We start from the raw sequence: 60948 nt of genomic DNA, 5'->3' as shown, positions 1-60948 counted from the left end.
AATTTGGGTCATGTTTGTGTTGTTTTCAGCAATTTGATTAATGCAGCTTATGGGGACATATATGTTTTTCCTTGATTTGGGTCATGTTTGTGTTGTTTTCAGCAATTGGATTAATGCAGCTTATGGGGACACACATTTTTTCTTTGATTTGGGTCATGTTTGTGTTGTTTTCAGCATTTGGATTAATGCAGCTTAAGGGACATACATTTTTTCTTTGATTTGAGTCATGTTTGTGTTGTTTTCAGCAGTTGGATTAATGCAGCTTATGGGGGCATATATATGTTTTTCTTTGATATTGGTCATATTTGTTTTGTTTTCAGCAATTGGATTAATGCAGCTTATGGGGACATACATTTTTTCTTTGATTTGGGTCATGTTTGTGTTGTTTTCAGCAGTTGGATTAATGCAGCTTATAGGGGCATATAATATGTTTTTCTTTGATATTGGTCATGTTTGTGTTGTTTTCAGCAATTGGATTAATGCAGCTTATGGGGACATACATTTTTTCTTTGATTTGGGTCATGTTTGTGTTGTTTTCAGCAGTTGAATTAATGCAGCTTATGGGGACATATATTTTTTCTTTAATTTGGGTCATGTTTGTGTTGTTTTCAGCAATTTGATTAATGCAGCTTATGGGGACATATATGTTTTTCCTTGATTTGGGTCATGTTTGTGTTGTTTTCAGCAATTGGATTAATGCAGCTTATGGGGACACACATTTTCTCTTTGATTTGGGTCATGTTTGTGTTGTTTTCAGCATTTGGATTAATGCAGCTTATGGGGACATACATTTTTTCTTTGATTTGAGTCATGTTTGTGTTGTTTTCAGCAGTTGGATTAATGCAGCTTATGGGGGCATATATATGTTTTTCTTTGATATTGGTCATATTTGTTTTGTTTTCAGCAATTGGATTAATGCAGCTTATGGGGACATACATTTTTTCTTTGATTTGGGTCATGTTTGTGTTGTTTTCAGCAATTGGATTAATGCAGCTTATGGGGACACACATTTTTTCTTTGATTTGGGTCATGTTTGTGTTGTTTTCAGCATTTGGATTAATGCAGCTTATGGGGACATACATTTTTTCTTTGATTTGGGTCATGTTTGTGTTGTTTTCAGCATTTGGATTATTGCAGCTTATGGGGACATACATTTTTTCTTTGATTTGGGTCATGTTTGTGTTGTTTTCAGCAATTGGATTAATGCAGCTTATGGGGACATACATTTTTTCTTTGATTTGAGTCATGTTTGTGTTGTTTTCAGCAGTTGGATTAATGCAGCTTATGGGGGCATATATATGTTTTTCTTTGATATTGGTCATGTTTGTGTTGTTTTCAGCAATTGGATTAATGCAGCTTATGGGGACATACATTTTTTCTTTGATTTGGGTCATGTTTGTGTTGTTTTCAGCAGTTGGATTAATGCAGCTTATGGGGGCATATATATGTTTTTCTTTGATATTGGTCATATTTGTGTTGTTTTCTGTACTTTAGTAGTAATTTTTTAATTAATGTAACTTGAGGGGACATACGTACTTTTATGCCAATTGAAATTACTATTATAAAATAGTAATTTCATCTCGTGTTAATTAAAGCTTATTAATAATGCAGCTTATGGGGACATATATCTCTTTTTTTATTTTATGAAATGGTATGTTTATTTTGTGATTAAAAAATTAGTTTTGAGTTTTTCTTCCTAACGACATGTTTATTATAATACCTTATGGAAATATATGTATATATATGTACACACGTGAAAGAAGTAAAGAGAATTTTTAAGTCAATACTATAGTTTTATGCTTTCACAATCATTAGTTGCATATAGCGACATCTATAAGTAAAAACAATATAAAGTTGTCGAAGTTAACCTTGGTGTCTCTTTGAAAAAGCTTATACTTGTTAATAAAAAATGTTGGCACGTTTTAATATTAATTCTGATTGTTTGTTTGGCCGATTGTTTTGTTCGTACATTTCTATTTCTAGCTTCTCTGCTAAACACATATTAACATTCTGGCTTTAGAATTAGTGACGAAGTCATTACACTTTCTAATTATTTTTCAGGTTATCGTGGGTATATACTTTTTATCTTATACGACACACTTCTTCTGACAATGCAGTGTCTTTTCTGTACTTCTGTACTTTGGTAGTTGGTAAATCTATGTTTGAAAGTTGTTGCCGCTAGACCAATATAAACCTTACGTTCGTAGTTGGGGGCATTGTAATTGATTGTTGCTTCGTAAATGATGTTTTTAATAGGCACCCCTTTCTTACGCAAATACATTTTTTATTATTGCGTTCTGGTTATTGCTGGCTTTGTTGTTATGTATGTTTGCTTTCATGTTTTTTGTGCAGCTGTAAGAACCCTTTACATTGTTTCAATAAAATATAAAATGTTTTTTTGGGAGGTGTTTGACAAATAAGAATATTTCTCCGATCTTTGTAGAAACGTTTATATTGTAAGGGGGTTTGGACCATATTATATTAAGTTTTTTATTTTTATTTTTTACGGTGTTTGGTATTTCCTTCTTACTTTTCGATAATTTCTTTTTCCCGTCATTTCCGCTTTCTCAACGCCTTCTGATACATAGATGCGGCTTTATTAAATATTTGTTTATTTGAGGAATGCTCAGATACAAGCTGTTATATGTTGGACTGAGTATGGATGTTCTGAATTATGTTATCTGGCTAACTGTATGGTTTAAAAGTTCCATTGTTAAGATTTAGCGTGATGTCTAAAAGATTCGCAATCTTCTTGTTACATTCAATGTAAGCACTGCTTGCAATTTCTTTTTTAATGCGTTCTATCGCGGGACCGCTTGTGTCTTTGAAAGTAGCGAGGCCATCGTGACGGTGTAATCCGTCGTTGTTTGGATAAATTGTGTTTATCTTGTTTAGTATGAACAACCCAACAAGTTCGCACACTTCGGCGCCGTCATAAGCCCCCATTGTCACGTTAAATAGTTCGGTTCCCTTCTTCATCAACGTTTGCTTATTTATATAATAAAAGTGATGTTTGTGCATGCAAAATTGTTCTTAAATCTTTTTTTTTTACATGTAATGATTTCTGGCAAAATGGATTGCGTCTATTGATAACGTTTTTGTTATTGAAGGATATAAGTCCTTGGTATAAAGGATTACAAAGCGGTGCTTATCTTTTTCATTTATACCTTCGAACCAATCCATAACTTCTCTCGTGTTTTTCCATTGGTTTAATTTCAACAGTTCGCGTAATTGATTGTTTGTTTTATCTCGGATTATCCTACTGGTTTGGCCCAGTTCATCTTCTTGCTGGATTAATGAATCTATATTTTGGGTCGTTGTGAAAATATATGCTTCCTTTTTTCTTTCTCTTATTCTTATTTTTTTTATTAAGGAATTAGTTAGTATATGTTTTTTCTAAGGTCATTTTTTGTATTTATGCAATTAAAAAATGCGGCTTTCTTGCTACATAAAAATATCTGTAAAATATAAAGATAAAAAAAATACGTTATAATGGGATACATCAATTATTATCGCAAAATCAGCTCATTGCATGATAAATGATGAAACTAAGCTGTTTTATTTCTAGTGGACATAAATTTGCCTTGAGAACATCGAAGAACTACTCCAATTTTGTCCAGTTGACATCCTCTAGTTCCTTGGGACATCCGGAATAGGACGTTCTAAACAAATCTTTTTGTCGACGAATGTACATTTGGAACGTCCTTACGACAACGACAACGACTTCAAAAGAACGTTGTACTATGAATGTCTCGCGTTTGTTGGAAAAGATGTCCTTTTGCTGTTCGACCAACTGACTTTCATAAAAAGGACGTCCATGAGTGGTCCTAAAAATTAAGCGCCGGTTCATAAAGACCGCTTAGGCACGTTCTTTTTTTGTCTGTGCTATTATGGTCAAAATAAGGCGAGTAACTCCGATTTTGGACCCGGACGTCCAGACCAAAAGATGGCAAAGTTAGGACGTCCTCTGGATGGAATGTATTTTATACAAATCTTCCTTATACGTGTCTACATTTTTGACGGAACCAGTTAATAACTTGACTTATGTATTCACCTAAGTAATTAATCAGTTGCTTCATATTGTGTGGTTCATTTATCTTATATTGCGCTGTTGTCAAATCTTCTGGTGCCGTAGTTAATTCGTCTAGTTTAGATCCGCAGTTAGGTCGTTACATGGTAGTTACGCAATGACTAAATCGTTATATGAAGCCTTTGCAAGGTAAATGAATCGTTACAACTTAACAGCTGTATGCTAACAATGATTAAACTACCTCACAATGCAATTTATTTGCCATACTGATTGGTTTACCACGCTAACACACTAGAGGATGTGGCTATTGCATTATCGTAGCGTACATGTCATAAAGTTTTGCGTATACTGAAAAAATGGCACTAAAATCACTTTAAATGTTATTTGTTCTACCATACATATATGTACATACTACAAAAGGTAAAACTAAATATAGGGTAATTCTTCAATATAGTGGGCTTATCAAATTCAATTTTAGGATTGTGTTCATTGGAGAATGAGGTTATTTGGAAGGTTACCAAAATCAGCAAGGCAACTTTAGTATTACCTTAGTAATAAATAAGCGTGGTGCTCTTTCTATGTGCCAATATTTTACTGAAGAGTTTGCAGATGAATAAAACAAAACATGACTATTGTTGTTCGACTCGTGTGACAAAAGAGAGTTTACATCGTTAAAAAGTGTGGTTTCTTGGTAGCTGCCTTCAAAATTAATGAAATGAAAATAACAGGAAATGAGCATAGCCCTGCATGCAGGCATATTCCAAAACGAGGGGCCTGTTTGTCACAAGGGTTACTTTGTTTCTGCCAGAAAAGGAAATTCTGTATGAAAACAAGGCACTCGCAGGTTATAGATTTCGGGGCTGGGGGATACCGTTCTGTTAAGTTGCGGGTGCGGGAAGCATTCCCGCCATTCGCTACTACAGATCCCGTACTGCTGAAGTTTTTTTCAAAACATTATGTTACAGTCTAAAAGGGAAACAAGATTAAAGAATAATCATGCAAAGGTACATCTTATTTTATTTTATTCATCACCAATAATTAGGGGTGAAAAAGATATTTATTTTTATAGGAAGCAGCTAGCTAGCTAAAGCTAAGACTTATCAAAGTAGCTAGCTAGTAGCTATAGCTAGCTATATAATTTCAAATAACGAGGAACATAAGATATAGGTAAAATTGGGTGAAGTCTCGTTTGCAGAGAAGAGTCCAGTCTATGATTGGTTCAAACTGCAACATCAATTTTAAAAGTTCATTTAGCTAGCTAGCAATAGATGAGTTTGCAGAGCGTGCTGTAGCTGTAGAGCTAAATTAGTGGTTATAGCTCTCTCGTACTCTGTAGGAGACCGGGGTTCGATTCCTCTTTACAGCGATTCAACATGGGCGATTAAATGTTACCATAGCCCCGGGGTTAACCCAAGCTATGTGAGGGAAATTGGGAAGATGAGCATTAAAGACTCTAGGACTCTCCATCTAAGCCATGGAAGAGGGTGCCAATAAGTCGCAAACGCCTGCATATATGCAGGCGAGAAGAGGGTGCCGATAACCGCAAACTCCCGCATATATAAGGGCGAGTTTGGGCGACTTTTCGAATTAAATTGAGGTTTGTCCGCTGAAACCGCCGCACTTTCCCGAACACGCTAGAACTCGCCCGGAACATTCCCGAAATGCAACACCTTGTAACATAACATGGCGGATGACAGTTGAAAGAACGCGCTTGAAGAGAAAGAAGGTAATAAAGTTTATATATAAGTTATTTATCAAGTAAATCTTATCAAAAACCATAAAAACAGTTCTTTTAAGAACTTCGCTACCACATAGTTCATTTTAATTTTTATACTTTTTTAAATAATTTTTCGAGAGTCATTTATGGTGAATCTTTTTTATGTTCGGGCATTGTTCGGGACTATGCGGGTTTTTTCGGGCAAATACCTGAATTTTTTTAAAACGCCGAACTCGCCCGAAAACGCCCGCACTTTTTACGGCGTATGCGGCTTATCGGCACCCTCGTAGCCATGGCCCCTTCTGGAAATAATAGACAGGGTATATCCCTCGATATTTGTGAGGCTAGCCATGTAAAATATGCACATCATGACATATAGTGTGGGTTTGCCCATGTACGGCTTTGTGTTTCGTGTACCTTCAAAACTTGTTAACCACTATGATAAACAACTATTGGCTGGTCTTGATAAGCACAGGTGTGTTTATGCGCCAATATGGCTATTTATCATGCAAAAAGAGAAATCATCATCATCATTCTCGGCTTAATGTCCGTTTTTCATGCTAGCATGGGTTGGACGGGGTATATTAATGACCCTCTTCCAATCTGATCTAGACTGTGTTAGATCTAAACTCAACTTCCTCTGTATCAAGTCTGTCCTTATAACCTCCTGTCAAGTCTTTCTCGGTCTGCCTCTGGGCTTTGCCCCAGGAACTATCAAGTCTCTACACTTTCTTACCCAGTTATCCTCCTCCATTCTTTCCAAAATAGAAAATGATAGTTAAAAAAAAACAATTCAAGCTCCTTTCAGATTGTTTATTTCTTAAATCTATAAATTAAGAGAAATAGTCAATTTTCTTTATGTGGTCCTTCTTTTATTGTCTGTGGAGATGTGCGTGCATGTTTGTAAATGTAATTATTTTTAGGTTTATATGTTCACTCAATTCAAACAATACGCGATTTTCAGTAGCAAAGCCTACAAAAATCGCCAAAAAAAACTTTTGAGAGTTCATTTGAGAGTTTTGCGGCTTTTCTTGAGATGTTTTTACTTTTGTTTCTGGGTCAGCATCATATTTTAGGGCTATTATTGGACTTGAATCTTGATATTTTTGGACATGGATTTTTGGCCGTAAGAGCAGCTATTTGCCCTGTCAAGGTTTGTTAACCAAGGTTCCACAGTACGCAATCCTGGGTAGTAGATTTACCTCTGAATTTATTGTGCTTATTTGGGTTGAATGGGATTCGAATCTTAGATATTTTTAGACATGGATTTTTGGCCGTAAGAGCAGCTATATGCCCTGTCAAATTTTGGGTTAAACTAATCTTAGAGACCTTTTTTACATAGATTTAATGTGAACTGGAAATAACATAATGATGTTTCTTTTTGTAAATTTCTTGAAATTGTGTAAACTTTTATGAAAAAATGTTGATATACTTTTGTTCAAATCTATTTCTATTTATTCAAAGATTTAATGATACCTTTTATTTATATGTAGGGGCTATCACCAAGAGCAAAAGCGTTGTTGTTTATTAGAAGCAATTCCAATCCTTCATATGTAACTAAGAAGTTTATTAATAAAACCAAAGGTAATTTTATAGATGATATATATATATAACATGGTTTGATAGTCATTATATTAAATATTTGTGTAGATAATTGATTGGCAAACTTGTCTTCAATTTTAAGTTTGACAGTCCCTGATTTTATCTAATTGGTGTGTGTGTGTGTTATCTTCAGACAAATGCCCCCCCCCTAAAACATAGAAAAGCATTAAAATAGAAGAAGAATCTCATTTGATACATAGCACTTTATCAAACATTTTTACTTTTCAATAATTCATTTATTCACTAAAATTAATTATTCAATTTCTGTGCTGCATAGTTGGGGTTAGCATGTATCTCTGGAAAATCTATATTTTTTTGAAGAATTGAAAACCAATTACAGGATGGATTTATAAGTGTAAAAAACGTTATTCACTGTTTACTGTTTACTTATTTGTATTTAGGATGGGGAGTCTTCGCAGAAAGCGATATTTCTAAAGGAGATTTTATTTTGGAATACAAAGGAAAGCTGATTGTTGATAAACAGGAAAAACTCGCTCTCAAGACCAAATATGATCAAAATAGATTTGGCTCTTATATTTATGAATTTAAGCATAATGATAAACATATGTGGTAAAACATTATACAATATATATTTATATTATGCCTGCTTCATACTGAACTTTAATTTGGAGGATTGACTTTATACAGCTTTAGTTTTATAAATTATATTAATTATATTTAGGCTTGATGCTACCATGGATGATGGAAGTTTTGGTCGGTTGGTTAATGATTCTAAATATTTCACCAATTCTGTAATGAAGAAAGTGATTGCTTACCATAATCACCCACATCTGTGCTTGTTTGCCCAGAGAAATATTAAGCGTGGGGAAGAAATTTTATACTTTTATGCAGAAAATAATTTACCTTGGCATGAAGAAGTATGTCATTTAGATAATTGCTTTGTATAACAGCTTATTTTTTCTGGCTAAATGTTATCATTCTTTTTAGGAGTTGGTGCAATTAAATAAAAACAAAGAATCTAAGACAAAACAGGTAATTGTTAAGACTTGTAAAGATCAACTTCAAATTAATGGGAAGTATGTAGTTATATTTTTTTGTGTTAAATTTTTTTGTTGTTGTAGAAAACAGCATGCAAAGAAATATTAAACAAATATGTATATTTTTATTTATTCAAAAATTTCAATATTCCATAAGTAATTTCAACTGCTTGTTTCATGATTTAGTTGAATAGCGAGACATGTTAAGTAGAAGGGCACAGTGAAATAAGAGATTTATCATGCATTATTTTTACAAAAAACCTTGACGATAAAATAAAAAAGTAGAAAAATATAAAATAAAACCCATTCGTTTTTTTGGTCAAATCATTATCACACACTGCTGCATTGATATTATAGTTTTATTATGTAACAAGATCGGCTCAGTTTGAAAAGGCTGTGAGTCTACTTATGACAACTAGGATTCACAGTACAACAGAAAAGCAACATTTCTGCTAAATTAAGTTGTTCAATCTATATAATAATATGCCAGTTCTGTGTATCAGGCAAAGTGGATGTGTTGTTTTTTCTAAAGAAGCAGCGGCTGTAACATGTCACTTTTGCTAAACTTTTATTTTTATTCTGTCTTTTGTGTGCTTTTTCAAATTGATTTAAAATTTTTGTTTTAAAAAGTCACGGTGATTAATTTTTATTATTTCCTTAAGCATGTGTCTATTGTCTACTGTTATATTAAAAACATATTGGTTTTATTTATTCCCGCTTGAATGGGATTAACAACAAAAACGTTTTGACCAAAAGAACAATGAATTTTATGCTTAATTTCGCTCACTATTTCGGTATCTATATAGTGGATTTTTCCATGGGCTAAATATTAGTTATGATAATATTATAATATTAATATCTAAAATGTGTGTTTTCACTAGTTGTTTCATAAAGAAAGAATAGGTATTTTGTAGGAAATTAATTGTCTTGACATTAAAAATATTTGTATATTTCAGAAGTATAATGAAGCTACAATTTCATTCAATCCAAAGAAGTGTGATGCAATTCAAGAGATCCTTACACCTTATAAAACAAACTTGCCATTAACGTTTTCTGACAAGATCGGTGAAGGTGCATCAGCAATTATATATCGTCACAAAAAGGACAGTCAATTGATTGCTGTGAAAGTTCTGAAACAGAAGCAAGCAAAAAAGAAGCTTTATAAGGTGGCAGACAAGTTGAGAAAGTTAAGCCATACAAATGTGGTTTCTTTTCAGGGATTTTGTTGTAACCTATCTGCATTCATTTTTTAATACTGTCGGTTGTTGATTGGTGATGAGATAGTGCACAATGTTGGACAGATGATGTCAATTCTCAATGAGAATGATCATTTTATTTTTAATGAAAGGATGAATGTCATTAAACAAGCTACAGCCGGTTTAAGATACTTGCATGATCTTGAAATTATCCACAAAGATTTTAAACCTTCGAATTTGTTACTTTTTGGTTCATTAAATAATTTCCAAGTGAAAGTAGCAGATTTTGATGACATGCCTGACATAAAGAATACTATCACAGCAACATTTACAACAACAAAGAAACAATGTGTTGGGATGACACTAGCTTACACTGCCCCTGAACTATGCACTGGGTTAGTAATGAAACCATCATACCAAACAGATGTATGCTCATGGTCCATTACAATTTTTGAAATTTTGTCTGACCAAGCATCACCATGGGCTAATGTTTTGCCGGTTGTTAATGATTTATTGCTTTTTGAAGCACTAAAGAACAATCAAAGACCTTTAGTAGATCATCTACAGACAATATATTCAAAAGAGGACTATGAATTCATAGCACCTATAATAAAGAAAAGTTGGACTTGTGATTCATCAACAAGACCTACACTGGAGCAGCCAAGTTTTAATTTGTTTGCATATATATATACCCATCTTTTTACCTATATGTCAAACTTTAGAAGAACAAGATCTCATCCATTTTGTCAATTTTCCTTTTCAGATAATGGACATGCTCAACAGAAAAAGTCCTGCAACAGTTAAAAATACTGATGAAGAAGAAAAATGTTGTAGCCTGGATGCTTTATACCAAGTAGGTATATGCTTTTTATATTAACCTTTATTGAAGAGGTTTTAATGTAAGCTGTAAAATTGTCCCTAAATTTAAATCACGATTTTAAAGAAGCCTTCACAAAATTAGTTTTCTCTGAATTCATTCCACAAAATGCATTCCGTTTTTCTCTTCTTAAACACAACAACAATAAAACAAGTTCTTTGTTCTTTCAAAACTTTATCCACAGCAAAACTCTGAAAAAATAATTAATTTAAATCTTGAATTATGATTGTATAACGAAATCCCCAAATCTTCTTTACTGGTAACAAATAGCATGACCTAACACATATTGTGATGGTCATACACAAAACTGGTTCATCCATCTGTTTTGGTTATGGTTGTTGAAAAAATCCAGGCATGTGTGTACAAGGAAGGCTAGTTTTGATACTTTTGTTTAGTACAAACCAAAGCTTTTTCAGGATTCAAGAAGATTTTCTATATTACAACAAACACTGTTGTTGCAAGTGAACATTAAACCTCATATTTCATTAATTATAGATTGTTATGTTTTTCTTATTATTCTAGAGCCCTTTGCCAAGAAAAGAAATGTGGACAGAGAAAAAAATCAAAGGGGAAAGTATATTTCCAACTAACATACGTCCTCAAAAATCGTTAGAAATGAACATATCTTATTAGAAAATCGAAAACATCGTCGGTTTAGGGTCCCATTTCATTAAAAAAAAAAATGACACAATAAGCTAAATCAACTTTAATTTATGCAAACGCATGCGAAACACATGCCAAACACAAAACAAGTATGGCGAAAATGGTGCCGTAGTAGCGCAACAAAATTCTTTGTAAAAAACATGTTTTGTTTCGTTTTGTTTCAAAGATCAACAAATTAAACGTATGCGCTTTTTGTGGGCCTTCAAGTTGGTTTGTTTATTAGTAAATTATAACTTATTTTTTCGAAGTTTCCTTTTTTCGTGGATTTATAATGTTTTCGTACGTCCTTTGAATAATTCCTGAGTTTAAAACTAAATTCCAGTAGCATTAATCTTGTATGTAAATATTGTGTATGGATGAGCACAAAACAAGAGTAATTGCCGCCTTGACCTTGTCAATAATCAAAACTCAATCTCTACAAATTTAATATGCTGATAAAAGGTCTATTTTGATATTTTAGTCCAACAGTTATTGTTGGAAATGACAGGTATGGTATTATTTTAAACACTTTAAGTAGTTAAGTGATCTCATCTAAATCATAGCCTATTCTTAGTTCTTAAACTTTATGTAGGTCTGGTAGAGAAAACAGAAATTGATTTTGTTGTTGCTGCTAAAAATGACAAAATTGCCATAACAAAAGTATGTTTCAAAATGTTGTGCGTAACTGTAAAAATAAAATTATTGGCATCTGGCACGTTAGAAGTACAAGCTAGCCATGTCATTAATTAATCGCCTGTTTATCTTAGGTTTTGCCTGTGAAGACTTCTCTTGAAGTTGCCGATAAAGATTTATCTGAACTTATGGCGGAAGGTGTTTTAAATTTACTCCCATTTGAATTTATATAAAAAAGCAGGCATTTATTTGTGTCTTACAACCTTAATAGTCATAAAGAAATTTAAGTTTCTGTGCGTGGATGAAAAAAAGGCTGTTAGTAAACTGGCCAGCCTTGCTATTTAATTGGCGGTAACTTGTAAATATTACGCATATGTCCCTATGCTATGTTTATACTATTGTTTTTCACTTAACGCTATTTTAAATTTTAGTAACCATAGGAACCTACATCAGTATTTCCAAATAAAGTGTAATCAATTTAATTTTTGTCATGTGTAATTAAATCTTGATTATCTAAAATTTAAGGATATCATGAATGATAGTATAGAGGAACCTGTTTAGTCATTCATTATTCCGGATGTTAGCAAGGTTTTATTTTATTATATTTTAATCTCCTTTAAAAATTTGTGTATTTAAAAAAACGCTTTAAGTATATTTTTAATTTTATACTAGGTGCTGGCGACACAGCTTGATCAAGAGTTATTTTCGTTGTCACTGTTAAAGACTTCTTCACCTACCTCTGCAAATGTATGAACCATGCATTTATTACCATACTTTGAACGTGTTGAGTTATTTCAAACTGTACCGTTAACTAATAATTGTTTTCTCATTATTTGCTCAATTATCTCATTGTACTCTTAGAATGTGAATGTGCACCACGGTTTACCTGGACCGACTGTTCAGCCCTGTGTTAACAATGGACTGTTTCTTGTGCTTTTATTTAAACAGAGTCTCGAAGAAAGTTTTTTCAAAAGGGTATTATCCCTACACACCTGTGCAACATTGTTTAACTGTACTAAGAGGTCAGCCCATTGCCACGATTAAATTTTTAACTTATTCCGCAAAATAAAATAATATTGACCAAATGTTTTTGCCTGACCGGGTAAAACGGTGTGTAAACTCTACAGAATATGCATCTTTTTCTATCATAACTTTGTTTGAAGAAGTGTGTAGAATTCTATATTACGATTGTCAAATTTGTTACATTCAAATGTATGCATTAATATATGCTGTGTGTATGTGCATGATTGTTCCGTCAATGTAATTAATACGACATGTTGCCAATCGGATTACTTCTTGTTGGTTTTTTTCTCTTCTTCTTCGACTCTGTCTTTGGCTGTTCAACTGATGCAACGCTGTCCTCCTCGTCCACGTCAGCAAGCATAGCCATTAAAGATCTCTTTGTAGCAGAGGAAGATGAAGCAGGCGTGCTTCGGGATTTGTCAATGCACACATCATATTAATTTTATATGGGTTTGTCTTTGAAAGTTTTCCAACGTTCTTTCCCCGCTCCACCTTGCTCTGCAACAAAAGGTAAGTTCGTGTGGACGAATTTTGGTCGCATTTTAGGTGAAGTGCCGTGGAGTACAGCTCTGCACCAGTTTCAACGCGAGATCTAAGTACTTATCCAATATCTAAACATAAAAGCAGAATTATAACAGATTATTACATTAGTTATTAATATAAGGAATAAATGTTTAAAATTACTCACCACTTTTTCCTTTTCGGGCAGCGCAACGCCTGTTACTGCAAGTGGAAGTTTTTTTAATTTCGACTTTGATGGCTTCTCCTCGTCTGATTTTCTATTAAACCGCTGCAAGGATTCCTTCACTTGGCATATACGCCCTTTAACAATGTTGTTCAACTTCTTATCTCCAAGCAACGGCGAGTTTTTGCTAACTCAGGACGGTTGAGCCATAGGAAGTTCACAGCTATTTTTGAATTTTTTTTGTTAGCCATTTCTAAATTGAGGAAAACATATTGAGAATGGAAAGATAAAAATAATCCTTGTAGGTAAATAAATATAAGAGTTTGCTGCAAGTAGAAGTTTTTTTAATTTCAACTTTGACGGGTTCTCCTCGGCTGCATGGATTCCTTCACTTGCGATATACGTCCTTTAACAATGTTGTTCAACTTATCTCCAACCAACGGCGAGTTTGTTTCAAGAGTTTCTGCTAACTCAGGACGATTGAGCCATAGGAAGTTCATGACTGTTTTTGAACTTTTCTTTGTTAGCCATTTCTAAATTAAGAAAAAGATAAAAATAATCCTTTAGGTAAACAAATATAAGAGTTAAAGCGTAATTTGTATGAAAATACTTACCGATTTAAAATATGAAGCAGTGTGACTGATGACGGCTAAATGGACAATGCAAATGGAATTGCAGTCATCAATATTTATACTTTTTTGCATACAAAGTGAACAACAGCATACCCCAGCAATAACCAATTAAAAAGTCATGTTAGGTATTGGAGAGGGTGATGTAAAGAACACAAACAATAACAATTTCAAGAAAACACAAAAAATGTAAATTGTTAGATATTTCAAGTGTTTTTTTAAATGGCAACAGTTGTTGATACAACAGCACTTTATGTGTTAACATGTTTCCACGTTCATGCAGCATTGAGCGCAATTGGTCGGAACATTCGTTGATAAGAGTGACCAGTTTAAGTTGATCTCCATTCTTTGAAATTAAAGCTGAAAGTGTTGATTCATCTGATTGTGCCGTTGCCATAGCTACGTCTCCTAAGAACAAAGGTAATTACTCAAGAACGTAACAGAACTTAAACAAAAGCTGAATCAATAGCACATTGCGTTAATAGATTGGGATATAAATAAATACAAAATAATAAGAAAAGTTTTAAAAACACATGTTAAAATTTTATTTTTTAATTTATAATGCAGACTAAGCACACCTTGGAAGCATCAGGATCGTGAATCTTATTTATTCGTTTGATCTAGCACTTTCCTTTAAGCTTTTTTGTCTCACTCCTATAAGAATACACAAATTCAATGACACTTCTCGAAATTATGACAACATATTAAATAAAACTATATAAGTATAGCCAAAGTTTAGCTGGGCAAAATTTTGAATATGTGTTTTCACATACCGGTGTCAATAAACTCTTTAGCAGCCATAGTACCAAGCGGTAAAATTCTCTCTTCCAATATCTCTGGAAAAATCTCCATGTTTGTAAGTTAAAAAAAATATGACGGCTAATAAAAGTCTACGTTCAAAACCAAGGAGAAAAAACTGAATGAAAACAGAATCGAAAGTGCGGAAGATCAAAGTTCATCACGGGTCATTCTTCTTTACTTGCAACCATGACTGAACTTCCGGATTAGAGGAAAATTTAAAGTTTTTACTGCTGCTACTGCTACTACTACTACTACTACTACTACTACTACTTTAAAACCCGCGGACCGGCAAATCGACATTTTTGCCTAAGATCGCCCCGGGTTTGCTTTTGAGTAAAATATCAATGATAAAAAAATTGATAAAACGCCGCATCGTCATGATGTCGAAATGAGCGGGATGCCAAAAACAAATTTACAAAAATAATTCTGTTTTTTATGGATTATTCTATCTATAGAATGTTTTTTCTACGGCCAAAAAATTAGGCTTAGGCAATTCCCTGGGCTGCCTCACCCTAGATCCGCCCCTGCTCGTCTCTTTTAAATGCCTCGTTTATCAATTTTACGACTAAAATATGTAGAACCTGAGACCCTAAAGTAAAATTATTCTGTATCAATACGAAAAATCGTAAATACATGACACTCCTCGCTTTAAAATACCTCGATTATCAATTTTACAGCTAAAATAGTTAGAACCTGAGACGAGGTTGTCGACCCTAAATGATAATTATCCTTGTATCAATACATAAAATCACAAATATATGACACTGGTCACTTTGAAATGCCTCGTTTACCAATTCCACGGCTAAAATATATAGAGCCTGAGACGAGGTTGTCGACTCTAAATGACAATTATCCTAGTATCAATACGAAAAATCGCAAATACATGACACTCCTCACTTTGAAATGCCTCGTTTATCTATTCCACGGCTAAAATATAAGAACCTGAGACGAGGTTGTGCATTCTCAAGTACAATTATCCTGTATCAATGCGAAAAATCGCTAATATAGGAAACAATCGTCAAATTTAAATGCTTCATTGATCAATTTTACGGCTAAAATATATAGAACCTGAGACGAGGTTGTCGTCCCTAAATGACAATTATCTTGTATCAATACGAACAAGAATCCCAGGGGCCTGGAGATTTCCGCCATTAGCTTGAAAGATTTTAAAATTTGAAGTTGATCTTGAAAACGGAGAATTATGGGGTAAACAAATCATTGAGTATTCTCAATTATTATTGTAAAGGGCCTGATACACTTGCACAATATCACTGAAATATAACTTATAATATCAATATAATTTAAAATATGTTTAAAATAGAGTTATAATGTATATTGTAATGCCCGTATACGTCTGTCCGTCCGTCCATCCGTCTGTCTGTATGTCACACAAAATGGTAGCTTAGCTGCAACGGGCGAACCATGGATTTTTCCACGGGCTAACGACTAGTTTCTTATAATTTCTTATAATATAGCTATAATATGTATAATTTCAACACCTGACATGTGCGTCATAACCTCATAATTTGCTGCATGGCTATAATATTTGAATAAAATCAAACGAGTTTGATTTTAATAATATTGTTGGTGATCTGGTTTCGAATGCCTTTTGTTTGTGTGACAATAGATCTATTATCTGCTAGCGTTGTTGTGGCAACGATGTTATGATATTCTTTAATGGTATTATGCAAGTGTATCCTGGCGTTAGCTAACCTGCAATGTTAAAATAAAACTCCATAAAAAAAATCATGAATAATTAATTAGTTCTGCTGAATAAAGCTTTAGTCTACGTGCTTGAAAAATTGTACAGAAAGAAATAGCGTAACATCATTATGCTACACTGCACAAGCTTTAACTTTTGATAGCATATAAACTTTAAAATAAAGTTGTTCATTGGATAATAAAACAATCTGTTGCACTGTTAGGATTCTTATTGGCCTAAAACTCATTTTAGCCTCGTTCTCAGAAATCAATGTAGAAAGTGTTGCGGAGAGGTTGCCAAGGCAAAGGCATTAAGCACGGCAAGGAAAGGGCACGGCAAAGGCAGGCAAGGAAACAAGAAGAGGAATAGGCAAGGCATGGGAGGCAAGGGCATAGTAGGCAGGCACCAGAAAAGGCATTGGAAGGGTAGGCAAAGGCACAGTAAGTGCTGGCAAGGAAAGGGGTCGGCAGGGTACGGGCAGGCACCTTAACAGAACCTCTTCTACTCTGCAACTCAAAGATTACGTATACTCAATATGTAAGTCCAAGAGTATGGGAAATGTTGAGGTACAAATAGTTCAAATTCAATATCTGAATTTGTTATCAGGTTAATATAGAGTGAATCATCTTAGCAGAATTATGTGCCAATACAAGAATTTAAACAATAATTGATCATAATGCCAAAAAAATCGTGTTTCGATAAATTTTAAATTAAAAGTCAACGTGGTTCAAATGAATTTGACAATATGGGTTTTTATTGAATCTTAAGTCAAAAGTCAAAGTACAGAAATGTCAAAAATGACATTTTTGTGCTCTAAAACAAAAAAAGATTACCTAATATCCTCAATATCGCTAAATCATATACTTATGAATACCTGGTTGCTGTAAGTTCAAGATAATTATGTTTTTCCTAGCCATGTCCAGGATTTGAACCTGGATCTCTCATTTACATGAATGTCAGCCGTTAGGCAAGCAGGGCATAAATATATACAAAATTTTACAAATGAATATTATATACACTTGGGAATTTACAGCAACCAGCAGTTAATTAACTTTTTGAGAAATTCTGGTTAAGCCATAAGTCACTGTGTGTTACCTGGCATAATAAGCTCGATGGAACATTTAATATAAATTCTAAACTGTACTACACATTCAGGTGGAGCGCTTTAGCAGAGGTATGCAGTATATCGTTATTTGATGAAACACAAACAGCAGTGTTTTGGGTGTAATATATTTTGTCAGAAAATATCTTTTCTTCAACTTTAGCTGGAATAAAAACACAATTTACATATTGTGCCATGTCATAGCGAAAACAGTCAGCAAACCTTTTGTATTTTTCACAAAATGTTCCCCATGAAACTTAAAGGGAACCGGAGGTATAAAATGATGTTGGACTTATATTATTGAGCTTAAAAAGTTAGCTAACAAGTCTTTTTTAATTTTTTTAAAAAGGTCTTTTCGTTCTTAAGATATTCACATTTAAAGAATTTCAGATTTAATTATGCTGCATAAATTATGAAGCCATATTTAAGTAATAGCAAATTTGGATATTTTCTTTCATCAGTAAATTTAGATCTGTTAAGGGGTGTGCATTCAAACTATTTCAACAATGCATAGATATTATAAAGGTTAATTGATTAACATAATTTTTTTTGCCAAAATGATACTCGCTTGCTCGTCCCAGGCCTCTTAATTTTTTGCTGATGAACTCATAACTTGGGATTCCCTTATATTTCGCTTATATAAGGAGCAAATAGGCTCCGCTTTGCTCCGCAAAAAAAAATTCATATATTTTTGTAATTTTTGTAATTGGTTCTGATGTAAATAATATATGATTTCTGTGTCAATTTTACGTTAATTTGTTAAATATTGATGATGTCAGGGTTCATTGCAATTTAATTGTGTCATCATTTTTTAATCTGATTAAGTGTTATGTGCACCCATAATTTCTTCACATTTAGAAAATTAATAAAATATTATTATAAAAAGATTCTGCAACTTTCTGCAGTTCCAGGGATATTTTTTTTTAATTCTGCGACATCAGTTAGTGATATTAATCAACAATTTATGTGATACATTTCTCTCTTCCAGTGTGTTTAAATTAAGTTCTATTCCTAAAAGTTGTTGAAATATAAACAGCAACAAAGAGCTTCGTCTATCTAGTGCAATGTTTTGAACTAAAAAACGTTATATTCGAATTAGAACCCAGTCTATTTTATTTTGACGCGCTTTTTTCAAAAACAAAGTTTTTACGAAGATATGTGTTATTTTTCTGATTGGATAAGTTGAAATACGAATATGTAGTCAAAAAAATTGCATATTGTTTGAGGCTACTTCTCCTTTAAATAAAAAACAGGAAAACTGTCAGTTTGATAACTCTTTCAAAACGTCACTGAACATTACATTGATAAAAATCTTTTGTGTCAATTTAATGGCATTTGTTAACTCTGCTTTGTTGACAAAAGCAAAAAGCAAAATTGAAGCTATATCTAATTTTGTTATAAAGTTCTCTAAGCTTAAAGGAATTTTAGCCTATATTTTTTTAAGAAATAAATTCTATAAAAAAAACTGAAATAGTATATTTTGAATTACCTTTAGTGTACGGAAGAAAAAATGACCCAAAAGAATTATCACACTTAAGCTTTGGTGCATGGGTGTCACCAGGATGAGTGACACCCAAAGGTGTGTTAAGCCGCATCTCATTGATGGAGTGTGCTGAAAAGGGCTTTTTGTATGCCAAAAAAGATATTGTAAGTTTTTTATCAAAGTTTTTATTTTTAATTGTGGTTTTGGCATGCAATGTAGTGGGATATAAGGCTATGCAGAGTAATGATGTTTCAGCTTAATGTTATGCTGTGTGTTTTTATTGTAAATGAAATGTTTGTCCTTTTTTCTAGTCATTTTATGCGCTTGATTGAGATGTCCGGATAAATTTATCGGAAAAGGTTTATGTTGACCTAGAAATGGGTGATTGCTTCCATGTCCCAAAAGGTAAAGTCTTACATTTCCAAATTAGGTTATTAAAAACCGTATACATTCGTTGGTGCTGTTTGACGATAGTTTTAAGGTTTTTTGCCTTTAAAGTGTGATAGATGCCAATTACAGACTTCATTAACACTATCTTTTTAACACTAATGTGGTACACAAAAATTTAGGCTATGTAAGTGATGTAAAAACTTGCCGAAAATCCTCAATATTATTTACATTTGTCAGCATCTTGCATTTTTTTTTTCGACTGATTTGACTGATTTTTTGGATGGTATTAATTTGATAAAATAATTACTTTACAAAACCACATGCCGATTAACAAACACACTCATGTATTCTTAATTAAAATGGCTCCTCTAATTTAGTACTGTTAGTGTTTCTCTTACGAGACCTTAATTAAATTCATAATTGTCCAGGAGTGTCTTTTTAATTTGAAGTTTTTAAATATTATTAAAGTGACATTTTGTTATAAAGATCTCTATTTGTATAAAAACCTGTATCTCTATATGATAATATCCAAACTCTAAATATCTATGGCAGCTTTTTTTTCAGATTTTATGTGAGGTAATCATACTAACAGGGTACGTGTGAATTTTCCAACTTATTGCTTTATTGACAATTATACTTGCGTGTTAATTAGTATATAAAGGGTTGAAGACCTGGAGACAGGGTCTCCTAGGTTTGAAAGCAAAACATAGTAGATCTACTTTTAGTCGGAACGTAATATGAATTGAATTCTCGTGTTCTATTTTGTCCAATCAAACAATTTTACCTTAACATGCACGGTAAGGGCAGGAAAAGCACAAAAGAGCAAGGAACAATTGAAGAGAAATAGAAAAACAAGGCCAAGAAGTGATAAGGCAAAACAGTCAAAGATACCAAAGTAAATTGTCTTCCAAATTAATTTCTAAAAAATCTCAAACTGAAATGGAATTTATTTGTTTTCTGAGTCGTTATAATATAAACTGAAACTTCGCTTTGTTATTTAGTTTAGAGTATTTTTCAGTCTCATTTTTATTATTATTATTATTTTTTTTTGTTTTTTTTTTGTTTGAACAGTGGAAACATAATCAAGAATGAATAATAATTTGCAGTTGTATTATTACGGGAGGAAAAAACGACCTCAAGAAAAACAATTACCCCTTCTCCCCTGAATTGTTCTTATTTTTGACAGATCTGTCCATGCTTTGTTGAGACTCCTGTTCATCTAACACAATGAAAGTGGCTATGTATGCCTTGTATACCTTTTTATTTTCATAAAAACGCAACGTTTGATTGTTTAAAAAATAAAAAGGCTGCGTATTGCTAGCATTTTTTTACCGTATTATCTAGAAAAATAAGCAGGCGATATGGCATGTTATAATAAAAGGGCAATGCAGCGTCTTTAAATTCATTAATTCGAACACCGTAATATAATGAATATACATTGTTTTGATGAGGTTTTCTATGTTTTTAAACAATAAATTAAATTTCACATAAGGGATATTAATAAAAACAGTAGAGACAACATCTTTATACAGTGTTAAAAACACGAAAGGTAACTAGCAAACTTTGTGATTTTTAATAAAAAAACTAAATCAGAGACCAGCTATTTAGCATATTATACGAAAAAGGAAAAAAAAAATCTTTTTTTAATGAAAATTAAAATAAATTGGTTACCACTCTACCAAAAATCTCAAACAAAATTAAATCGTTTTTTTAAGATAAATCTGTGTTTTTCATCGGTCAAAAATATGTACCCTAAAAGGTAGGTAGGTATAGCGTTCTTTGCCGTTCTTTTATTGAAAGTATATATCTTACTGTACTTACTACACTTATTGTAATAGAAAATCTGATTTTAATAAATGATGCTGGATAATTACATTCAGTGCTGCTCATCTTAGCGTTTATCGTTGTCTTTTTTAGCTAGCTAACATCTATCACAGACATTTTCATGACAACTAAAATATAATTTCTGTAACGAAAAATCACAAGAAACAATTATTCGGTACCCTGAAAACTTCGTAATCAAATCTTTTTCTCTGTTTTGTCTCACTAATTTGGAAATTGCCCTTGCGATCTGTCAAAGTTATCTTGGAGAAATGAGATTATCACATGCTAATTTTGTCTGCACTTTCTCTCAGACAAAACTCAGATAAAAATTTTTGGTAACTTAATTATGGTAATTCTTCTTTAGTGGTTTGTAATAAATAAAAATATATAAATATAAATAAATAAAAAGTTATAAAATTTTTTACAATTTTAATATTGAGGGAAAGAGAGCTTTTTAAAATACAATGCATTTGTTATTTTTTAACTTCCTTTTTCATAAATACACATTTTAAATTTAAATAAAAAATTAGTGCTAAATTTTCCCCGCAACGAGGCTTACCAGGAAAAATACTAACAATGCTAGGGGGGGTCTAGCCCCTTAATGTGTCTATGCTAATTTGATAAACATTGACAGATGTACCTAGTATCACTTATCTACAGCATTATATTCTGCATGAATAATTAAGCAATGCTATTCAGAAAAGAGCAGATTTAACTAATGTTACTTTTCATTACTTTACAGGTTACGCATACAAATTAGACAATGTGTCTGAAGGCACACATAATGTTCTATATTGTCGTTTCGAATAAATGTATGTACATACGTTTATTTTATTAATTATTTATTTATTTTTTTATTTGGTCTAACCTGGTATGCATTCAAGAAATATTATAAAATGCAAATTTTAAAACAGTGAAACTGTTTATTACTTACTGTTCTGGCATCCTTCTTCTGACCAATGCTACAATTAAGCTGTTAGAAAATATTTTAAGGAAAACTTATAAGTCTTTATACGCTCAAACCAAGGCTACATAAACTTCTAACACGTGCTTCAACATTGTTGTAAAATCGTCTTAGAACAGACGTCGTTCACGACATTTGACAGCCCTGTTAAATTCCTGTACTTCCAATTCGTAATTTTTTTTTTCTTGGCATGTAGTGTTAAGCCGTTGTTACTCCTAATTACAAAAAGTTTCTCTTTATCATAAGTCTTTACGACCTCATTGTCATCCAATATTAAATCTATAGTTTCATCTTCTAGAGTTTGGATAGCTGCAATTTTACTCCTTGAGACTTCATAAGGAGGTTTATTCGTCCATTTTTTCTTCATTATTAGTATTGAATAATTATTTCGAATTTTTATACGTTTTTTCAACTACGTTTAGTGAAATATGAACTTATACTTAGTAAAATCATTCAAATGCCTCAAATTCCTTAAATTTGGCTTTGTAGGAACCATGCCTGAATCATAGAAAACATGCGTCCGTACAGTATGTCGGGCTGAACTAATTCAAAAAATATACAAAACCTTAGTACACTGTTCCTAAATAATATTAAACATATAGGAAGGAATTTTTGTTTGTGTAAAGAGCGTGTAGCGTAGACTAATAAAACCTATTTAATTTGTCAGGCATAATGTGCAATAAAGATCGTCTATTCTGGTACAGGTCATGGATTTGTTTTGTTTTTTCTACAGTAAAGTTAGATGAAAGCCTATTTGGTGGGGGCAAGAAGGTGCAACTACAGAACACCTTTTTATTATATCGCCAGTTGATCCTCGTTCTTCCTGACTGTGTGCACACTTTACTTCCACGCCTTGCAGGCACAGTTTTAAATGGCCTCACCTATGTTGTATTTGGTGTTGCCTATTAGTAACCATATACATATAAGTGAAAAATTATTTTGTGAGACTTTTGCCAGTGCCAGTTTTAATTGTGTGGTGGAAAACCTGTTAAAGTCTAGATTTTAATCTATACGTCGTGGGAAATTCTTTAACACCTGGATAATAATCTCTAGGAAAACCTGTCAATTTCTGCATATTTTCCTATGTTCTGAAGAAACCTGTTAAAGTCTGGATATTAACCTATGTCATGGAAATCTGTTAAATTTGGATATCAATCTGTGTCATGCAGAACCTGTTAAAGTCTGGATATTAATCTATGTCATGCAAAACCTGTTACAGTCTGGATATTGATCTATGTCATGGAAATATCTGTTAAAGTCTGGATATTAATCTATGTCATGCAGAACCTGTTAAAGTCTGGATATTAATCTATGTCATGCAAATGCATGACATGCAATGTCTTGGAAATCTGTTAAATTTGGATATCAATCTGTGTCATGCAAAACCTATCAAGGTGTGGATATTAATCTATGTCATGCAAAACCACGTTCAATTTGGATCTTATCTACGATGTGGGAAATCCTTCACCGTCTGGATATTATTCTCTGGAATACCTGTCAAAGTCGGGATATTACTCTATGTCATGGGAAATCTGTTAAATCTGTATATTATTCTATGCCATGGGAAATTTTTTATCGTTGGGATATTAATCTATGTCATGGAAATCCTGTGAAATCTGGCTATAAATCTATGTAATCGGAAACCCTGTTAAATGAAAAGATTGGATACGTTCTGTTCAATGGAAAAATCTGTAAAATCTGGATATTTATGTATGTTGTGGAAAACAAAACGTGTGGATGCTTGCTATGCCACTAAAACCGAGAAGATAGAGGTGACTGACCTATTTCATGTAAAAACAAATGGACTGGAGAGTTACCCATGTCACGGGACAGCACATGAAAATCGGTACCTTATATGAAAGCAAGTCACTATAATATAATATAAGACTACATAGTTAACTGGCAACAGGGAAAGTTTTATTATTTAAAAGATTAAGTAAAGCATTAAAAAGAAAGTGAATTATGCAAAATCACAGGTTTGAGTACGGTGAATGACTGAATAAGTGTTTCAGGATTCTTGTTAGAAATTTCAACTGTAATTTGGCAGGCTACGAGAAAATGATCTTGTTATTAATTTAAACAAAGGGAAAACAGAATGGATGATATTCGGGACGAGTAAAATGTTGAAAAGTGCTGAAGGAAAAATATCATTGTCATGTAATTTTGTGGAGATTAATGAGACGAAAAGCTACAAGTATTTGGGATCAATTATTAAACCAAAGTTGTCTCTAAATAACAACTTCGACTCTACATACAAAAAAGCATCTGGAAGACTCCGTTTACTGACGAGACTACGATCCGAAGTTGACGATACAACTGCTAAAAAGATTTACGAAACAATGATAACTCCAATCATTACATTCAATAGTATCATCAATTTGAACCTGAATAACACCCAGTTGAACAAACTGCAGTCCTTGGATAGACGTGCCAGAGTAGTAACTAACAACAACAGTTTAAAACCCATTTACGACAAAATTCAACGAAATGCTTGTAATGCTGTCAGAAAATGTATTGATCGTAAAACATGCTCAAATTATTGGAACCACTTTCAGCTGCTAAACCTTTAAAGACTGACTCGAAACAATTCTTATTCGCTAAAGTTACCAGCAGTACGTTTGGATATGGCAAGAAATGGTTTTTACTATATGGGTGCCAGTATATATAATTCTTTACCAATAGATATACGAAGGGAGCCTAGTTATATGAAATTTAAAAATAAATTGGATAACCATATTTTTTAATCGTTTGGCCTACTTACACACTTTATTTGGACTTTGGACCCTAACACAATATGAAGCTCTTTAACCTTGTCTAGTCTTCCTTATTTATATGTTTTCACCTCTGTTTCTCACCCTTTCTACTTGATGTTTTTAGATACTGCAAAATTATGACATACGCGGTTTTGAACTAAAATGTTTTTTGCCGATTATTCATTCGACATTTAGCAGAAGGAAGCATTTGTGATATGGCATGTTTCATTTTTCGTTTATTAGTATAGCATTTTCAATATTTCATATATTATACTAGCTTTGTTGCCTCACCCATTTATACCAATTATCTCCCATTTGAGCGCTTAACTCATGGACACCTATAATCTTATCTTTAGTGTATTTTCACCATTTCATCTATGTGTTTAGCGTTTTTCTTTCTGTTTTGCCTATTCCTTTTCATTTAATTGGATTTTAGAACATCGACGATTTTATATTTAATTGTATATAATGTAGAGTATTTGATTTTAATTTTAGCAGGACACATTTGAAAAGCAGAAATTTATTCTGAAATGTATATCCTGGGTAAATATTGATGATAAATAAATAAAATAAATAAAATAAAGGCAGGCCATTTATTTGTCAATCATTAAAATAATACAAATTAATCAAATAAACGACGAACATTTGCTTTGCGATGGAAACGACGAACGTGTGCTTTGCGATGGAAACGATGAACGTGTGTTTCGCGATGGAAACGATGAATGTGTGTTTCGCGATGGAGTCGACAAACATTTGTTTTTCAATGGAATTCGACGGACATGTGTTTTGCGATGGAATTCGATGTAACTTAGCTTCTCGCAATTGCCTGTATTAACTCGTTTTTAGGATCTTTATCACATAAAAGAGAGACATATGCTTTGTGTGTTTTTTTTTTGTTTTTTTTTTTTGTTTTTTATGCTGTTGTGTAAAAAAGAAAATTCTAAGCTTTGTGCGTTACCAAAAAATCTTAAAACTGTAAATGAGGTAAATCTGTAGCTGTGAAACTTTGCAAATCCCTGTGGTTTCTTGTTTGTTGTTGCTGTTGAATATTTTGCTCCCTTACTGTCTATGTTGTGTCAAGCAAACTCTGATTTTCTGAATAGAAACATTCCGTCAAATACATTAGTTTCTAACATTAAAGTACTAATTATTTAAAAGAAGTTAAAGCCTGACAAGTATCTGCAAGGAAGCTATTCCAAATTATGATAATTCGTTTGTTTAAAAGAAAATAGATTCACTCAATCTTAATACACAAAATATTTTTGTCCAAGGAGGTTTAAAAAGAAGGAGAGAGAACTCGCGGCGTCCCTTTAAATTTTCTATTCAATTTTTTATTGTTTCGGCGCCCCTTTGAACTGATCCGTGTCTCTGATTTGGCTCAATATTTACCTACCGACTCTGAAACGAGTGTTTTAACGAGAAAAGATAAATCTTAAAAATCACACTTACAGCAATGCGGAAGAGCAGGAAAACATGTAGTTTAGTTAAACTACAAGATTCAATGAGGGTGAAGTTTGTTTTTCCACTTCCATAAGGACGCGGAAGGAGTAAAGTGCCTTCAAAGTGCGAAAAGCTGCCTTGGGAGATCGTAAAGTTTTACAACTTATAAACTATTTCGTATGTCCCCTCCTGGGAAAATGTTAGTTAAAGGGTTGATTAACGTTTTTGTGCAGGTCTCGTCAGGAGGGGTTATTTATAAAATTGTTTTTTTTACTCTCGAAGTAGACGAATTCTCGGTAGGGTGTCGCAGCACGTCGCAGCACTCGGTGATGTTTTCCATTGTCATGGAACAAAAGAAAATAATTATTAGTTCTAATTATGTATATTTAGGTAAAAGTTTTAAGCAACTTTTTTTCTTTTTTCCCCAGTGGGAGTAGATTTTCTGTTTATGTATATTCTTTCTTTCTCTCACACCAGCTGTATGTTTTGAATATATATTGAATTGAGTTTATAATTGTTTTTTTATTAGGTGTTACATAACCAGCTGGCAAGTGGTTCACATTTTTTTTTAATTCCCTTGACACCTTTGTGGGTTTTTTATGAAGTTTTTTTGAAAAATAAAGTATTCATATTTGAATTTTGCTGTGTCAACATGTCTGCTTCACATTCAGAGTATATTCAAAAGCTATGTAGATTGTGTGGGAAGAAAATTGTGAAAAGTAAACATTACGTTAATTTTAAATCTTGTGATATTTACAGTGAAGTGTTTCAATCTATATATGGAATAAATTGTGAACAAGAAGATCCTTGTGTATTTCCTAAATTTACTTGTAATGGATGTAGAAGAAAATTAGATGAGATGAAAACGTCAAAAAAAATAATTGGTACTGCTGCATCATTTTACCCTCATGTGGATGAAAATTGTGTGTGCATGAATTATGCTGTAAACAGAAAAGACAGCTTAAAAATACTGGAATTAGATGTGAGTATGAAGAAAGTTGGTTTTAGTATATGTGATAAATCGGATAACTATAAACGTGTCTATACCCTTTGTCAAAATGAAAAAGAATTAAACCATTTGCTTACAATACGTATAGACAACAGCAATGGTTGGGATTTCTCCATATATGGGAAACCTATGGAGAAAGAAACAATACAACTAACAAAAACTCTGCCATGTGTTTTGAAAAATGATGATATTTCAACTTTCTCGTCATTCTGGAAGTCAGTCAGTGTTTGCACGGGGTTACAAGGTTATGAAGATGTAATCAAGTCGAGATGTAATTTCGAACAGCCATTCATGAATCAGAGTGGAACATTTCCAGTAGCTTTTGTTGAAGACGATAAAATGGTCAGATTTGATGAAGACAATTTTAAAACAATACGCCATACCAACTGTCATTTTTTAGCTGAAAAACCTTCATCTGTATGTAGTATGTGCAATTCTTTTAAACCAACAGTTAAAAAAGTTAGAAGTAGACGGAAAAGTGATGATTCTGTGCTTGATTCCTCACATACAAACATTCGATATCTTTCCAGAGAAGAACTAGAGGAAAGATATCGCAATACTCAGGGAGAAAAACAGAGAGCAATAAAGAAAGTTGCCCAATTATCATCTTGGGTAAGAAAAATTACTGAGAAAGAATGCATCCATGTTGATGATGAGCAACACGAATTTATAAAAAATATTGTTTGCAATGAGGAAACATGTCCTGAAATACCCGAAGGCAGTCCCCAGTGGTTGTTATGGGAGCAACAAAAAGAAATGGCTTCCAAAAGTTCACCTAATGGCATGAGATGGCACCCACTAATTATTAGGTGGTGCCTCAGTTTATACCACCATTCACCAGCAGCATATAAACATTTGCGAAATCCGAATTTGAATTTTTTAAAACTCCCACATATTGACACACTTAAAAAATACATAAACTTCACTGATCCAATGTGTGGATTCAATCCAGATGTCATTGAAAGATTAATAGTGGATAGTAAAATTGCAACTCTGGATGATCACCAAAAAAACGTTTCGCTTATTTATGATGAGATGAAAATAAAAGCTGACTTGGTGTTCAGACAGTCAACTGGACAATTGGTTGGTTTCACTGATATGGGGGATATTAACGATGAGTTAGTTGAATTTCAAAAACGTGCTGAGGGATCATCAGAGAATGATCGTCACTTTGCTTCCTATGTGATAGTGTTTATGGTTCGAGGAATTGTTTCATCTCTGGTGTATCCTTTTGGATATTTCGCATCATTGGGATTTACCTCTGATCAGCTCTATCCATGTGTATGGGAGGCGACATATGTATTGGAGGCAATTGGTTTTTATGTTCGAGCATTTATTTCAGATGGTGCTTCTCCCAATAGGAAGTTTTACAAAATTATGGTGACACCTGATATTGGTAACACATATTGGACCAACAACTTATTATCATTGGACAGAAAGATCTTTTTTATATCCGATGTCCCTCATCTCATTAAAACAACGAGAAACTGTTTCGAGAACTCTCATGGAAACAATAATACACGCAATCTTTTTGTAAGTGTTTTTTGTTTGTTTGTTTCAATTTTAAAGTATATCTGTATACATATATCAATTTTCTATTTATTAGCTCGATCACATGGATATCAGCTGGAACCATCTTGTCAATGTTTATGAATGGGATCTGAATTTACATGGAGCAGCACCTGGATTAAGGAAACTTTATAAACTAAAAGAGGATCACATAAAGTTAACTCCAAGGTTGAGGATGCAAGTTAAGTTGGCTACCCAAGTGAGATATTTTTCTTTTCTTTTTTTATTATTTATTTGTCTGCTTGTTTGTATTAGTGTTTTCTGAGTGATAGTGGATTCACAGTTTGATTATTTTGTGGGAGTTGCAAATAATGACATACTTCTGATAATGTGTTTATCATTGCTCATGTAAATTATGATTTTGCATTTAGGTTTTGAGTAAAACAACTGCTGATGCACTTGAGGTTCAGGGGCTGCATTATACGAAAAGTACAATAAAGTTTGTGCGTATGTTTGACCAAGTTTTTGATTGCTTGAATGTATCTTCAATTAATCAAGATCGTGGCGGAAAAATAGCTCTTGCAGCATATAGAGATGTTAACGATTGGCGTTTTGAGGTTAGTAGTATCATTCGAAATACATTCAATTATTTTGTAACGGAATTCAGAAACACAACATTTTTCCCTCAAAAAGCTCAAGTTCATTTTGCATATTTGTAAACCAGTCCTAAAGAACTTGATCTCCATGTAAAAGGGTGTGCAAATATTTCCATTTTCATTTTTCATTTTTTTCACATCAACATGTAAAATTCAGTTTTTAGAGAAAGAATTCCTCGAACATTACCTGGGAAGGTGGGAAGAACAAGCCAATGACACACCTAATTTATCCCAAGATGAAAAAAATAAATTGTTATTGAGCAAACAGACGATAAATGGTTGGAAAATAACAGGTAAAAAATCTACATTTTTCTGCAATTGTGGTTCCAGGCAATGTTTCATGGACAAACGGTGTTGTTCTATAAATGTATATTTTTTTTATCTTTGTCCATAGTGAAATCATTCGTGGAACTGACCAAATTACTTCTCCAGAGTCCAAATGTCAAGATGATTTTGAGCGAGAAATTCTCACAAGATCCATTGGAGGAACATTTCGCTCGTCAAAGACGAAGTGGTGGTACATGTGACAACCCAACACTTTATCAATTTGGCCAACAAGAACTTTCTTTGCTTGTTATGAAATCTGAGTTGATCAGAGATCTACGTGGAAACACTCGACGTGGTAATCAAAATCAGATTCACCTAGACGTAAATGATATGAGGAAACTTCCACAGAAAAGAAAGAGATAGTTATTTATATATTGATACTTTTGGAAACATGATTGTTTGACTATTTTATTTATATTTTTTCTGAGTATGTCAGACATTTTTTCCATTACGCTTTTTCAACATAGAAGTTGTTTTGTTATTAGTGCCTTGTCTTTTGAGTCACATCTTTTGCAAATATTTTTAGTGGAGTACGATTTTGACTTTGATTTGAAACATTTTTTTGAAAACATCAAATCTTAGAAAATAATTGAGATTAAAAAAATTTAGGATTGCTACTTTATTATTGCTATGTAATTTTTATTTATGTCATCGGGAAATTACAACTATTACGGAATTTCTTTTATCTTCATTTCGAATGGATCCGCCATACGTGAATAAATATTACAGTTTTGTTTTGCTTTTTTACATACTCACTTCGCGATATGTAGAACAACCCTGGGGACAAGTTTCATTATATTCCCAACAAGAATTCATGCGAAGGAGTGTCGAAATTAATATTCGCTATTCGGGACTATGTTGATTTAAAAAAAGAACGTGACAAAGGCCTCTTGGTGTAAGGGTGTATACAAACCACAATAAAACATACCCGATACCCGTGTGAGATGTAAAACTTGTTTGCAAAGAGAGTTCGATACCCGTGTGAGATATAAAACTTGTTTGCAAAAAATTTAATCAAATGGAATAATCAAAAAGTGAGTTGATTTCATCAGGCCACAGTCAGGCATAGAGCATCCGATGCGGCAATCCTAGGTCCGAGGTTGCGGTCAGCTTTAAGTAGCGATTCTCGCGTAAGAATATTTGCGTCGGTAATTATGCACGCGCAACTTATTTTTCAGGGTCCCTCCAGCTGATAAAAAGCATGTTGTTTCATACCATCTTGATTAGCCTATCCATCGACCATTTCTCCGCGTTTTTATGATCTATTAAATTTCTAGCAAAGCGCGCAGAGTTTTGATCTCGCAGCATTATTCAGTTTAACGCTTGCCAATGTGCATAACTGAACAAAGAAGTAGCACAAAAAAAAGAAATGAGAGTGAAGTTCACAAATCTTGGCAAAAATTTAGATTTAAAATAAACAGCTTCAGCGAGATTGAATCCTTACTCAATCCGAAAAAAACCCTTAAAATAGTACAAACATAATAAGGGTATGATTATTTTACTAAGAAACACAGTTATATACATGGAAAAGATATATAGAAATTAAAACAAGTTATAGGTAAAAATGTTATGACAATTAGTTAAGTTTTTTTCTCATTGCTGGTTCACCTTTTTTAGATAAGACTACAGTCAACTTCTCTTTTTTCTCCGATGCTAGAGAAGCAAGTTTGCGTCGAACTACTTGTATATATGCAGTGACATATGCTTTTGCTCTGATGTCACACCATTTTTTAATGATCTGAGCTTTGAGAATTTTCGATAACTTCTCATTTCCAAGATACCGTGAAAGTATGACCCAGGCTTGATCAATTAAAGAGTCCTTCATAAGTTCATTTTCGAAAAGTTCCCGTATATCTTCTCCTTTATATTTTTTCAACATGTTCAAATTTAAAACTTTTCTAATAACGTTTTCAATTCTTCTGCAAAAAATAAACATGTCATCATTGACTTTTATCAGGTATCCTCTGCTGACTTGGTCCACCCAAGATCTTGTATAATCCAGAAAACTATATACCTGCAGTTTATCATCACCTGAAACTTTCAATGAGTTCAGAAACTGCAATGCAGCCACAGCAACAACTTTGTTTTTCGAATCTGCTAATCTTTGGTATTTTTTACGTAGCGAGAAAATTATGTATCCTGAAACATAATACAGAACAGTTTGTTCCTCAGTTGTGAGTTTCAAGTCAAGACTTTTTTCGACATGTCGATTTTTGTTTTCATGAGCTACTAGTATTTTTATTAACTCCATAACAAATTTCTGCAACAACATAGAGAATTCTTGACTGTCAATGCAGTATCCTTTAGGTAATACATGTTTCCAATGTTGTCTGAATTTATCGTCTTGTGCAAGTTCATGCACTTTTCTCCAAAGAGATTCTTTTCCTGAACCAGTCAGTAGGTTAGATTTTTGCAATTCTTTAAATATGCGACACACTACATTTTCAGAAATAATGTCCAAAACATCACTCCCAGCATTCAAAATTGAGTTGGCTAATTCTTTGACACGATTTCCAGGTGTTTTGAATCCTTTCACAACAATGTTATTGATTGGGTCTTTTGAAATTTTAACCATAGCATCACGAACAAAATTCATTTTTTCTTGCTGCAGCTCATGATCGGTGATGGATAAAGATTCTAAAAGGGTGCAAAAAAAAAGGTTTATACCACCAGTTCACAATATTTTGCTCTATATATAGCAAAAAAAAATTCCTTATGTTCTCAGAGTTCATGAATGAATACTTACGATTCGATTTTGATTTAACTTGTTTTGTGGAAATTGTTGTAGTTGATTTATTTTTTGAGTCATCAAGAGTTTTTCTTGCCACTGTTGTTGTTTCTGGATCTATTATTGGAATACAGAGTTGACATCAGAACACAGTTGTGATAACAAAACAAGACAACAACAACAAAAAGCATATCAAATGATGATAATACAATAGCTTTTCTATGAAATCTACATGCAGAGTCAAAAAACAAAACATTATAGCTAGCTAGCTAATGGTGTTTTAAAGAAAACATGACTTTATTAAACTGAAGCATTACCTGTTGGCTTTTTACATATCAGAGTATGTTTCTTGTAGTAAGCTTCTTTAAAATACTGTTTTTTGCACTTGCTGCACACAAACTTCACATTTTTGGTACTGTTGTTATCAACCACCATGTCCACATCTTCTTCATCAACGAATACTATTTGAGGAATACCCAAATATCCAGCATCTACTTCATTTTCTTCTTCCAACAGATCTTCCACAAACGATACTTCCACCTCACAACTTTCGTAAACAGTAAAATCTGACAATATTTCTTCCGTCACAAAAAAGTCATCATCCAATTCTATTATATTTTTAACGTCTTCGCCTGCCATTTCGCTTCTTGCTTGTTTATGATATGTAAAAACGACAAATTTATCAACTAACAAGCATTTACCGCTGAGAGAAAAATAGCCGCGGGCTCATAATTTATGCAAATAGTAACAAAAGACAACGGCTAATTTATTAATTTAAGCGCGAGATTTCAAATTTTGATTGACAGAATTCGATGTAAGAACAATAGAGAAAAGTAAACATGAGACACGGATGATTTCAATAGAAATAAAAGAGTTCTCTCTCCTTCTTTTTAAACCTCCTTGTTTTGTCATAGTGTAAAAAAAGGCAATTGCTAGATATATTTATGAAAAGGTTAAATTATTTTTGTTAGAAAATTAAAATGCTAATGGTCGACAGAATGTGCTAAACCGCTAAGATTTTTCGCATGAGACAGTCAGCAGAAGGTCAGGTTTCGAACTTTTTAGTGTCTCAACGTCAGCATCTTACTTTACTTTGCATTTTTACTTCTCTAATTAGGTTTAGTTTTTTATTAATGTTTTGTACAGCAATGGTAACTTACTGGGGAATGGGGAAGGGTTCGCATCGCACAGGTGGGCTAGAGGAATGCAATTTTGAACATAGGAAAACATCATAGGTAAGTATCTAAGGTAAGTATGTAGCCATTTTGTATGTTTCCATGAGAGAGGTAATGCCAACTGTTGCTTGGTTGAGGCCTTTAAATAACTGTGCATGCAAGGGATGGATGTGAGTGTACATACAGTTGGGTTAGGACGGAGATTAACTGGTGATAGTTAAACTGAAACTGATAGGTGCTTAAAAGTTGCACCCATTTTTAGGCCTTCATTTTTTGAATGTCTTATGAATTTGCAATAGTAAATCCAGTGCTTGTGCTGGAATAAACTTTCTAACGCTAACTATTAAGGTGGCAGTAACCTTTGTTAGCCGTTCAAACAGAAGGATTTCAGTGTATTATCAATATGAACCTTTTCTATTATTTCCTGAAAATATTGGCCTTTAGGCTTTTTTGAAAGAAATCTCATTACCATATCATGCTGCGTCTAGCCGCTGTCAAAAGAAAAGTATTTAAAAACAAAACAAAAATGCACACCTTTTCAAAGCTGTACGATTTAAAAAGCTCGTGTTAAAATGTTAAAGAGAAACGAAAATACTAAAAGTTAAAGCTGAATCAAATTTAGTCTGGGATAATAGTTGTAACGGTGCTGGCATCAAAACATTTGTGACCACATGACGGAATTAAGATCAGAGAATGTAACTTCTTTCACAGGTATAGTCCACCACCGCGATACTTGTTTTATATATTTTTTTACACAAAATATACTCATTTTTATAGACAAACATAAAAGAAAACAATCCTTTATTCTTACATCATTATTTTGAATTTTGCATACTTTCAGAGAGAAACGTTAACGTCTGTCTCCGTTGGATTCAGATGAGAATTCAGACGATTATGCCGACCCTGTTCACTGAAATGCGGTAGCTCAGGAAAAATAGTCCAATCGAAGGTAAAGGTTTTGGTGACAAGACTAAGTCTATTGTTTGATCCTGAAAGTGATGAAATTTAAGGAAACATAATTAGGAAAGTTATGGTCGTCAAAATAGAAAAAAAAAATAAACCATGATTTACAAGTAACAAAAGCTGACAGGTGGACATTACTCATCATTCATCATCATTCTCAGCTTAACGTTCGTTTTCCATGCTAGCATGGGTTGGACGGGTATAATAATGAATTAATGAATATTAATTACTATGGCTTGAAACAGTTTTATTTCCCTTTTTTTAATTTAAATATTTTAAATGTTACTATTTTTTAGTCCTTTTGGAGAGTAGATACTAGTAACGAGGAATAAGAAAAAGAAGAACGATAGACACCACAAAAGAAGATAACAGTTGACCAGTTCCAGAACTGCGTTGTTTAAAGAAAAGGCAAAAATCGTATCATTGAAAAAAGAAAGGAAATCCGTACCACAAAGGAAATCCATCAATCAATTTCAAAAGCAGTAATATCTGGTTCTTAATCTGGAAGTGGTAAACTTGTTTTTGAACACTAAGATTTTTTAGTAAAGATATGGGGTGGATCTGCTACTTCTCGACAGTTGCCTTTTGGCATAAACAGTTCATTTTTTCTCACAGATGACAATAGCAGTAGTGGTGACGATGGAAGAAACATTAAAATATTGTGTGTAAAATTAAGTCTGTTGTGAATGAGATAATTTATTGTCCTTGGATTAGGTTGTTGATAGATACTGTGGATAATAAATATATTGTAGCAGTATATGTTGTTTCGTTTGATTCTCTCATCACTTGAAGTAAACTTTGGTGGAATGCATCCCCTTTCATCCCTTTTTTTAAGGTGCAATACCAACTATGAATTTTCCACAAAAGCAATTAAACACCAAAGCCTTTTCACACGTTTAATAATCACATCATGACTGACTATTGAAAAACGCAAAGAATGTTTACTTTTTCATGTGAGAGTACTTTGGCAAAACGGATGGCTATCTTTGATCACTTGAGGGTGTACATTGAAGAAAACACCCTTTCCAAAACATGAGAACTAATGGCTGACATGCTTAGCTGAAAAATTTTCTTATTTCACGCAATGAAAATGCGAAATACAAATGGGTTGACGACTAGTTTTATTAATAATAGCCGTATTTTATCAGTATCTGCGCGGACCATAATGGTCTTTACAAGCGATAACTAGTACCTATGTATACTAAAATAGGTTTTCAATATAACTATTGAGCTCCAGTAACTTATTAACACTTATTTGCATATAATGTAAAAAAGAATATTTCTTAACACTTTTGTGACTTGACTACATATTCGTCGTAAAATTATAATTTTGTTAATTTATAAAAAAAGAAATTTAAAGAGTTACGTCAATTTTTTTTTCTTTAAGTAGAATACTGGATTTTAGTCATTTTTAAGGGAAAAATATTGGTGTTTCAAATTTACACTTAACAGTATGTACTTTTATTAAAAAAGATTTTGAACTCCCAAAATGATTAATTGGATGCAAGTAAGCCTGACTGTTGCCAAGACTGCACAGAATTAGGATCGATCTCAATTTTCCTGATGCTTGTTTAAAAAGGTGTTAATGTTAAAGTGATGTTTTCAGTTCTTGTTCGAATCAAAATGGCCCAAACGGTTTTGCCCATTAACAAAAACGTCAAGAATGCGTTGAAATTTCTAAAGATTCAACAATTCGAAAAAAGGCATTGTATTGTTTAACAAAGAACATTCAGCAAATGATTCTTCCAAATATTAAAGTGAACGAGATAACAAAAAAGACAAACCTTCGTCTCGCTGCAGCTATTGTGATGTTATTGCCATGAAGGAAAATTACTCTAGGCACAATAAGAAATGCGTTGCAATGACAAATGGTGTGTTCCACTGTCATTACTTGAAGTGGAGGAGCATGAAAGAGAATAGGAGTAACTACATCGCAATGCAGATATAACTAGCCTTTTAAGACAGGGATATTAATGAAAAAGGAGGTTTTTCTCCAAAGAATAAGAAGCAACTGAAAAACTTCTGTATTCTCCCTTTGGAGGGATGATAGAAAAGCTAATGGATTTCGGCTGTACTGAAACAAACACCTATGAACGTGGAAACATGAGGATTGGTTAAATTCACTCATGATTGGGATCTGTTTCAGACCCTTGAGTAAATATTTACCCTCCCTGTAGCTATTAACTTCGCTATGGCGTTGGTCCCCAGCTATTGAATATAACTATATGTAACTATTTATATAATGGGTTATACCTACTGTAATCTCAACTTTTATATGGCAAATAATTAAATTGAATAGAAAAATTGTCAAAATAGTCGAAAAGCTAGTCATTGAAGAGGACAGTTTAGATGAGGAGGAAGAGGCTGGAGGTGTGGATAATGACGAGAAACTCATTTCTGAAGAAAAAAGTTATGTAATGTGTGAGACTATAGAACTAGCAATAAAGAACCAATGTATATATATGTATATGTTAATCAAGCTAAGGACACATGGGAATCTGTCTTTCCTAACTGATGGAGTGTACAGGCATGGTCAATGGGTGGTTAGCTTTCTAAAAATAGTCCCGCATGTGTTCTGACAACAAGAAGATGTACATCTTTAAAACCAGACTTGTGTTTTCCGGACTCAATTGGCCACACTAGGCTTTTAAAAGAATCCTTACAAAACAACTGTTCATTCTTTATTAAGACATCAAATATAACATATAATACAGGGCGAATTTGACCGTATTTGCTCTGCAGGGAGTCTTGCGGCGGTCCCGCGTACGCTATTTTATCAAGAAATACGAAAAATCGTGTAGCAAAACCGTATGCTAAATTCACCACGCTGGTCGATAAATAGCTACCTACGTTCAGAAATATGGGTCGAAACCTACCTGCACTTGGTTATAGTTCTGTTCATCTTTTCTAATGTGTTGTGTCCTTTGTATTTTTTATTTTTTTAATTAAGTCCTTATAACTAGTATAGAAAGTGTTGCGGAGAGGTTGCCAAGGCAAAGGCATTAAGCACGGCAAAGGCAGCCAAGGAAAGAGGAAGAGGAATCAGCAAGGCAGGGGTAGGCAAGGCATAGGAGGCACAGGCAAGGGCATAGTAGATAAGATTAACTATACGATTTCTATAAAATTTATATTGGTTTTGATAATATAATTTTTTTTTTTGGTTTTTAGTAATTATTGCGGATGTTAATGGATTTTAGAATAGCTCTAGTGACCCAAGGTTTATTTCTATTACTTAATTGTTTTTTTGATAGTTTTTTATTAGGGGTATGTCTACTTACAATTTGGTCTAATTGATTAAAAAAAAGGTTAAAAGAGTTATTTACATTATTTTCATTTAAAAGCAAAGTAGAATCCCAATCTATAGATTCTATGTCATTTATTACGGCATTAATGTTTAAATTTTTCCAATCCTTGTAATAGGTGTCTAAATTATCCTTGACTTTAAGTCTATTGTCAAAATAAATTAAAAATTGAGGAAGGTGGTCTGAAATTGAGGTGATGATGTTACCTGAGAAATATTTTGTAAATGGATTAGATGTAAATATATTATCAATTAAAGTTTTAGATGTATTAGATATTCTGGTTGGGATTGTTATAGATGGTTGTAAAAAATTAGAATAAAGTTCATCCAGGAAATCATCAACTAGATGGTTACTTTCACATTTTAGAAGATCAATATTAAAATCTCCCATTAAAATAAGTTTTTGTTTTTGCTTAATAGCTACTTCAAAGAAGGGTTTAAGATACAAATTAATAAATTCAGGAATTGGCATATTAGGGTGTTTATAAATGCACCCAACAATGGTATTTTTACGATTGTTATCTAAGATTTCTACAAAAGTTGATTCTAATTTACTTTCAAGAAAGAGCAAATTTGAAAGGTCTGAGCGTACCACTACTGTTAGCGAATTAGAAATATACAAGGAAGTACCTCCTGCATTGCTGCTTGAAAGGTTATGAAATCCTATATAACCTTTTAAAATTGGTGTTATTGAGTACTTACTAAGTCTAGTTTCACTGAAGCCTAACACATCAAAGTCAATATTGAGAGAGTTCACAAGAATGTTGATATTATCAATATTCTTGGGAAGAGAACAAGTATTAAGATGAAAATAAGAAAAATTAGGTGTAAGGTCCGAAGAAGAAAGTTGTTCAAGAGTAGAGTTAAAGCTGTTATATTCATAATATTTACAATTAGTAAACCGTTCATCTTCATCATCAACATTATTTGAAAAAGAGGTTTCAATATGAGAGTTAACGTCAGAAAAAATCTGACTTTTTTGTGCCTCAAACAGAGGTGTATTGTCACTCTGGAATGGAAAAATTTCAGAATTACACTTTAAACACGACCATGCCTCATCTGAGTTATCCTTTGTGAGTTTTTTGAAGTCATTAGAATTAAGCAAGTTACAACTTCGGTGAACCCAAATTTTACAAAAATCACAAAAAATACAGTTAGAATTTGCCCTAATCAATTCACTGCATATACCACAAAAAAACTTACTAATTCTTAGTTTGCGCGTTTGAGAGGGAAGCCAAAGAACTCACATAAATTACTGCATGAGCATCAGACTAATTTTAGCACATCTTCGCCGCCATATTAGAAATCAATTATAGATCGTACTAACAAAAAATTTTCCTAGTTGGTAATTATACTAAAAATATTAGTAAGCGTGGAGAATCGAAAAAATTTATTCGGCATCAGCGTTAAAGTTGAAAGTTGGAAATAGGCCAGAAAGTTTATCAAAGTGATCTATCTTAATTTTCTGATCATTTTCTTCAACAACGATGAAGAGATTTCCATTAAAAACCCAAAAACGATTGATCATCTTCTTTGAATGAAGTCTCTTACATTTGCCCCACAGGAACTTCATGTACGGGGATAGGTTAAAATTAATAAAAATATTTCCTTTCAGACCAATTTCTCGCAATTTCTTTTTAGTTTTCGAGTTCGAATCTTTTAACTTGAATTTATTTGCATGTAAAAGGTCGCAGTTTTTTTTGTTAACGAAGCGTACAATCGTCTTCTTAGTTTCGTTTTCTCTAGCGTAAAGGCGGTGGCATGCTTCAACATCGCTTTCAGAAAATTCAACACCTATAGCCTTAGCAATCTCAATGACTTTATCTTGAAGCTCATCTTGGTCAATAGAATTAGGTATACCACAAACCTCAACATTGTTCCGTCGGACGTACTGTTGGAGATTAATCACGTCTTTTTCCAATTCCAGCATGAATTTATCTTTTTCTTGATTTTTCTCTTTCATTGCATCAATTTCATCTCTTAAAACTTTATTTTCAGTTCTTAGTTGTTCAACGATATCATTTTTTTGTTGCAATAGTCCGTTTTTGAAATATTCTTTGAGGTTAGAGATCTGCTCAATAAGGAAGTCTTGTGTGATTGCCAAGTTGGATGAGGATTCTTCCGGGAGCATTTCACTTTTCGTGTTGTTGTTGGTTGTGTTGGTGGTCTTGGCTCTTACATTACTCCTTAGGTTGATACTGATGGGGCTTGTGTTGGTGGACATATTCAAGTCTTTAGTTCTTTAAAGTTAAAATGAGTTTTTTGACACAGGCGACGCCCTTTTTTTGCGCGGCAAAAAGACGTCTGAACAGTATGAAGGTCAGATCGGAATGAATAAGAAAGGGTTCATTACATACCCTTTCTTTCTTCGCTTTCTTGAACATAACAAGCCCTTCCGTCAGTTGCGATATGGCTTAGATTGAGTTTGAGGCGCTATGTATCCGAGAAAATGTCATGTGATGTTAGTAAAAGTGATTTATGTATCACGTGGCTAAAAAATGTAGGCAGATTTAACCTAAACTGGAAACAGCACCATTTACGCTTGGTACCATATTTAAAAAACAACAAAAACTCCAACAACGGATTTTTGATATTTTTGATGTAGGGGGACTGGGCGCGGAAATCCTATAGAAATCCTATATACTCTCCACCGTGCTTACTTTTTCTTTTATATTTGGCTTATTTAATGAGGAAATGGGCTCCGCTACGCTCCGCAAAAAGGGAGAATTGTGCTTTTAGAGGCATTTTCTCTAGATGAGTACAACCTCTACCTTATTTTCAAAGACCTAACAGGTAGATTTCATCATTGCGGTGGCTAGTCACCTCTTTGTAAATTATTTTCCTCTTGACTAACAGAATCCAAATTAACAAAATGCTTGGCATATTTGTACATTTTTCATCATGAATAATATTCGTGTATTGTCTATTTTAAGGGTTAAAGAGGTCAATAAAAAGACTTACTGTTTTGGCTTATTAGTCGTCACAATAACAGTGGTGTTTTTTTGTTAGTAGGAAGATGGAGTGGTTTCTTGTGAAGATCTCCTGATCAGCCTCACTGTTTCTAAAAAGATTAGGGTTGAACAGCAACAAAACTTTCCGAGCTATGCGCAACCTAGACAGTTAGATGTGCATATTTGACATGGCTAGCCTCACAAAATCGAGGGATATACCCTGTCTATTATTTCCAGGAGGGACGATGGCTTAGATGAAGATTCCTAGAGTATTTAATGCTCATTTTGAGCTACGCAGACCCAATTAGAGCCCGCGCTCTACTAGACAATTTCCGGCAACATCCAACAGACCCAAGCAGTGTGTAATCTTCCCAATTTCCCTAACATGGCTTGGGTTAACCCAGGGCTATAGTAACATTCACTCGCCCATGTTGAATCGCCGTCAAGAGGAATCGAACCCCTGTCTCCCGCACAGAGTACAAGAGCTATAACCACTAATCTACGGCTCCAAAACGCTGTAACCTTGCTGATGTATGTAAGAAATCCTCATGTTGTATTTGGATTGCAAGAACTTCAAGTGAATGGAATCAAGATGGACTTACCTCCATTTCCTCCACACCAACGGTGGTTGATTCTTTAATGCCAAATGCAAAATCCTTGCCACAGAAACAAACCAAACTTACTGTAAGAGCAACCCGTCTGAACAGCCTTCCCCCAAGACTGCATCAATAACTCTAGGTAATACGTGCGACACCATTTCTAACTAACTAATGTGTTACTCCTAAATCTTTTCAAAAAGAAAAAACAATTGTGTCAATTTGAAAACTAAATTATTTTTTACCTCCTATTTTTACAAAACAAAAATAAGGAGTTCAGCTCACTCTTCTCTGGTAACTTAAAAGTTAGCAAGGGGAATTGCTTCCAGCTTGTCTTTGGGTGTAACGACCTCACTTATTACCATAGTTCAGTAAGGTGCCCAAGTTCACTAACTTGCCCTACAGGCTTGACAACCCTTCAACCCTTAGTCAAATTATGTACAGTGTGGTCCTGTCATGACAACCTCCTGTGTAAGGTTGAGTGTTGAGGCCCTGTAACACATGTGGAAAGCTACCTCTTGTGCGCCAGAACTTGTGACTCCAGATTGAATTCTTTGTTATATTATATATTTTTAAAATATGCATTTTTTCAATTTGTGTTTGTTCTGTAACCAGGTTGCTTATGTTGTTAGCTCTGTCTTATGTCGTATTGTTTGTGATTGAAGGATTGTTTTCTCTCTTTAAGATTTTCTCAGAGAATAGTTATAGGTCCAAGTTGGGCAGTACTCTGCTTGTAATAAGCAAGAAAGTGTATTCAGCACCTTTTTCTGGGAGCCTAATCCCAATTTTATTTACATCCACCGTCACTGTAGACAAGATACTTCATTGCAGTTTGCTGTATTGTAAACCTTTTTATTTCATGCATACACATCATTACTGTTAATTGCCCAGGATTACCTATTCAGGTTCTAATGATACTGTTATCAATGAGGGTCCTATGAAAAGTGTCTAGTACAATTAAAGCATGGTATTCTGGGTTGCTGCCGCTGGTTTCCAAGTCTGCCTTTCTAAGGGGCGGTTTTTTGGTCAGCCCAAGCATTTCAATACGATTTTTTAAGTGTTCATGTCTAAGGTCGGAAAGCTTTTTTGTTTCCAGGTGTACTACTTTTCAGTCTTAGTCACAACCAAGGGCTGGGTTCCAAGTCTACCTTTCTAAGCCCTGGACTCTGTGTCACTAGGTATAAGCAACAACAATAGCATTTGTAGTTGTCAACTCTTCTTTTTCCAACGTTTAATAAAGTTATTGCTTTTGGCGGATGGTGTCAATGAATGTGGTTGGTGTCTTACAGGAGGCAGGGGATGCTTACTCAAGGGCCCGTGCCAGAACCCAAGCATATGTAAATTTCACCAATCCTCATGTTTCCACTTTAGTAGGTGTTTATTTCAGTACAGCCGAAATCGATTAGCTTTTCCATCATCCCTGTAAAGGGGAGAATACAGAAGTTTTCCAGTTGCTTCTTATTGTTTCATACGAAACCACCTTTTTTCATTAACGTCTCTGTGTTATAAGGCTAGTTATATCTGCATTGCGATGTAATTACTCCTATTCTCTCTCCCATTAGAGCTACGTAAGGCATGCAAGTACAACAGTTGCTCAAGATACAATGCTATTCTCCTGCAAAAACGATAAATCTACATTCGGTTTAAACACGGACCGTGTTTAAACCGAAGACCTTCCGCATCGCTTTGTCACAAAGTCCACAGTTGGTTAGATACTTGGGTCAGTTCTATGAAATAAATGCCAGTAATGAAAGGCAGGTTGACAGGTTGAGTTCATCATTGCGGTGGCTTGCCACCTCTTTTTAAATTATTTTCTTTAAACAACTCAAAGTTCCTTGTGCTTTTTCTATAGTCCAATTGTCAAGTCTAGAGAAGCACTTCATGCAGATTTTGGTTGGGTGGAGCGCCTCAGTGTCATTTTCAATGTTTATGAACATTCTTTTACTGACCTTAGGGTTTGAGACCTTGAACGTATTGTTCTTATTTTTGGGAGAAGAAATCCACATATTCGATATAGTTTGTCCAATTCACGCATGTGTTCAGTAGCCATGTTTTAAGGAATGTTTGGCTAGTGGCTGTACTTCGGTTAGACAAAATATGAGCTCTACGTTTCTCCAAATATTTAGCTGAAAAATATGTAAGTAGAATGAAATTTTCACAATTAAAAACTTAAATCATGTGGCTTTATAGGAATATATACCATGTTGCTGGAAAAACTTTTATTTTTGTAACTTTAACGTGCAAAATGAAGAAATTCACTGATTTCTCGTCGGTTATAGTTTCGTTATTTCCGTAACCACAACAATAGCTATGGCTGCAATTTTTGTTGTTTCTACGAGACGGTGGCCTAACATACCATAATAAAATAAATTTTGGATCTAATACGTAGGTGATAGACTTTATTACAAGCTGTTAGTACATTACTTTAAATGTGATGACGTCATCGCCGCCTAGGATTTATACGCTTTATGCTTTTCAATTTCCGCGCATGAGCGTGAGGCCGCATGATAGTAGCTCCACCTTATCAGCAGAAAGAGGATTAGTAGGTGAGGAATAATTATGCATTTCGGCAGGTGTGAGAGAAATGTCTGCAGGCAAAAGCTGGAACCCATGAGTAATTCCATCAAGAAGGAATTCCCTGTCTGGGTCATCACCTAGTTCAGTGGTCCTTAATTTCAAATTGAGAGGTGAGGAAAACATAGGCAAATCTAGTCAATTAGAAGGTGTGTGTTGACAACCTGGGTGTTGCTTGCCACAAACCTGATTACCAACCTTGCGGTTGCAGGGGTGTGAGAATTTGCAATCCGGTTTTTGACAACCCTTAAGGCAGTTAAAGTTTCAACAAATCTCGATTCCAGTCTGGGTGTGTGTACCTAATCCAGGAAGCGAAGGCCCAGTAAAACCAGGCTTAGATCCCCGTGTACTAGACACAGCGCGTGATTGCATTGCCCAGCGGAGCATGAGCATAACCTCGTGTAGATGCTGTTGTCAAAGGACCATGGGTAGCCATAAGTGTGCTGAAGAATCCGATATTCATTATCATTCTTCAACACTGACTCCCAGGTATACTTCCGAGCCAATTCCATAATTTTAATTAAATATGAGAGGTAGTCTCGCAAGTCAGAGGACGTGGAAAGCCTATTACTACACAACAATTCGTAAAAAAATCGCATATTGACGATTGAAAATTGCTCGAGGCTGACAGACTCTAATTTCGGTTTTGCATGACCAATCGACAACATAAGCCTAGTTTGTGCACCAGAGTCAGTAGTGATAACTTTTTCTTCCTCAGTAGGCCGCAGACGGGACATAAAATGGACAATTCGTAAAGGCTTACCCTGTCCAATATCCGAGGTTCGAGATGGTCGCAAGAACAGCTCAGAGGAACAATGTTCTTGCTCGCGATAAACGTCTGAGGGAGCGATGTGATCGTTGGTCCGAAGGATGGCCAAATTTTCGGAAAACATAGTCGATTGGCGCAGCAGATGATCGATCATAAATGGCTGCCTTGTTTGAAGGTTCGGGTCATCACAGGAATGATTAGCTGTGGCTGATGGAGTAACAAGTGGCTCTGTTCGTGGTCGGACAGAACGCGGTTTTTCGATTTGAGCCTGTCGCTCAGCGATCTCTTGGCGAAGTTTGGCTTCGTCGGATTTGATGCTACACTGAAGAGTGGCATGTTCGTCTTCAAGGCGAGCCAGTTCATTACGAAGGTCAGTGAGTGGATGAGCTGCTGACTGGTCCTGTGTCTCGGTTGAAGACTTCTTGTGGGTGGATTGGCGCTCAGGCGTTGTAGACCGAGCAGATGAAAGGTGTTGCTGCTGGTTCACTCAAGAGGACAACACTTCTCGACCTTGGCAAAGTCTACTTGGAGGGTTAAAGTCATGATTGTCAACTGGCTCTCGACAACCAGGGCAACGCGGTCTTCGACCCTTAGATTTTTTCTGTGCTGCCAGATGGAGGATGCCTGCTTGTGATGCAGCATCATCATTGTCTGAGGAGGCAGCTGATGTACAGAGGATACCAAGGCCAGCAAAATGTAAGTGAAAGCATTCATTTTTTAATATAAAATTAGTAGCTTGCTAGCTATGTAAAATTCAGCAATGAGTGCAATGATTAGCAAATTCGGCTGAAGAACTGAAGAGGAAAATGAAAACCATGTGCCAACTATATATACTCTGAGGCAAGGGATTCTGGGAGGAACCTTCAAGAAGGAGTAGGGCCGACCCACATGGAGTGGAGTACTAGGATACTCAATGGGGGTATGTACATACTGTGGAATTTAAACACTGATAAACAAGATTTATTGGCTATATACCCTTAATGTACCAGATGTGGTTTTTGCGGATGACTTTTATATCAAAACGTTAAAAGTTATCATTAATACTACTACACTTCTTATGTACCCAATGCTTGCAAGTCTGACAAAAAATTGAGTTACTACCAGCCCCTTTCCTGCAAACTCCACAAGGCCACTTTCCAACTACAAGGTTACACTTGGCTGCAATGCTACTAATCATGACTTTAGACTTTGCTGTGTTTACCTTTAGCCCTTTCTCTTCTAGTTCTTTCTTCCACTTCTCAAACTTTTCAACTAATTCTTCCATCGACTCTGCTATGAGAACCAAATCATCTGCATACATTAACTCCCATGGACAACCTGTTCTGAACTCCATCGACAGCGCTTCTAAGACTAGAATAAACAACAAAGGACTACGTACAGAACCCTGATGTACACCAACATTTACACTAAATTCGTCACTAAGTGAATCGTTATTCCTGACACGACTTCTAGCTTTGCTGTACATAGACTGTACCATCGTAACTAGCCACTCATCCACACCTAATTTTCTCATAGCCCACCAAATAACTTTATGTGGCACTCTATCAAAATCTTTCTCTAAATCTACAAAGGCAAAATAGAGATTCTTTCTCTTTCCTAAATACTTTTCCTGAAGCTGTCTGAGTAAAAATATTGCATCTGTAGTACCACGCCCTGGAACAAAACCAAATTGCATCTTATCTATATCAATTCTTTCTCTAAGTAACCTATCAATCACTCTTTCAATAACTTTCATTACTTGATCAACCAACTTCTAACCTCTATAGTTACCCCTTTCTAATGCTTTCTAATCACCCTTGCCCTTGAAACAATTCACTATTACACTCAACTGCCACTCACTTGGAATAGCACTATCCTTTATAATCTGGTTAGCAAGAATTGTAATAAGCTCAACTCCAATAACTCCAGAAGCACGACGCTTAGCTTCTAAGTAAATATTTTTACTACCACCTGACTTCCACTCTTTCCAAAGTTTCCTCTTTTCCTTTATACACTGGTCAACCTCATTAATCCACCACCAGGTCTGTCTATGTCTAGCTGGTCCTTTCGTCCACCCACAGGTATCATCAGAAGCTTCTACAAGAGAATTCTTCAAAGTAGTCCAAGTACTTTCAACATTGTCACTATCACATTGACCATTGTGGGCTAACTGCTGAACTTTTAGCTCTAAATTGTCTTGCTACAATCTCTTCCTTCAGCTTCCAGACTTTACGACGGGGCCTGTACTTTCCCTTGGCTTTTTTAACACTTTTTAAGATAATATGACAAACCAGCAGCTTATGCTGGGAAACACACTATTCCCCCGATAAAACTTTCACGTCTTTCACCACTTTCTTGTCTGACTTTCTAACTAGGAAGTAATCTATCAGTGTCTTGCAACCACCTGACACCTATGTTATCAGCCTACTCTGTCTTTTACTGAATGATGTGTTGCAAACCACCATGTCCGTTGCCATTCCAAACTCAAGCAATCTCTCCCCTTCCGTATTCCTGCTCCCAAATCCATAGCCTCCATGCACACCTCTATAACCTTCAGCTTTTTTGTATTAATACTGGATAATTGTAATTTAGGGTCAACAATCTCGTCTCAGGTTGTATATACTTCAGCCGTAGATTTGATAAACGAGGCATTTCAAAGTGACGAGTGTCATGTATTTGCGATATTTCTTATTGATACAGGATATTTGTACTTTAGGGTCAACAACCTCGTCTCAGGTTCTCTATATTTTAGTCGTAAAATTGATAAACGAGGCATTTAAAACAGTTTAATTGTAGTTTTATAATTTCTTGTCTTTAGTATGAAGACAGAGATCAGGAAAATATAAAAACTTACAGCAAAGGCGCACTGAAAACGTCTACCACATGTATTTGCAATAAGGATGTTTATGAAATTCCTCAAATTAGTCATGTAAATTAGTCATTTTCCGAAGGAATTACTTGGAATGACATATGAACAGCAGAATATATTACGCATTTTTGATATCGACATTGGAAAATATAAAAGAAAGCAGCATGGATACAGAGTAAAAACATGTGGCTTTTCATAAAAAAAACAATTGGATATGACTCTTACTACATGTGAATTAATTTTTGATAAAAATGATGTAAAATAAATATTTGTAAAATATATCAATTTTTTACAGGTATTATTATGACTTGATCTTAAATGGAAAAAAGATGGGAAGTATTTTCTTTAAGGAGAATAGAGTGTGCACTATGGCCAATCATGTACTACACAAAGTCACTGTGTGATAGCATAATTGATGGTGGTTCATCACACTTGTCAGCAAACAAATTATTTATGATAATGTAAAAATGCAATATTTTTTAATTCATTTTAGTTACTACAGTATCAATTTGATAGGTATATGTACAAGACCATGTCAGGTTAGTAATTCGTGTGTTATTTTACATAAAACAAAACTATATTCTCTAAATTTACCATACTAATTAATGATTTTTCTAAGGTGCAATAGCCAGTGGCAGAAATATGGGTACAATGCCAAAAGAATCTCTCAGTACTAAATGGTTCTCACCGCAATACTGGCAATGGAAACATTCATTTTTTATTGATGCTGTCAGTCAATTTGGGTATCCTGATATGTTCATTACAATATCTCCATCAGATCATGGAGTGGAAATTTGATCTATCTGTAATGTTATCGGCTGCCTCACTTTTTTGTTTCAAATCATAAAATAAAATTTTTCAGGAATTGTTTTGCCAGAAGTCCAGCAAATGTTTCAGCGAAGTTACACATTAGTCATAGGGTAAGCAGTCGTAAGCTATAGACAAATCCATAAGTATTGTCCACAGAAAAAAGCCTCAATTTTTTAATTCAGGTTTCCAAGCCTGTAATAATTTAACCCTATTCGTGCTGGGGGGGGGGGGGCTGATTTAGCCCACCCCCCCCCCCCCCTTAAACTTTTTTAAATAACTTTTGATGTGTCTATAGTCACACCTTCAAATATTGTGACTTTTCCTAACTTTTATTTAGCTTTTTCTAAAAAAATTTTTTTGGAATTATGCCAAGTGTTTCCATGGCAGCTTTATGTCACTTCTTAGTTTATATTGTTTTATTATTTTGTTTATCAATTATTATTGGCAGCGACCACTTTTATTACTGTTTTAAAAATTTAAACAGAACCGAGCTGATTTCTTTTAACTCCGAAGCGATAAGGACTTTTGGAAAATAATAGTACCCCTATGCTCATGTATAACACGAAGATTTTGAAGGCTAGCTAGCTAGAGCCTTACTTATTACTAATCTGTATGGTCTAAGAGCTTTTTATCCTACCCAACATTAATTTTTATGTTGAGGCTGTAGCCATTTAGCTAGCTCCTATCTTTGACTAAAGAGTGAGAGCATAAAGATAAAAATGCAGTTTGGCTATAACAATATTTTTAAGCGATAATTCTTATGCTAAATGCAGTTAGCTTGGTAGCCAGCATCTTTTATTATTTTCCTGAAACTTTTTCTGCAAATTAAATGGCTGAGCACTTGTTTAAACCGAAGTTCCAATGAAGTTTTTTTTTGGAAAAGGGCACTTCTATACGCCTGTTGAACTCTGTTTGACTGTACTAAGCGGTTAGCCCAGTTTTAACCACGTTTTTTGTAAAACCTGGACTAATTTTTAAACTTTCTCGAGTATCACACCTGTACGGATGGGCAACACTGTTTACCTGAACTAACTGCTCAGCCCTGTGTTAGCAATGGACTTTTTCTTGTGTTTTAGCTAATTTAAACAGAGTCTGCGAGAAAGTTTTTTTCAAAAGGGTTTTATCCTTATATGTCTTTGCAGCACCGTTTAACTGTACTAAGCGCTCAGCTCGGTGTCACGATTAATTTTTTAACTTTTACAAAAACTTATTCCGCAAAATAAAATAATATTTGCCATAACACGGAAACACGATATTTTCAAAATGCGCGTAAATACCAAAGTCCACTTTCTTGAAATGGGTTAATTTAAAGGACGAGCGACCTCGTGGATTTTTCCACGGGCTAACGACTAGTAGGTTTCTATTTATCGTCTCTTTAATAATAGCCGTATTTTGTCTGTCTGTCCGCGAAAGCCGCCTCCCGTAACGGAAACACGAAATTTTTAAAATGTGCACGAATATCAAATGCGATATATTTTTACCGACTTTGTTTTGACCGCTCGCGCGTGGAATACCATTCACAACGCCTGATTCTTTAAAAAAAACCCAAGATTTTCGCGACCAGAAAGAATCCAAGATCTTCGCGGAACGAAGGCCATTTTGATAATGGTCGTGTTTGTGGTCAGTGTGTGAGGTTTGTAGGCCTGTTTGACTTTTTGATCTTCTAAAAGCCTTATATATTTGTAATATTTGTTTTCTGTTTGTTTTCAATGTTAGGATAAATATATTGTCACGTTTTTTAGCCACGTACAGATCTTAAACGCACCAGTTTTAGGATGTTTGGCTAGGAACGAAGATTAGCTAGCTATAGCTACTAGCTAGCTAGAGCCTCACTTATTGCTATTCTGTTTGGTATAAGAGCTTTTTATCCTAGCCAACATTTATTTTTATGTTGAGGCTGTGGCTATTTAGCTAGCTCCTTAAGAAGTAAAAGTATAAAAATGCAGTTTGGCTACAACAATATTCTTAAGCAATATATAATTTTGATGCTAAATGCAGTTAGCTAGCTAGGTATAGCTACATATTTTATTATTTTTCTGCAAACTTTTTCTGCAAATGAAATGGCTGAGCGATTGTTTTGGCTGGACGAGTAACGACAGGCTGTTCCCTGTGTTTTTATTTAAACCGAAGTTACAATGAACATTTTTGGAAAAGGGTAATACGCCTTATGCGCCTGTTCAACTGTGTTTAACTGTACTAAGCGGTTAGCCCAGTGTTAAAAACAGACTGTTTTTTGTAAAAGGCTGTTACGCCTATGGGCATGTGCAACACCGTTTACCTGTATATACTAAGGTCAGCCCACCACTGTGACAATTAATTTTTAAACTTTCTTGGGAATCACGCCTGGACTAACCGCTCAGCCCTGTGTCTGCGAGAAAGTTTTTTTCAAAAGGGTATTATTCCTATACGCTGTACAACAGGGTTTAACTGTACTAAGCGCTCAGCCCAGTGTCACGATTAATTTTTTAACTTTTAAAAAGACTTTTCCACAAAATAAAATAATATTGACCGATTGTTTTTGCTATGACAGGGTAACAACCGTTTGTAAAATCTGTTTTCATATCAGCTATTGTTGTGGGAAAGTAATTTAAAAAAAATATGTTACAGTCGAACACTATAATGGTGTATGCACTTAACTTGATTTACGCCTGTGCAACACGGTTTAACTGTACTAAGCGTTCAGCTCAGTGTCACGATTAATTTTTTAACTTGCGCAAAAAGTTATTCCGCAAAATGAAATAAAATTGACGATTGTTTTTGCTATGATGGAGTAACAACACTTTGTACACTCTGTTTTTATATCAGTTATCGTTGCGGGAAAGTTATTTTTGAAAAATATGTTACAGTCGCACACTATAATGGTGTATGCGCTTCAAATGATTAACGACATACTGTATACCTGTACTAAAGCGCTCCACCTGATCGTGTGGGACAGTTTACGGCTCTTATTAAGCGCTCCACAGAGTGTTCAATGCCGGATCACACCTTTACTTGTGGCTTAACCCGGCGTTTCGACGCCGGGTTTCCCGGCTAGTTTGTTTTATAATACCAATTTGTAATAACAATGTTTCCTCAAGCAATTTTATTTATTTAAAAATATTGCGCTTTAATTTTAATTTAAAAATTTCGGCTTAACATCTTTTCATAAAATGTTCCGCTTTACTTTTAATAAAATATTTTTTTCTTATTAAGAAAGAATAAGTACTTTTTATTTTGTAATTAATTCTATACTTCACATTCAATTTTACTCAAGAGTAAATTTAAGGGCGTGATTATATTTTCCCTAAATAATCATTTTTTATTTTCAAACATACTCAAGAGTAAATTTGAGCGTGCATATTAGTTTACAGAACTGTATAAAAAAAGTTGAAAATAACAGATATTTAGATTATGCAGTATAGTTACGTGTGCTGTGCTACAAGCGTCGTTGTTGGCAAAAAAAAACATTTATTTTAATTTTCTTCAAACAAAAAAGAGCAGTGCGTCAGGGTAAGTGTTTTCATGTACATGATATAATGATATAAATCTATGTAATGGAATCATTGATATTTTAAAACATTTCATATTTATATAGATGATACGCTCCGTCCTTCAAAAACGGTCCAACAAAAAATAAAGAAAATCTCGCCGTGGGGTAAGTTGTAATTGTAATAACGTTATATGTTGCTTTTTATGCATTGGAATGATGTTTAAAATATGATTTTAAAATACATTTTACTATTATATTTTTTAGATATCATAAACAGTTCCTTAAAGACTTTATTTGTCCGTACGGAAAAGCATATGACGACAATTTCTTATCGGATGACGTTTTCAAAGCTCGTTTGAAAACTCAGTCTTGTGAGTTCCTATGTAGACCAAGCGTCGCATTATCAGAAACAGCGTCATCTCTCCACAACAATATAACTACTTTTGCCGATTTGCGGGAAAAATTGAAAACGAAATATTTAAAACCCTTTGCGCGGTACTTGGATACTGTGCAAGACGCATTAAAAACTGTCGATTCGAAACACAAAGGTGCAAAAATAGATGTACGTGATGCGATAAAGCAGTTGGTAGAATTTTTCACCACGAAAGATGCCTCTGTAGTGGAATATGCGAAGTTGTTGGGGAAGCTGGGTGCTTGTCTTTATAGTCTAAGCACCCATTACAGTGTAGCAAGGTTTGCGTTTACCCACCCTCAATGGGTAAAGGCAAACATGCTACAATGCATTCCCGAATTCGGAAGCTTTTATGGGAATCCGACCACAGATAATTACCTTGAGGGACTGTGTTTGCAGTTTGCTTCTTGTTCTTTGAGGGATGTACCACAGGATACTAACTCTATAGATTTAGATACGTTGTTGGAAAAAACCTTTTACAATGATTCTTCTGACTCTAGCGAACGGGAGCTTTCCCCAACTCCTCCAAGTAAAAAATTAAAAAAAAAGAAAACGAAAAAGTAGAATAATATGTTGTGTTTATGAAAAAGATAGGTGTAGTTTATTACAATAAACGTTCTTGAACAATGTACTTTGTATTTTTATCCCCGTACTAATGTTTTCCTAATGATCATGGATAATGCGCTCCGCCAATATTATTTTCAATATACATTACTAAAATGCTTTTATTTTCGATATGGCGAATTAAAAAGTCTACTTTATAATATCTTAATGACTTATAGTATAGTTAAGTGTGATTCGTTGTTAAATGCGCATTTAAAGAATATAATAAATACAAAAAAATTGTTGGAACAATGTACTTTGTCTTTTTTATTCCCATACTAATGCTTCCTTAATGATCATTAATAATGCGCTGCGCCAATGTTATTTCCTATAAACATTACTAAAATGCCTTTATTTATTTTCGATATTGCAAATTAAAAGTCTACTTTAAAATTATCAGCAAAATCGCTCATTAACACAACACAGAAGCGGAGAAGAACACACGTACAGGCTTCTACAGTTACAAGTTGACCTGCAGTCACAGCTGACGCTCAGTGTGTTGCCTATTGTAATACAATGCGCAAAATAATGTTACAGCTGACGCACCGTGCGTAGACGCCAGTTAAAAAAGACGCAAATCAGGGTTGACTTTTTTTTTATTTTATTAATACTAAATTTTTATTTTTATTTTTAAATGTCTCAATTTGTTTATTTTTTGTTTTAAAAGCCTCGCTGGTCGTTACAGATAGAATAATTTAATTTTACCCACAGATTTACGTGCACACTCCATCTAACGGAAACAAGTTGTTTATCAACTGAAAAAAGAAATGCGCAGCGAAGAAGTTATCCTGGAAAGAGTTATTTCAAACAATGTTTACTTATCATGAGGTTGAATTAAAGTTTATATTTGTTTTTCTATATTTCCATTTTTGTGTTTTGCGACGAGGTTCCTTACTTTTATAGAAATTCCATCGGATTCGAATGTGAATGTAATTCGAATCTGAAATTTAAAAAACAAAACTGTTGTGTTGTTGTCGAACGAAGTTGGTGTTGTTATTTAGAAATATTTCTAACGTGCGATGATTTAACATCACAAAGAGAACGGATTGGAAATTTTTCAGGCAATTGTATACATCTTCAATTCGTTCTCTTTGGGATGAAACGAAGTTTAGTATTCGAAGTAAAAAACTGATTGGAGTTTTATTAGGAGAACGCTAGAAAGCTATCTACTGAGAAGTAAAAGAAAACAGGTGCGTTGTTTAGATTAATTAGTAGAGAAATGAACTTGGGTGTATAACGAGTTTCTAGCCGTTTCTTTCAGAGCTAAATCTTTCTTAAATATTAAGTTTGTTGTTCTGTCTTGAGTCGGAAAATATTTTCTTCAAGCACTCATTTTGTAAGTACATACTCTGAAAAATGGGTCAGAAGTTTGGAATATCCTAAAAATATGTCTAAGCTTAATGGTTTGTTTTAGAGATAATGAACTCCTATATATACGGAGGTGTGGCACCCGAGGGGCAAAATATGCTGTTATCAGCAGCAAAAATCTGAAAATCATAAGGCAGAACCACATTTTTTTCGAAATTACCCAGAATTCCTCGACGTTGTCCGTCATTTTGGCTAGCGCTGAACCTTATGACCGAGACGCGGCTGAGAGATCGTGGCTTGAAACTAAATACGTGCAAAGAAATGCGATGAGTAGTGCAAGGGAAAGAAAAGGAATTCTTAAGTAATTCTTTTTCATAGGATTTACAAGAATTTGAGGTACCCCACAATGAGAAGTAAAGAACAGAAACGCCTTTCCGATGTCTGATGATGAGGGGTGGTCACATCTGGATAATACTTATTTTGTGATTTTAAGCTACCTAGCCAGTACCATGCCAGCACTCCAGGGCACATTTGTTATTAAATAATTAAGTGATAAAGTACAAGAGCTAACTATATTACTTTAATGTAGCTAGCTGCAAAGGCATTCTGTCATTTTAAATAAAAATAGCTAGGTAGTTATTTGGACCTCCCATAACAGTGAACATTCAAGACTTAGTATATAGCTAGTTAGGTATGCAAGACATTGCATGTTGGTAAACATGTTTCCACGACAAGCTGAAACCTATGTTTCATAAATAAATTTCTGCATATATGATAATTTTGTAGATTTTCGGTTTTCTTTTAGCGCTTGTAGGGTATAATATCTTTTTCATAAACCAACATTCACAGGACTTGTTGTTTAGCATTTTTTATTTTGCATAAAAAGTTTCTGTGTATATTCAAAAATTAATTGTGAGTGGCACCAGACTGGGCGATTAGTGCAGAGTAAACGTGTTGCAGATCCAGGTTTTTTTATTTATGCGGCATGAAATTTAGATTATGTATTTAGCACTGTGCTTTAGAAGCACATTCCCACTATCTCTGAGCTAGATAAGGTATTTGGTCCTAAACCTGGGACACATTTTATCTGTTTGAATTATTTTTAATCCTGAGAATCACTTAGAATGTTTTCTGTACACATGCTTGTCAAAATTGATATGCTGTCAAAAAAAGTTTATCTGCGTCTCCAAAAATGGCCAAAATTAAGAACTCAGAAACCAGGATAGTAGTAAAAACTTTTTTTGGGTTCACTTCATTAAACTGGTCTAAAAACATGTAATACTAAGTTTCAAGTCATTATTTCAATTTTTACTGAAGTAATAGGACTTTTACTTAGTATAGTTTTAGCATAGTTTTTCATACCATTGACACCAAAATGACTGCAGGGACTAATCGGTTTGAAATTAATCTATATAATAATACGCCAGTTCCGTGTCTCTGTGACAGGCAAAGTTGATATCGCCATTTTCCTTTGATGTTGCCGAAAAATGCATGTCTAATATGTTAAGTTTTATGACGTTACGACGCGACGTCAATAACTCTACTTTAGCGTTAATATCCTATATTGAAATAATGAAGCCATTACAGGGCACCTGAGGCCAAATAACTTGGAAACGAGGTGGTGACGTCAATGGTTTTTCACCGCGTGGGTAACTAGGGACCACCTGGGACCAATTTGTGTAAGTTTCCCAAACCTGGCTCCCCAAATCCGTTTCGGAATTAATGAGTTGATGACGTCATCAAAAAAAGCTTTAAGCCCTAATATCTCTGCAACCGTTTGTCAAAAGTAGATGATCCTATACATATTCTTGATCAGCGTTTCAAGATTTATACGATGAAAGAACAGGTATACAGATTTCCAACTAAAAAAAATTGGTACTTTTCACGTGCCATTGCTGACGTCAGCAAAATTTCTGAACCCTTATATCTCATCAACCGCTCATCAAAAGCACATGATTATATACATTTTCTTGATCAGCAGTTTAAGCTCCACACAATAGACGCAATGAATAAACTGAATTTCTTCAATTTGTTTTTGTATATGCACTGCTGACGTCAGCAAAAAGTCTAAAATAACCTATTTTTACATTGTCCTTCTGCCAAAGTGGATTTTTCCACGGGCTTTATCGACTAGTCTATATAAAGACTATAAAACATCGCCTTTAAAATTCTTCTGTAAATTAGCAAACTTTAACGTTAAAGCAATATTGACGTCAAAGGAAAGTATATTAAGATTAGTGAAGCCATTGCATTGCACTTTTAAATTTAAGGCTAAATAACTTGGAAACGGGTGGAATCAACTGACGTCATCTCCTGCGTGGGTCACTTGGGACTACCTGAGACCAATTTGGATAAGTTTTCCAAACCTGCGTCACCTAATCCGATCCGGAATAGGCGGGTTAGTGACGTCATTAAAAACTTTTAAACCCTAATATCTCTGCATTCATTTGTCAAAAGTACACGATATTTCTGCATCCATTTGTCAAAAGTACACGATCCTATATATTTTCTTAATCAGCGTTTCAAGATCTATGCGATGAAGGCAACAGGTATACATATTTCTGAAAAAATTTTATGTGTTTTTACAGGTCTCTACTAATGTCAGCAAAATTTAAATGACTGTTGTTTTTCTCTGTTATCCTGCCTAAGTGGATTTTTCCACGGGCTTTATCGACTAGGATAAGAACGAAAAAGTTACTGTGAGACATGGGTTTTAAACCTTAAAAATTTCCAGCGAGAAATTTGAAAACTAATGAATGACAAAATCGCCTAAGTTTATTTTCAAATTTTTAATTTTTGTTAATATAAAAGTAATCCACATGAAAAAAGTTTGTGATGCTTTTTATGAAGAAATCTTAAATGTGATGTAATTTTCCTCTTTAAGATTTGACTTTTAACCCAGCTAAAAAGCTCAGCCTTTCATGCTTAGTCTAGCTAGCTATAGCGAAATAGTTTAATATTCGAACTTGACCTATTTTACTGAGTATTAAGTAATAAATGCTAGTTTAATCCTAAATGTAATTACAGTAACTAAGCTACCTGTAAAAACAACATCAAACAACATCGAGGCTGTTCTCTTGTTTGGTATTTTTGTAACAAGTATCAAATTTTATGTGTTCATTTCTTGCGCTTATGAGTGTAACCAAAGTGCCCTGTACGTAAGTCCTAAAAATTTATGTCATTGGCTCACTCTTTATGAATGACACCACGTAACAAAGGAAAACCATGCTTTGCTATTTCCCGTAAGCTATACCGAGATTTGGTTGTGAAATATATCAGAAATAATTGTCTTTAAATATGAAAATTTGTATGACGCACAAAATTGATTAGAAGTTTACTTTTTTTATTGTATATCAAAAGAACTGAACTTTTTTTTTGTCCAAGCAATGGGCCGTTACATGTAGCCGAATTGCCATTAACTAGCTATAATAACTTATAGCATGCTTTTCTTTATTAAATTATTATATGTTTTCAGGCCATAGTCATGTTAAAAACATATTAGGAAAATCAGGATAGCATTTATCAAAGAAGTTCAGAACATCGAGGCTGAAACTAAAACACACCATTGTTATAAAAACAGCGTGTATATCCTAGAGAAGAATTTACAGAAACTGTAAAAAGTAATATTTTCGTTGTTACTGTTTTTTTAACACTACAGACTGCGTGATTCAGTGTTAATGTCCTTATCAAGAATCTAAAACATTGATTATAAGTTTGGGTCTGTTCTTTTGATATTTTGGATTGAAATATTTCGGTAGATATACAATATACCAAATGATTTAACCCTATTCGTACCGGGGCTTTTTTGACGTTCAAATCCCAGGGGCGCGCTGATTGAGCGCACCCCCAAGAAAATCTTTCGCATAAAAGCGGTGAACCTGATTTTTTTACAGTAACATTATGTATCTATATTGTACCAAAAAACACCTACTTTGGATGTTTTCAAGCTAAATTACATTCTCACTGCCCCAATCAACATGAGCGGCTGAAAAAAAAGGGCGAAAAATAAGGATTTTTCAAAAAAATGTCCCTAAAGAAGGTTTTTTGACATGAATTAGTTTTTTTACACCAAAACCCTGCTATTAGTATAAAACATGACAAAAATAAACAAAAAGAAGTAAAATAATGTCAGTAAGGTTCATATCATCAGCTGAAACCAGAACGTTCATTTCTTTGAACACGACATACATTTTTGTATCATATGGGCCTGACACGTTGTATTGCCACATGATTGACAAAGTGATTTGACACACGGAATAGATTTTTTCTTTTGGGAATAATTTTCTCCTGCATTCTCAGCCTGACAAACAGTACACCGTTTCCTTGTTTCTGCAAATGCAGGACCAATAGCTGCACGCGGTTCCGGATTACATTGCGCATTACCCAAGACAAGATTTATTTTTTGTTTTGTGATGGACAACATACCATTTTGACTTCTTTTTTGTATGGTTGGTTTCACCAATTCCATGACTAATTGAAAGGCGTATTCAAAAGACTTTTGTTGTAGCGGATCAATACCTTTATTCAGTGAATATATCGTCGAAGAATTTACTCGAGCGGTATCCAACATGTAAGAAAACATAACAAACGTCCACTTTCTTGACTTTGTCTTCGTCGTGTGAAACCCCATCCTCTGATCCACAATATCAGTACCCCCCTTTGTAAAGTCATATAGTTTATATAACGCCAATTTGTGGCAATTATCATCCTTGGTTGTACCTAGGATTGGTTCTAGTGTTGACAACATGAGTACATTTTTCTTTCCGTTTGAAGTTTTCACTACATATGAAGATAAGGACAGCGGCCCATCTTTTTGCCAATACACTTCACTGGACAGTGGCTCTCTTTGTTTGAAATCTTTCATTTCAATTGGAATTCCTTTCCTGTTGATCTGCATTGTACCAACACAAGTGATATCCCTTTCATACAACCAAAGCGCAAGCGGGATTGATGTATATAATCTGTCGAAAGATATATTACGTCCGGCCAGCGAGACAACATTTGATAGTTGTTTTATCATGTATTTTACTATTTCCTCAGTGCCTGGTACATAATAAATTCCTGGATCTCCCTGTGGTTTGCCGCTATATGGAGCTGCAAGGAATGTATACGGATATCGTGCTGCATTTATGGCTTTCAGTAATAAACCGTATTTGGCGGGTTTGTTGGGATTGTACTGTTTGAAACTTATCTGTGTCCTCATTGGATACAGGGTTTCATCAAGTGATAGATAGTCGCCCGGTACAAGGCATGACATGCATTCATAATTGAAAGATTCAAAAACTTCACGCATTGCCGCAAAACGGTCATGTTTCCATCTTTCATCTCTTGTTGTCTCGTCGTCAAAACAAAGGTTTGTACGTATAAAAAAAAACCTATTTCTCGACATAGTGGCGCTGAATATTGGCGGACCATATTGGTTTGAGAATAATCTATGAGCAGATATACAGTTTAGTTTGTATAGTCCTCGATATAGGTACAATCCAATAAATGCATAAATTTCTTCAACAGAGGTTTCTTTCATGTACGAATACCTACTATTTTGCGTCAAGAAATTATCGGGTAGTTTGGACAGAGTGCGTCTAATCTTTCTGTTGGTGCACAACAAAATGTTATTCACAATTTCAGGAGTGAAGTAGAGTTTAAAAGCAGAACGGGGTGATGCAGTTTCACAAGCTTTTGGTTGTGGGCCTTGTCGTCCAGTAATAACATTTGCACGATTATTTCGACCAACATTTCCAGCTTGTGGCTGATTCTGGAAAGTACGAATTATGTCATTTTTCTTCTTATTATCTATTTTGAAAATGCTTTGGATAGACTTTGATTCTGGTGGTATTGGAAAAACGTTATAATTTTCTAAATTTGTAGCGGCAGCAATACTGTTTACTAAGCGATATTTCGTAAGTCGACGTCTCCTCAAATGGTTTGCTCCGGCTTCCTCTTCACTTTCGGACGCATCATTGTCAGCATCACCTACACGGTCATCGTTATCATGTTGATGATCCTCTTCTTCAACTATTTCTTTATCTATGAGACAAACAAAAATACTAAAAATAAATTATCACACATTTTGAAACATATTTTGCTTCTCGCAACCAATGCGCCATATATATACGCGAAGTTAGACAGAGAGATTATATATATGTATATATAATATAGCTATATATATTACCAATTTCACCGCACAATTCTTCCAAATCATCTTCATCATCAAGTTCTTCATCCATAGCTTCGTCTACGTTATCTTCTTCAATAAATCTCAATATATTTTGAATGGCTTCCTCAGATGAAATTCTAGCCTTTTTCGGTCCCATTTTGTAATTTTTTTATTAGACTAATAATATATAAAGGGGTAATTTATGTCACAAACGCAATAATTATATTTTTTATTATATATAAGCCCTCTTTGCTATACCATCTATCCTATTTATCTAATTAACATCAATAAG

The 60948-nt window shown here is 34.2% G+C and overlaps 5 protein-coding genes across 5 annotated transcripts; 2 read left to right on the top strand and 3 right to left on the bottom strand.

Moving 5' to 3' along the window:
* Window positions 1-620: 620 nt before the first annotated feature.
* On the bottom strand, window positions 621-1469 carry LOC130623709 (uncharacterized). The gene has a single exon (XM_057439254.1). The coding sequence runs from the start codon at window positions 1467-1469 to the stop codon at window positions 621-623; it is 849 nt and encodes a 282-aa protein (XP_057295237.1).
* An 8227-nt stretch (window positions 1470-9696) lies between these two features.
* On the top strand, window positions 9697-10347 carry LOC130623611 (receptor-interacting serine/threonine-protein kinase 1-like). The gene has a single exon (XM_057439148.1). The coding sequence runs from the start codon at window positions 9697-9699 to the stop codon at window positions 10345-10347; it is 651 nt and encodes a 216-aa protein (XP_057295131.1).
* A 15978-nt stretch (window positions 10348-26325) lies between these two features.
* Window positions 26326-30832, top strand: LOC130648543 (uncharacterized). Its single transcript, XM_057454599.1, has 5 exons — window positions 26326-29033; window positions 29107-29268; window positions 29441-29626; window positions 29823-29958; window positions 30060-30832. The coding sequence occupies exons 1-5, from the start codon at window positions 27144-27146 to the stop codon at window positions 30353-30355; spliced, it is 2670 nt and encodes an 889-aa protein (XP_057310582.1). The 5' UTR covers window positions 26326-27143; the 3' UTR covers window positions 30356-30832.
* On the bottom strand, window positions 29107-33643 carry LOC130648553 (uncharacterized). Its single transcript, XM_057454608.1, has 3 exons — window positions 33038-33643; window positions 32739-32837; window positions 29107-32629 (listed from the first exon to the last, which is right to left on the bottom strand). Exons 1-3 carry the CDS (start codon window positions 33357-33359, stop codon window positions 31569-31571), a joined length of 1482 nt encoding a protein of 493 aa, XP_057310591.1. The 5' UTR covers window positions 33360-33643; the 3' UTR covers window positions 29107-31568.
* Window positions 33644-58151: 24508 nt separating this feature from the next.
* On the bottom strand, window positions 58152-60813 carry LOC130623518 (piggyBac transposable element-derived protein 1-like). The gene is made up of 4 exons (XM_057439040.1): window positions 60672-60813; window positions 58688-60526; window positions 58456-58484; window positions 58152-58193 (listed from the first exon to the last, which is right to left on the bottom strand). The coding sequence occupies exons 1-4, from the start codon at window positions 60811-60813 to the stop codon at window positions 58152-58154; spliced, it is 2052 nt and encodes a 683-aa protein (XP_057295023.1).
* Window positions 60814-60948: the final 135 nt, after the last annotated feature.

This window comes from Hydractinia symbiolongicarpus, chromosome 1, assembly GCF_029227915.1.
Source record: "Hydractinia symbiolongicarpus strain clone_291-10 chromosome 1, HSymV2.1, whole genome shotgun sequence".
Taxonomy (NCBI): domain Eukaryota; kingdom Metazoa; phylum Cnidaria; class Hydrozoa; order Anthoathecata; family Hydractiniidae; genus Hydractinia; species Hydractinia symbiolongicarpus.
The sequence above is the reverse complement of the archived record's forward strand: the minus strand, read 5'-3'. Positions and strand labels throughout refer to the sequence as shown.

Coding starts and splice junctions, on each gene's coding strand:
- LOC130623709 (XM_057439254.1), bottom strand. CDS start 1,469: ATGACCAATATCAAAGAAAAACATATATATGCCCCCATAAGCTGCATT.
- LOC130623611 (XM_057439148.1), top strand. CDS start 9,697: ATGAATGTCATTAAACAAGCTACAGCCGGTTTAAGATACTTGCATGAT.
- LOC130648543 (XM_057454599.1), top strand. CDS start 27,144: ATGTCTGCTTCACATTCAGAGTATATTCAAAAGCTATGTAGATTGTGT. Junction 29,034..29,106: donor ATAATACACGCAATCTTTTT/GTAAGTGTTTTT, acceptor TCTATTTATTAG/CTCGATCACATGGATATCAG. Junction 29,627..29,822: donor TTAACGATTGGCGTTTTGAG/GTTAGTAGTATC, acceptor TGTAAAATTCAG/TTTTTAGAGAAAGAATTCCT.
- LOC130648553 (XM_057454608.1), bottom strand. CDS start 33,359: ATGGCAGGCGAAGACGTTAAAAATATAATAGAATTGGATGATGACTTT. Junction 32,838..33,037: donor GATATGTAAAAAGCCAACAG/GTAATGCTTCAG, acceptor TTCCAATAATAG/ATCCAGAAACAACAACAGTG. Junction 32,630..32,738: donor AGTTAAATCAAAATCGAATC/GTAAGTATTCAT, acceptor GCACCCTTTTAG/AATCTTTATCCATCACCGAT.
- LOC130623518 (XM_057439040.1), bottom strand. CDS start 60,813: ATGGGACCGAAAAAGGCTAGAATTTCATCTGAGGAAGCCATTCAAAAT. Junction 60,527..60,671: donor AGAATTGTGCGGTGAAATTG/GTAATATATATA, acceptor TTTGTCTCATAG/ATAAAGAAATAGTTGAAGAA. Junction 58,485..58,687: donor GGCCCATATGATACAAAAAT/GTATGTCGTGTT, acceptor CTTTTTTTTCAG/CCGCTCATGTTGATTGGGGC.